The sequence below is a fragment of the Pinus tabuliformis genome, chromosome 6, assembly GCF_031772625.1.
Source record: "Pinus tabuliformis cultivar Carrire ecotype Pingquan chromosome 6, CPIR1, whole genome shotgun sequence".
Lineage (NCBI taxonomy): Eukaryota > Viridiplantae > Streptophyta > Pinopsida > Pinales > Pinaceae > Pinus > Pinus tabuliformis.
This window is the reverse complement of record NC_142292.1, coordinates 1,210,841,349-1,210,913,437: the sequence shown is the minus strand read 5'-3', so window position 1 is coordinate 1,210,913,437 and position 72,089 is coordinate 1,210,841,349.

Genomic DNA, 72,089 nt, shown 5'->3' with positions numbered 1-72,089 from the left:
AACCCTTTCAGTACTTTGAAGGTTGCATGCCTCAATGGAAAGTTTCTCACTTCTAGCGACAGGTTTACATCAATGGCCTTCGATCGAAAGACTTTGCATGGTGTTCGACGCCAAGTCCCTTTTTCACACCATGCAAATTGTACTGTAGTACCTTGAGGGTCATCATCATTATCAGTGATTCCTCTCGTGCCCGTTAACAGCCTACATCATTGGCTGGTAATCAGGCGATGTCTTTCCATGTTCGACTCCAAAACATCTTTCACATGGATCGGCTTGTACTCCGAGTGAATATTGGACGAGTTTGAAGACCTCGGATCTAGTTTCATCCATTTGGGCTGCGATATATTCAGGAAAATAAATACATCAAATGTACATGATTTCTGCACAGATGATCATCTGAATCAGAGGATGATGGCTCTATTAGAATCATTAGTCTGCCACACAGATGGTTGTCTATCTTATGTACATGAAAATGAATTTATAAAGCTAAGCATGGGAATGCCCGCCTCAGCTAGATCATGAAAAATATTATGAAGATAATGTATTGTATTGTATCTTATTATAGGTCACCTTCCAGCTCGAAAAAACTTCAGATCCTCATGATAAAGCATTTCACTCGACATCAAAATATTATCGACCTCATGCTTTAGGGGGCAACTGTTATAGACATTTTTGGACAAGCAACCCCAATCATACATGTCCATAAACCAAGAGCTCCTAAGTCCCTAAAAGTGTTGCTTCACACCCTAAAGGAACAAGGTCAGCTGATTACATCATCTCCCAGAATTTCTCCACAAAAAACTGCTCAGAACTGGTCAAAACTAGGCCATACAGACTGGCCAGTGCAGATGGTGCGATGCATCTCATCTGCTCAGTGTAAAAGGTGTGATGCATACTAGAAATCCCTTCTGTAGGGTGCGATGGGCGAGAGTAGAGAAATGGCAGAGACAGTTTGCAAGGTGGATCATCATGAAATCTTCTAGAAACTTCTCCTGTGACACTTGCCTCTCTGAATTCGCCTAGGGATGAGTAAGAGATCATCGATCTCCAAGTGGAATCAAGAACTATTAGAGAGAGGACACTAATCAACATCCCAGAAGTTGACTCACCCCCCTCCAATCATCTATATATGGATCCCTCATCACAGAGATCCAGAGGTTGGAATTTTGTATCTTGTAAGGAAGTGTTGTTGGTTTATTGGTGGAATATCATAGTCTTGGGTGATCTAACCTTTTCATGAGGTGAAGAAGGGCTTTCATGCTGAGAGGATGATGTTGGATTAGAACAATTGGTTGTAATCCCCTTTGCTATTCTTGATATTAATAAAGATATTCAAGTTTTCCTACACATTCTTGTATGTTTGATGATATATGCATTTGTGTGGTCAATATATATCTGGTCCTATATTGTTTATTATTGTAGATCTCTGTTCTTCGATAGTATTGTGCTGCTTTGATCCCACAGGTGCTCTTTGAAGCTGGGTAGACAAAGGAAAAGCGGCAAGGATCTGTCATAAGGGAGAGGAACCAAGCAAGGAACCAAGCGCAAGACTGAGGTTGGTGTCCTTTGTTCCCCTCTTATCTACTTCTCATAAAGGAAAGCGAAAGTAGTTTTAGTTTGTTTGTTTCTAAGATAGCTACCAGTCTTAGTGGGACTAGAAACTCCGAGTGGACACTATATTTCCCGATAACAAGTAACTTGGATGATATTGGAGATAAGGTAAGGGATATGATAGCGGAACTGCTACAGTAGTTCGAGTAGTAGCAGAAGCGGGCACTAAGTGCCATACAGATGAGTTTGCGTGAGTTGTAGATCAAAACAACCAGACTACAGGCAGGTGCAGGGCAAAGCATCGCGGCCTTGACCAGTTTGGCGCCAGGGACCACTCAAGCTGTAGAGTTGGTTCAATACTTGGATCTCTGGGCAGTCACACTATCGGATGGAGCTTTGAGAGCGGAGGCTAAAGCTGACAAGGCTACTATCAGTGTGTTGAGGAATGTTGGCCTCAACTTGGCCACGCTCCCTAGTGAATTCCTTCACACACTAGAAGCAAGTGTGAATGAAGAGCTTGATGCCTGAGAACAACATGCGCTGAGCATGATCAGCAAGCAGAAAGTCAACAATGAACAAATATTCATTGAGAAGACAACTACACTAGAAGCCTGGAAGAAGGTTCAGAAGAAGAATGAGCACACCGCAGCAGTGGTAGAGGAAGCTCATAGAACAGTTCTAAAGCTACATATCCCAGAAAAAGCACTATTGGAGGCCAAGATTAGGAAATTGGCTGCAGGTGTACACGATACAAGGACAGAGATGGCCAAGGTTCAGTTTGAACTAAACCTTAAAATAATAGAGCTGGAGTTGAATTCATAGCCTTCAACTCCCCCAAAGGTCAGAGCATAGCGCGAAGCCACTGTGAATGATGCAGTTGCAATCGTTGATGCTGCGATAGCAGATTGCACCGTGCTCTTTGAGCAGTCTATGGAGGTTGTTATGACTCTACAAGAGGATCCTATCCTGAAGAGGTTGAACATAGAGGCTCGGTAATTGCATTAACAATATGACAAAGCAAGAGCAATGACACACACCGTCACTATATCACAGTGATTGGCTAAGCTACATGAGGCAAAGCAGTTGCTTGAACAGGTGGAGGTAGTGTAACGCAAAAAAATAGTCCTTAAGGCCACATTGGGGCCTTGGTTGGATGAGTCATAGGTTATCTCTGCCACCATTGAGGAGAATATGGCAAACCTATAGTGGACACAACAGAAGGTAAAGGAGGATAGCGCAGGACCAGCAACTAAGCAGCTGTTGGAGAAGATCAAGTAGGCAGCCACGTAGAGCATGACTGAAGTAGTAGTGACAAAGGTCGAGCTGGGAGGTCTCCACATTAAGATCTCTGTGCAAGAAAAGTGACTCAGGGGAAAGTCACGATATTTATGTTGGGGGCCTATTAGGACAGGGTCCCCTGCGGTCAGTTTTGGGGCAGAAGCCCAAGTTTTGGGGTAGAAAGCCCAATTTTTTATGATGTAAAGTGTAAAATATCTAAAAGTTATGGTTGTGGAGTGTGTATATTGTAAGTTTCATAAAGGAATTTTCCCTTCTTTTATGTAAGTGTGTCAGCTTGTATAGACCTACCCATGGTCCGTGAACCATGGGATTGTATAAAAAGGAGAGTCTTAGAGAACCTAAGGAAGTTTAGATAAGATAATTAAGTTCATTGTTAATGTAATGGGTCATTAGAAGTGAAGAAAAAAGAGTCTTATAGTAGAAGAGAGGCTTTGCAATTGTGTGCACAAAGGCCTAGAGTAGAGTCCGCACTGAGTGCGCAAGCCCCTGCAACTGAGTGCGTAGGGTATTCTTGAGTATGTAAGAAAATTCTGGAGCATCAATAAAGAGATTATTCTAGAAATATTTGTGTTTTTCCCATTTACTTATGTTATGAATGAATGTGTTTACGTTATGATGAATATTGGGTTTATGATTTAATGCTATATTGATGAGCGATTCTGCATGGTTTACATTGTTATATGAACACAAGTAATAATATTTGCTTACGCGAAGAATATCTTAATGCATGCTAAAGATATCAAATGCTTAAGCTGATACGAGTAGTAATAGACTTAGGAGTGATTACAGAGGTGCATAAGTGGTTGATTTGCCCATTTAGGGTCTGTGAAAGATAGTCGTAGACCTTCACAAAGGCCTAGAGGCTGGTAAGAGGGAGTTATATCAATAAGACTCGAGGGCTTATCGATCTGCATAAAGGTAGGTTTAGGGCATAAAATGACATCACAATCATCTCTGGGTGTAGAAACTTGGTTCTAGCATCCCCCCATATTGCTTCGGGTGAGACTTCAGTCTGCGCTCCGTGAATTGATGCCAAAAGGGCCAGTAGTGTAGGGATTTGTTTGGAAACCTTAACTCTGAACCTCGGTTAGGACCCACTAAGCCAACACAACCTCTACAAACATTAGGCACACCATAGAAACACATGATCAAGCCTCTATTTATCCTGAAAAATCCTCTAAAATTGTTGATATCAATGCAACATAATTGACTCCACTGTTGACTCCTTGGGTAGACATCCTAGGTTTACATCAATGAGAACACCATGAGGCCATCCTGCTCCCCCTCTGATGCTAATGTAAACCTACAACCAAAACATTAATATGATCTACATAAACAACTAAAACTAGCTGATCTCATTCTCTTCTTGTGGCTGTCACTCTCGCCCTTTGACAACAATGCCAAAGGGAAGACAAATATAGATGAACCACATGTTGAACACTACTGATATCAATTGAAATGCAGATTAAAATTGATCAGATCCTCATGACAGCAAGCCAACACCATGTCAACAAACCAATAGTTCAAAACCATGCCTCTATGCCAACACCATGTGCTTCCTTCTACTGTGAGGCTGAACATGATTCCCATGAACATGAAATGGGGATGAAAAAATCTCCCCATGCTAATGTAGAGACACTTCTACTACACTAAAATAATCCTCCTTGGCACTTACAAGACAATTTTCTCATGGAACAACTTTGACCAAAAACTTACAACAAAACCTGGCCATATGATATATAGTGAGATACATGGCTTCTTGAGCATATTACATGGCCATAATAATTGTATTCAATGTTTCTACAATGGCACCAATTATTATCTAACACATGGTTGAACAATCTCTCAAGAAAATACTCAATGCAAGCTAGACACCAAGATGACTCCACGACGAAAGCATGAATCTCACTCATGGACCAACTATAGACTACTCAACCACAATACAAAATGAACATATATAGTTGAAGCAAACCCTCATGAAGACACTCTTCAATGCTTGCTTAAGAATTATGACTCTTTCCCCAATGCATGTCTAGACCAATAATGAAAACAACATTGACTACAAGACTGATCTTACACACATGAGTGTATAAATGGTTGAAATAAGGTGACCACCATAAAGAATTCCAAACCAAATGACTCTCTTATGCATACTATGAACAAGACTACTCAGTTGTCATGCTAATAAAGACAAGTAGATACATACACATGGATGAAGTAGCACTCTCTTCTACTCATGGCTAAACCAAGGATTCTCTTCTATGAATGGATGATAAAAATCGTTTTCAAGCAATTGTCAATAAGAACCAAGAACATATATATGGCTAAAAAAATGTACTCTTTCACTCATGGAAACATATATGAAGCATCTACAAATGAATGGGTGAAATAAATAAAGAACCAAGTAATCCATGTAAACCTCATACCATGGATATCTCCACCTTAGCTCATGTATCTCCAATAAGTAGGATGATCTTTTAGCCTCAAAAACTCATCATATGTTAATGTTACAAATCATGCAAATGTCTTCTCTAAACTACCATATTATTTCCATGCGCTCCCCCTAAGGCCATGCTTGTCTCTCACATGTTTCTGCAACCATTTCCAAATATGCATGATGTACCAAAATGTTTTAGTGGGGATAACTCCTCTACTTGGAATATAAAGAATATCTACTCCCCTTGAGTATATTTTCTACTTGTAAACCACAAGGTGAGACATTAGGAACATGTCCTCCCTTGTAATCCTTTGGAGATCCACTAGAGTTATATCTTTGCAACTCATCTTTTATTTTCCAAACTTTAGTAGGTTGAGATCAAACATGAGTCTCTTTTCTTCTCCACACCTTCTTTGTCTTTCAAGGTTGGGCTACACTTTCTGTAGGCTTTGTTCTACTATATCTACAAGCTAATGAATTGTGGCCAAGGTTATCACACTTGAAACATTTAACATTATCATAAATGCTACTGTCTCTTGCATTCCACTTCGACAATATTTGTTTTCTTGTGAAGTAATTGGACTCCATTGCTCTATTTCCAAGAACATTGCAAGAAAAAAATAACCATTAAATAAAATTTGATACCTTGTATTGAAAATCCTTCGACCATGAGGGGGATATGATCTTCACCATTTATTTTCTCCTCTTGAGAACTACTGCATTCTACCAATGTTCTTTCCTTTTCGTTGATTTTGTTTATAGGTGCTTCCCTTCCTTGACTTTCCTTATTACTGCTACTATTTATGACTTCCTTGGGATACTCTTCTAGTAGGTACAATATTATCCATTCTTTCTTATTTTTCTTTCATTCAAAATGATTCTTCTTGAAATCCCAAACCAACCATGATGATATATGATCTTCGACTATTGAGAATCTCATCCAATATTCTGATACTCATCTCCAAATTTTGATATCAAGATGGCAAATTATTTTCTTTTTCAAGATCATATCTTAAGGAGGCTATCATTGCTTCCAAGTTCACACAATATATTGCTTGTTCTTTCAACCTTTCCAATGATTCATTCTTTTTTGTTGACCTCTTCTTATCATCCCTCTAAATCAATGCTTGATCCACTATCACTATCATCAATTTAGTCATGTTGTGTTGAGACTTGATTTTATACTGCTATAAGTATAGAATCTTTTGCATTCTTCTCCTCACCGACATGTGAGTGGTAGGGTACTTCAACCTTATATGAGATTTTCAAGTCTTCTCCACCATACATACTTTGCAGCCTTCCAACATTTTTTTTACAGTCTCATAATTTCTTACATAAATATTATCATATTTTGAAATCTTACGCAAAAGGATCCCTTTATCTATATCACTTAATTCATATTTAATCCCATATTCTACTAATAACAAGATATTTTCATGAAGAGATAGAAAATACATATTTAATTTCACCTTCCACATTTCGTAATTACCTCCATGAAGAATTGGAACTTGTTGATCCTTTCCAGAATTTTTTTTATTTTTTTTTTATAGATCCACCCAGATCTACTCCTCAGCGATTAAGTTGCAACCAATATCCCAGCTATAATATCACTTGTTGGAAGCATGAACAATACTGGGGGGTGAATCAATATTGTGCCCTATGATTCATTTTTACCAATGTTTTCCTTTTCTTACATAATAATTGGATCATTTATGTTTAACAACACATAAAAATATATAAGTAGCACATAAGATAAAAAATATCGTATAAGAAACATATCTAAGAACATAACCATGAGAACATCAAAGCATATAAACATAGGAGAAACCATCAATTACATCACACATAAGAGGACACGATATGTAAGGTGGAAACCCAAATGGAGAATAACACCATTGATTATTTGTCTTTGTTGTCTTCCTCTTGTAAATATTAAATAATAATCTTTACATTTGAATCACTAGCCACCACTAGTGTGCAAGCTACAACATGCCAACCACAAGAGAAACTCTTGCCTTAGGATATAACCTATTGTAAGTCATGAATTCCTAGAATTTGCAGGCCACCATCTACTAGAAGCCACCACTACCATGACATTGGGAGACCACCACATATTGGATGCGCCAACACCCAAGTCTTTCTAGCCACCACTCCTAAGTTCTTAGCCCTCCACCTGAAGGATGTCACTACATCCCATCACAACAAGCCACTACTTGCCTCACTAAAGGCGCCAACATTCAAGCTCTCATGTGGACGAGGTTTCACAATGTTTCATACTAGATTCACTACTCTCTGAAATCAATCATTTGTGAGCCACATTTCATCCATTTTCATGCCCGACTCGCAACATCATCTATTCTCATTTAATTGAATACAAACACACTGCAACATATGTCTCTCTCCAACATAATCAATCTCTTCAATACGAATTAAATCCCCACATCAACAATACATCTACAATAATAAACTGAAAGCTATGAAATATGTGATAAAATCTATCAACGACACATGATTTATGAGTATTTGAAACAATACTCAGTTCGAAAACTCATTTCTTTTCACTTCTCAACTTCTCTTTCACCTGCAATAGAAACATATCAGAAATATGAACTTTGATCCATAGTCTCTATAGTATTAGATACAACAATACTATGATCTCCATGATAGAAGAAACATAATACTGAAATCTACATTAAAAATATGATCATCTATTCTTCATAGACACTCTCAACATGTCTGTAATATTGCTCCAAATATGATCTCTGATTTTCACTCTACTTTCAATACTTTAGCTCACATTATCTCTATGTCTACCCCCTTCTATTGCACACTCTGACATTTTATCAATGAAGAAATATTCAATTAACACAAAGCATTAATCCTCATTATCTTTGACTTGATCACCTTCTAGAATGCGGATCAACTCAAGTCGTATCTAAACCATCAAAAACCTTGGGAAAATACGTTGGGAAATGATCATGGTAAAATATGTATGTGCATAAATTAAAATTTCATCTCTATGAACATTATCGTTGTGACAAAATTTGATCCCAGAGAAGATTTTCACTTGGATAGTATAGGCATCCCAATGATAATGTTTCTGTCTTCACTCCATGCATGATTTCCTCCAATAGAAGATGCCTTATCACATGGAAAATCACCTCCTCCACCCAAGACTTTTCTAGCTGTCTTCAATGGTTTTCCAACAACTCTAAAGCCTCTACAAAGATTAGACACAACATTGTAGCACATAATCAAGCCTCTAGTAATCATGACAATTCCTCCAAATTTGTTGACATCAATGCCAACATAGTTGACTCCATGGTTGACTTAGGTAGGCATCCTAATTTCACATCAACGCCAACACCATGAGGCAAACAACCTCCCCCTTTGGTATTGATGTCAACCTATAGCAATTACAACAATATGATACTGGCTGATATTATTCTCTCCTTGTGGCTTTCACTCTCCCTTTTTGACATGAATGGCAAAGGGTAGACAAGTATGATTAAACCACATGTTGAGCATAAATGATATCAAATAATATGTGGATAAAAAATCATATGCTCCTCATGCCAAGTCAACACAATTCCAACAAACCAATAGGTAAACACCATGCCTCTATTCCAACACCATGTGATTCCTTATATTTTTATGCTAAACGTGCTTCCTTGAACATGGAAGGAGGTTGCAAACATCACTCCATGCAACTATAGAAACACTTCTGCTAGGCTGCAATAAGCCTTCTTTCCACTTGCAAGAGACTCTTCTTCGTGGACTAACTTTGACCAAAAACTTACAACACATCATGGCCATATGATATATAGTGAGATACATGGATTCATGAGAATATTACATGGCTATAAAAATGGTATTCAATGCTGCTACAATGACACCAATTAGCCAACACATGGTTGAACCATATCTTAAGACTCTCCTCAATGCAAGCTAGATACCAATATGACTCCATAACCAAAGAATTACTCTCACTCATGGCCCAAGTATAGGCTACTCAACCAAAATACAAAATGAGAATATATAGTTGAAGCAAACTCCCATGAAGGCACTCTTCAATGCATGCTTAAGACTCATGACATTCTCTCCAATGCATGTCTAGACCAATGCACCAATAATGAAAAAAAAAAGTTATTACAAGATTGATATTGCATACATGAGTGCATACATGGCTGAAATGAGATGACCACTACAAAGCATGCCAAACAAAATGACTCTCCTATCCATACCATGAACAAGACTACTCAACCATCATGCCAATAATGACAAGTATATAGATACATATGGCTGAAGTGCTACCCTCCTCTACACATGGTTGAGCCAAGGATGTTGTTCTATGCATGGTCGATACATAAGCATTTTCAAACAATTGTTAATTATAACCAATAACATATATATGGATGAAAAATGTACACTTTCACTGATGGAAACATATATGAATCTTCTACAAATGAATGAGTGAAATAAATAAAGAAAATGCAAGTAATCCATGCAAACTTCATACCATGCATAGTTATCACTGAGCTCATGTATCTCCACTATGTAGGCTAATCTTGTAGGATCACAAGCTCATCATATGTTGATGCTACAACTCGTGTAAATGTCCTCTTTACACAACCATTTTGTTGGCAAATGCTCCCCCTGAGGATATTCTTTCCTCTCATCTGCTTCTGCAATTTTTTTCCCAATATGCATGATGTACCAAAATATTACAGTGGGGATAGCTCCTCTACTTGGAATTTGAAGAATATATACTCCCCTTGAGTAGATTATCTACTTGTGAACCACCAACTGAAACATTAGGAACAATTTTTCCTCCATTCTAATTATTTGGAGATCCACTAGAGTTAGATATTTTCAACTCATCTTTTCATTTCCAAAATTTAGTAGGTTGACATATAACAAGAGTCTCTTTTCTTCTCCACACCTTCTTTATCTTCAATGGTTGGGCCACAATTTCAGTAGAATTTTTTCTACTAGATCTGCAAACTAATGTCATGTGGCCAATGTTACCACACTTGAAATAATTAACATTATCATAAAATCTACCTTGCCTTGCATTCCACTTTGCTAATCACTATTTTCTTGTAATGTAATTGCATTCCATTACTCTATGTCGAAAAATATTACACTCACAAAAAATAACCATAAAATAAAATTTAATACCTTTTATTGTAGATCCTTGGACCATGAGGGGGATATGATCTTGACTGCTTGTTTTCTCCTCTTGAGTGTCGTTGCATTCTACAATTTTGATTTCCTTGTCTTTGATTTTGCTGATAGGTGCTTCTCTTCCTTGACTTTCCCTGTTATTGCTGCATTTTATGAATTCCTTTGGATTCTCTTCTAGTAGGTACATGGTCACCCACTCTTTCTTCTTTTCCTTTCATTACAGATGGTTATTCTTGAAAGCTAAAACTGGTCTTGATTAGAGGGGATCTTTGACTATTGAGAATATCATACAAGATTTTGGTACTCATATCCAACTTAAGATGTTGAGATAGTTGATTATTTGTTTTTTTAAGCTAACATATAAAAGAGGATATCTCTGCTTCCAACTTTTCATAATATACTTCTTGCTCTTTCAACCTTTCCAACACTTCATTTTTTTTTTTTGACCTCTTCTTATTGTCCCTCTATACCAATGCTTAATCCACTATCACTATCATCAATTATTTCATCATCTTGTGAGGAGAATTGATTTTGATACTTCTATAAGTATATAATCTTTTGCATTTTTCTACTCATCAACATGTGAGTGGTAGGGTACTTCAACCTTCTTTAAGATCTGCAAGTCTTATCCACCATGCATACTTTACATCATGTCGAACATATTTTTTTTAGTATCACAATGTATTACATAAATATTATCATATTTTGAAAGCCTGCACAAAATGATCCCTTTATCTATATCAGTAAATTCATATTTAATTCCATATTCTATTGACAACAAAATATTTACTTTAAGAGACAACAAATACATATCTAATTTCACCATCCACATTGCATAATTAGCTCCATGAAGAATTAGAACTCATTTTTAATCCATTTGGAAAAATGAAAATTTCAATTTTTGTTTGGCCAGATCCACCTAGATCTACTCTTCAATGATTAAGTTGCTAACAAGATCCCCACTGTGATACCATTTTTTGGAAGTGTGAGAAATACTAAGGGTTGGGGGTGAATCAATATTATGAACTATGATTCATTTTACTAATTTCTTCCTTTTCTTACACAATAACTGGATCATCAATATTTTGCAACACATCATAATATATAAACAACACATAACATAACCACGATCATATAATCAACATATCTAAGAACATAAACATAAGAAAATCAAAGCTTATAAAAATAGGAGAAAAAATCAATAACATCACACATAGTATGACACAAGAGGTAAGGTGGAAACCTAAAGGGAGAAAACCACCATCAACTATTTTCCTTTGTCACCTTCTTCCTATTAATATTCAATAATATTCTTTACATTTGAATCATTGGCCACCACCAGTGTGCAAGCCACAACTTTCAAACCACATGAGCAATTATCACCTTAGGATACAACTTGTCGGAAGCCACCACTTCCTCAACTTTGAAAGCCACTACATGTTGGAAGCCACCACTCTCATGAATTTATAGGCCATCATATTTTATATGTTCTAACACCCAAGTATTTCAATCCTCCACTAGAAAGAGGCCACCACTCACAAGTTCTTAGGCCTCTACTTGAAGGATGTCACTACACCCTATCACAACAAGCCACTACTTGCCTCATTAAAGGCCCCAACCTTCAAGTTCTCCTATGGACCATATTTAAAAATGTTTCATAGTGGATCCACTACTCTCTGCAATCAATTATTTGTGAACCAAATTTCATCCATTTTCATACTAGACTCAAAAAATATTTTATGCTCATACATCTAATTACAAAATCACAACAACATATGCCTCTCTCCAATACAATCAATCTATGTAATATAAGCTCAATCAACACATCAAAAATACATATATAATAATAAACTAGTAGCTATGGCATATGTAATAAAAGCTATCATCAAAACATGATATATGAGTATTTGAAGCAGTACTTAGTTCAACAACTCATTGCTTTTCACTTCGCAGCTTCTTTATCACATACAACACAAACATATAAAATATTTGAACTCTGACCCAAAGTCTCTACAAAAACAACTGCAATGATATTATGATCTCCCTAAAAATAATAAAATAATACTGGAATCTACATACAAAATTTTATCATCTATTCTTAATAAACACTCTCAACATATGTGCAATATTGCTCCAAATCTGGTCTCTCATTTGCACTATATCTCCAATACTGTAGCTCACATTCTCTCTCTTTCTAACCACTTCTATTGCACACTTTGAAATTTTATCAATGATGAAAGATGTAGTCAATAAAATCAGTAATCCTCATTTACTTTTACTTGATTACCTTCTAGAATGTGTAACATCTCAAGTTGTCTCTAAACCATTAGAAACCTTGGGAAAATACCTTGGGAAATTCTCATGGTAAATTATGTGTGCACAGAAATTATAATTTCCTCTCTACAAACATTGTCCCTAGGACAAAGTTGGCTCCCAAAAAATATTATCACTTGGATAATATAGGGATCCCAGAGAAAATGTTTCTATCTTCACTCTATGCACAACTGCCTCCATGAGAAGATGCCTTAAGACATGGAAAATCACCTCCTCTCTACCTAGAACTTTTCCATTTGACTTCAATGGTTCTGCAACACATATAGATCCTCTATAAACATTAGACAAACACATCATCAAGCCTCTGATCATCATTAAAAATCCTCCAAACTTGTTGACATCAATGCCAATGCAATTGACTCCATGGTTGACTTAGTAGGTAGACATCCTAGGTTGACATTAATTCCAACACCGGGAGGCCAACAAAAAGCAGTGAACTGTAGAAAATTGTCAATAACCTACTCCTTTTTCCTGAAGGAGAAATGGTTCCAATTTCAAATAAAAATGCTTCCTTAGAGAATATCTCTCCCTCTACAAGATGTTGAGGAATTCATTGGATTTTTCCTTCAATACAACATAGAAGATAAGGCCAACGTTGCTAAAATTTACATTCATAACCTTGTGCTTCCAAATATGACCAAATGGGATCCAAATCCATATTTAAGTGATGCACAACTAATGTCCCTATTATCTTAGCTAAGGCATGAAGAGGTTAGGGATGAAGAAGTGAATAGAAAAATGGATTTAGAACTGAAGGAACCACTTTGGATTAGACTTGAACATCCCAATCAAGTTTAAGATGTTGACAAGTCTAAAAAATTAATACTAGGACTATATCTTGCCCAAAACATGGCTAATACATGAGAGAAGCTTTATCAAGCATATGATAAAAATAGAATCTACAAGTCATGACTGTGTTGAAGCTGCAATCAACACCCTCCAAAAATTTTCCTACACATGAATTTTGGAGCCTGCTAAGGATCTTACAATCAGTCATTCCATAACCCCTTCATGGTTGATTGATATTTTGTGATATGTTTAAGTCTTCTTCTCAGGTTCTACTTGTCAAAATCACTTGCTCACACATCCACGATACTGGTTGAACTTATGAACACACTTTCTTTATGAAATATTAAACAAGCATAACACCATCCATCAAGATAGTTCCTGTGTGATTTTCAACTCATCTCGACAGTCAGTACACACTTTTGTTGATTGTGTCCCTCAACTTGGTTGCATTTGTACTTCTATTTTGGTGAGTTTTCTCAACTTTCATATTTTACACACTTTCACTTCCACACATGTCTTAAAACATGATGCCTTCATCCTTTCCTCTTCCCTTAGGGTGCATGGCACAGCCTTGAAGCATGCAGCCTTCATCCTTCCCTCTACCCTTAGGGCACATAGTGCATTCTTCAAGCATGAAGTCTTCATCCTTCCCTCTTCCCTTAGCGTGTATGGCATAGTGTTGAAGCACAAACCCTTGATCCTTCCATCTTCTCCTATGTACTTTGTGATCAAGCCATTCTTAGACCCTTACTCTTCAATGCATGATGAAGTAGGAAAGGCTGGAGGAAGCCTCCTCTCATATGTTTACTAGTCAAATTATGCTTTCCAAGTATTCCTTCTCTCTTCTTTTAGGGTGCATGGTGTAGCCTTAAGAAACAAGTATTTGCACCTTTTCCAGTCATCTTCCCCACTGCATTGGACCAAGGAGATATCCTCTTCATAGTTTATGGTCTAGTAAAAAATAATAACATGTTATCACTCCTTCTTTTTCCCAAGGCTGAGAAAGGAATCCAAGGAGGTAACCTCATAGAAACTTTTGACTTGGTAGCTAGCCTTACCAAATCAAGAGGGATCTCTCACAAAACAACCTCATAGTCAATGGAAGTGACTGGAGAATATGTGGATTTTGGGCTAGGTATTTGGCCAAGTAGGGTTTGATTTAGGGTTTTTTGGATAAAGAGCACTAGGTCTTAGAACTATGTCAAGTGATCATAAAGGTCAATTGTAGTCATAAGATGGGGAAAGGTAGGTGAAATCAATTGCACAAAGTGAATTTTTCATTTTAGTATGGTGATGAGGAAATACGAAGAAAAATGAGCATATAGGTATGAATTCATTTTCTTAGAAGAAAGAAAAACACTGATATGAAAATCTCAAACAAAACATAGCATATGATCATGAAATCTTCTTTAAAACTTAAGAGATAATCACAGTGGAAAAAGGGTGAAAAATGGAAGGTTTTTGACATTATTTTGCAAATTCATGAGCTAAAAAGAGACGAAAAGTGGATTTATAAAATTTACTAGTCAAGAGACACCCGCATATGCTTATAATTCTTGATTTTGAGCCTCTGAGAAAAATTGCCGTGTGATCACGTTGCGTTTCTGTGCACTAGTATTGCCTGTATAACCAAAAAACCTCAAAAATTGTCAAAATTTTCCCAAACCTCTCTCCTTTTTCATTTTTTTTTGTCATGGCTCAAACAACTAAGGATGCTTGAGCTAGTAGATGTAGATTTTCCCTCGTCTTGAGCTTGCTTAGGGTCTTATTGAATTTATTCTTCATATTTTTTACCTTAACCCTAGAAATCATGTTTCTAGAATAATAGTGCCTTGCCATATTCCTCTACATGGTGGTGTCTTTGTTTTCCTTTTTCAACAACTTCTCCAAGTGCACATTTACCTTATCAAGCCAATATTCCTTATTCTCTTGAATTTCAACAACTATGGTGTTATTTATGTTTTTTAGGGTTTGAGGAGGAGACAAATTTTCTGCTTGTTGTCCTTGTTTGACCATGGCTCTAGTTGTAGGCCTCCTAGGCTATACCTCTGTGTCGTTATCCTCCTTTTTCTCCACATCAATGATGGCCTTGCCCTTATCTTTATCTACCACAAAATCTTCCTTTCTTGATGATGGATGATACCCTTGTGGTTTTCTTTGCAACAATAGGTTTCGTTTGAGCTTCCTATTCTCTTGTTGTAATAAGGATACCATGAAATTTGCCTTCGCAAGATCATCTTTGAGCTCCCTCATCTGTGCCTATTTCTCTTTGATTATGTCTTCAATTTCTTTGTCTTCATTGTGTTCTGCTAGGTCAACCATGTCTAAATCAAGAGATGCTTGTTCTTCACTGTGCAATGGTGTATCATCTTTGCCTCTTGATGATTCTTGTCTCATAGTGCCAAGCTGAGTTCCTTCTTCACTGATAGTTTTTCTAGGAAACATCTTTGCTTGAGCCCTAGTTCTAGGTCTAGGCATCTCTATTATTTCATGGGCACTAGTTTCATACCTCTACTATAAGTCTTTGAAATTTCTGTTCTAGGTGTCTTTGTCACTGATGGATTGTTTGATGATCCAACCTCCTGTGGCTTAGATAATGCTAAGGGGGTGCTATGACTATTTGGATGACTAGAGGCAGGCAAAAAAGAAGCTGCCTCAAAGAAGGTCTCCCATGTCATGTTGATCCATGTGAGATGGTGGAGAACTATGAATTTGATCAAAGCATGATGAAACAAGCTTGCCTGATGGTCTCTCCATTTAGTTTGCACTTTCTTAATCATTTTAACTAGGCTTTTGAACAAGTAATTGGGTAGGTTTAGTTGTTTGATGGATGTGAAATGCATCAATAGCCTAAAGTGATACTGATATAACTTGTTGAACCTCCCTTCACAAGTGAAATAATTCATAATCATCTTCATCAAAGGAGTATATTTATCCAATAATTTCCTTCTAGGAAAGATATGAGATGGGGTTTCCTTATACTGTGGTTTCAGGAACATTTCGTAGTTTTCAATCTCCAAATCCATCCCCTTAAACCAAATTTCTCCTTTATTGGGGATACTAGTAGCTGAAGTTATAACCTCTACTAAGACGAGGATGTCCATCTCTGCTATGGTGGTATTGTTCTTCTTGAAATTGTTGGCAAATAGACTAGTCAGCTCATAATGGTAGCCCACCTCTTGTACTTTCTCACAAAACCCTAGGCATCCTACTTGTTTAAATGACCTCTTTTTTATAGACATTTTTGGGCACTACAACCCCAATCATATATGTCCATAAACCAAGGGCTCCTGAATCCCTAAAAGTGTTGTTTCATACCCTAAAGGAACAAGGTCAGCTGATTACATCATCTCCCAGAAGTTCTCCACAGGAAACTGCTCAGCACTGGTCAAAACTAGACCATACAGGTTGCTCAGTGCTAAGGGTGCGATGCATCTCACCTGCCCATTGTAAAGGGTGGGATGCATACTGAAAATCCCTTCTGTAGGGTGCGATGGGTGAGAGTGGACAAATGGCAGAGACAGTTTGCAAGGTGGATGATCATAGAATCTTCCAAAAAGTTCTCCTATGACACTTGCCTCTTTGAATTCGCCCAGGGATGAGTAAGAGATCATCAATCTCCAAGTGGAACTAAGAACTATCAGAGAGAAGACACTAATCAAAATCCCAGAAGCTGACTCACCTCCCTGCAATCATCTATATATGGATCCTTCATCCCAGAGATCCAGAGGCTAGAATTTTGTATCTTGTAAGGAAGTGTTGTTGGTTTTCTGGTGGAATATCATAGTGTTGGGTGATCTAAGCTTTTCATGAGGTGAAGAAGGGCTTTCATGCTGGGAGGATGACACTAGGTCAGAAAATGGGTTGTAATCCTCTCTTCTAATCTTCATATTAATAAAGCTATTCAAGTTTTCCTCCACATTCTTGTATGTCTGATAGTATATGCATTTGTGTGGTCAATATATATTTGGTCCTATATTGTTTATGATTATAGATCTCTGCACTTTGAAGGTATTATGTTGCTTTGACTTTACAGGTACTCTTTGAAGCAGAGTGGTCAAGGGAGAAGCGGCAAAGACCGGTCAGTGAGGAGAAGGAAGAAGCAAAGAACCGAGTGAAGGATTGAGGTTGGTATTCTTTGATCCTCTCCTATCTACTTCTCATAAAGGAAAACAAAAGTAACTTTAATCTTTTTGTTTCTAAGATAGCTACCCATCTTAGTGGGACTAGTAGCTCTGCATAGACACTAGATTTCCCGATAACAAAATGGCGACTCCGTTAGGGATCTAAAAGATTGTTTTCTTGTCTATATTTGTTTGTTTTATAAACTTACAAACGGAGCCTGAAGTTAAGCCAGCTAGCCTTCGAACTGCATTTGCTATGCAAGTGAAAAGTAGATCAATACTGCTTCAGTCTATCTCCGGGTTTTGTTTATAAACTGAACAATCGATTTGCAAACATCCTAATTGCCCTAGTGGTGGCTCTAGTAACCTCATTAGATCAACCCCTATGATTTCTATTTACTGACTATCATTAGCTTGGCCTAAATCCCTGAACTAAGCTGCAAACTGTGACCAAGAACCAAGTTGAAGTCTCGTCTGTGGACCATCGCACTTTCTCCTCTTGGGAATCTGGATGCATCGCACCTCCCGTGTGTAGTAGGTGTGCTACATCGCACTTTCCCTGTGTTGCAGGTGTGCTGATCAGACAAGACCTCTTCTGCTCTGAGATTTTGGTTTTTTGTTCACTCTCTTCAACTTTATTTAGGAGTTTTGCTGTCTGTGATCAGTATACCACTGTGGAAACTGCCTTCCTTTGCATGATTCCACCTCCATAGTACAAAGAATTGTGAATGTTTTTATGTATTGTGTGCCATTTATAGTTCTCTTTTACAAAAAGTAACGTAATCAAAATGTCGTCTTTTGATTTGGAAGTGTCGCAAGTGTCATTTTCAGTAAAAGAAAAGAATTCTATTGTTCTTTATGGTCGATTATATAGTTACTGTTGTATTTGATTTGAATTAGTAGTTTTTCAAGTGTCGAATGTAGTTTTCAATTCAAAATAGCAAAGTGTCGTCATTATCTTCCTTTCGTTTTTGAAGAGAAATTTGTTAGTACTGTCGCTTTGAAAAGATAATTCAGGTTTGTACTTAGCATTCTTCTTGTCATTCACACATTAAGAAAGCTTAAAACAAATACATGCATGTGCATTTTCATTTAGACTGCTTGTCAGTTTGATTTAGGACAATGCATCTAGTGTGTGCTCTCTGCTCTATGTTGAAAGAATATCATCTCTCTTTCTTTAGTAGCTAGGATTTTCATTGCAAAAAGAAGATTGAACGATTGTTTATCATCTTAGATTGCATTTTAGGAATTGTATATCTACATCACGCGGTGAACTTGAAAGGAAAATTTCTTAAGAAAGATCAACTATAAAATAAATTCAATGAACATAAAAATGCTTTGGAACCTAACACACAACATCTAGAAGTCTATGCTAGAGACGTATTCTGGCGTCGTAATGCCTGGTAACTATCACTTTCATTGTTGGTTGGGTGATTCCTCCTCTTTGAGACGACAAGTGCCAGTACAGACTTGTGCTCTGACGTACCGTCGAGTATATATTGGGAGACCACAATAGGCTATATCCTTTATCCATAGGAAGCCGTGTCTGCCACCCTATTGATCACAATGCACTGAACATAGCATTCGAGAAGATTGATTGCCGTACCGTAAAAAGTATTTTGCAGTTTTTCGATTGGTTTGGTAATCCCTCTGTCTAGATTTCTAGAGTAGTCTCTCTCGTTCCTTTTTATACTTCTTAAAGGAAAAGGTCCATCTGAGCACTTGTCACTTCAGGCTCATTAAAAATCGAAGGCGACTAGAGTCATCTTTTGTTTTTTCTTGGCTCTTAAAAATTGAAAAAACAAGTTGTGTCAAAGCGTTTAAAATTTATTTTAATCGAAATAATATCACGATTCCCGCATTGGTCTTAGGTTGAGGAAAATGGAGTCCACCAACCAAGGATTTCCCCTTGGAGGAAATCCTAGTCCTTTCTCCTCTTGGGGAGATGTTGGTGCACCTCATATGGCCACATTGTCACTTCCAGGATTGACGATTGGCTTGCCAATATGGCTCTTCTCGACCTCCGTCATTTAGAACACCATGATTCCTAAACAATTGAGTCAGCAACTAGATGATACTAAAGTTACCCCCCAACCTTCTACTTCGTTCGATTCTCCCTCTCCTCCTTCCTCTTCACTTGATGAAGTTGGTAAAGCCAAAAATCAAGTAACTAAGAAGGAGAAGAAGGGGAAGGAGAAGAAAGAGAAGAAGAAGAAGGAGCCAAAGGCAAAAAGAGGTAACCGGGCATCGTCTAGTGAAAATCCACACATTGCATTGTCCAAGCCTAAATCTCCATGTGTCATTTGCAAAGGAGACCACTATCATCGAGATTGTCCTTGCATCCCTCAGATCTTAAGGGACTGGTCTCCTCGTTTGCACAATCCGGTGTCATCAACCTCTGAAGATCATGTTGAAAGTACACCATCAACTAGTGAAAGCAAAGTATTTGGACAGAAAAGGAAATGTAAATTTCCTTGTAAACTGTGTGAAGGCAATCACGTTTTCCACTGTTGTCCCTTCCTAGATGAAGCTAAAAGAGTCTTGGATAACGGTCCCGCTTCACTGCTACGCCTTCCTCCTGGATACAAGAAACTCTTACCGAGTCCATCACCAGTTGAAAATCTGATTGAAATGCCATTGTGGTTGGTCAAAGCATCTATCACTAAAGATAAACCCACTAAATCCATACCAGAAAAAAGTCAAATGGTTGAGGTGGCAGTTGACTCGGTTTTGTCTTCAGAAGGTCCATCTTCAGATGATACAATCACTGAAGAGAATGAGAATGACACCATTCAAATTCTTTTCATAAACACAAACTCCGATGAACATGGGGGCAATCTACCCGTTCCTTTACCGCAAGAAGGAAGTTCTTTAGAGTCATATCCGGCCATCTATTCAGTCCCACCTCCAAGCAACCTAGTCGTTTCCTTCAATTGGAATCTACTAGGCAGACCCCATTTACCAGCTAGTGTACCATTCCGAATAATTGTACAAGCTCACAGAATGGTCATGGTCGGTACCATCATAGATGAAGGGGCTTCTGTGAGTATCCTTTCCTTGACTACTTGGAAAGCGCTTGGTTCGCCATCGCTTCTGCCTGAGATGAGAAATTTGACAGGCTTCAACAAAGGAACCAGTCGACTATTAGGGATCCTTCCCAATGTACCTATAACGTTGAGAAGGAAAACCGTTTATATGAATGTAATGGTAGTCCAAGGACCTCTAGATTATAATCTACTCCTTGGACGTGAATATATTTATTGCATGGGAGCCATTGTCTCCTCACTCTTTCGAGTAATGTGTTTTCCGCATGAAGGAAAAGTGGTCCAGCTCATAGACCAGCTTTCGTTCCCTGGCTCACACATAGCCAATAGTCAAATGCCATACCTAAATGGTCTTTTTATGCAAGGAATGTCTCATCAATCTCCAGTCCGACCACCTAAAGAACGTGAGTAATTCGGGAGTCATGACTGAAACCCAGGGGGCATGCACCTTGGCCTGCTTCGGCAGGGAAACTCTAGTTATAGAGTAGGTTTCCATGAAGGATATATGACTGGTCTGATTCTCATCCGTATAGGAAGAGGGGATTAGACCAGAATAAGATACCTCTGTTAGAAGGTAGGCCTTTCCTGATAAAACAAATGTTTTGTCCGCAAATTGAAGGGTAACCTGGAAACTCTACTTCACTATACCTTGGGGCATGTAAACCTCTTGTGCATGAGTGAGAAGCGACCAACATAATGCTAACTCTATGGTTCCACTGACTTCAACCACCTAAGTCGGGTGAGTGGTCAAATCAACCATTCGTCTTCGTAGGGGCTAAATGGCACCAGCAAAGTAAAGGAAAAGTTTTCCTACCTAACCTTGGTAGTGATCTCGGTAGTTAAGTAAAGGAGCGTAGTTGGTCATTCCTAGCTTGCATATGAGAGGCAATGGAGCACAGCTTCGAAAGGTGCAAGCTCTACAAAAATGGAATCTATCAATGAGATGTCCTTATTATATGACTGGCATGAACAATTTTTATGTGAAGTTCAAGCTCGTTAAAAATTAAGCCTAAGCAATGAGCAAATGTTTGCCCCAGAGTTTAAGCTCATTAAAAAATGAACCAATCTCTGGTAAATAACCATTGTGAATGCATTATCATCAGCTTTTGAGCCTTGGTCGTGTTCTCATCATCACCTCCACTCTGTTTTTTGGCCGATCATACACCTCCATTTGATTATTTACCCCTTTTTTAGGAACACCTGTGACGAGTGATCTTATTAGCCATCCTTGTGACACTGTCATGATTCGAAAATTCCAAACCTTACCTGGAATCAGCGCTACCCGAAATCATCACTCATTCCTCAAAAAATGAGTCTCCTTTAAGCTCTTTTCGTCTGACTTGTAAAATGTGAAAATATTGCCGAGCAGTTGGCCTCTCCAGCTTGTTAAAGCTACCAGGAGTGTTATCCCTCCTCTAGATTTTAATCTTTTTGGACCTAAGGGATTATTACACAAAAAGGTCAAGCGCTTGTTTTGTTCGGCTTGTTAAAATTATCGAAAATTCATCCCTTTCATATTATTTTATACTTTTTCAGACTTAAGGGATTATATGACGAAAAAGGATTATTGGAGTTTCCTTTATGTCCCTTTCAGACTCTCTAAAATTGAAAAGGACCAAGTTATCTTTGTCGTTAAACTCGTTAAAACCAATAGCGACAAAATTTTCGATATAGACAAGAATGAGTCTCACTGTTGCTAGGCTCGTTAAAACATAGCGACGGGTTTTCCTGAAGGGAAAATTACAGAACAAGCATATGTTATCCTCCTCAAGCTTGATAAAAATAAAGAGGTACTGGTCAGCAATGACTGGGGAAAAATTGGTAAGAAAACTTGAAGAAACTTTATTGGTAGCAAAAAGTCGCTCTTGAACATGACACTTTCACTCCATGTCTGAGTCGGGTTGGGTTATTCCATTCACGGTTCATATCACCATTGGTCCATCGTACCATCCATCTTTGGGGTTAACGCTACCAATCCATTCCAAGTGTGGGCGATATGTTCAAGAGAAGTCGATCAGATAATTCACCAACCCATCTTGTGTCTCATCCACTGCAATACCTTTACGCTTCATTCTTTCATGACCGCCACCCTGAACCCTGTATCATCAGATCGTTTTCACCTCCAAAAGTCATTTGCTCCATTCTGTGTCATAGATGTGGGATTCATTAAGGCCGTTCTACGACAGGTCACTTCTTGTCGACATCAGCTCATTATCCAAGAAGTCGAACTAGGAACAACCCTTCCAATACTTTGAAGCTTGCATGCCTCAATGGCAAGTTTCTCACTTTCGGCGACAGGTTTACATCAATAGCCGTCGACCGAGAGATTTTGCGTGGTGTTTGACGCCAAGTCCCATTCTCGCACCATGCAAATTGTACTGCCATACCTTGAGGGTCATCATCATTATCAGTGATTCCTCTCGTGCCTGTTAATAGCTTACATCATTGGCTGGTAATCAGGCAATGTCTTTCCATGTTCGACTCCAGAACATTTTTCACATGGATCGACTTGTACTTCGGGCGAAGATTGGACGAGTTTGATGACCCCGGATCTAGTTTCATCTATCCAGGATGCAATATATTCAGGAAAATAAAGACATCAAATGTACATCATTGCTCCACAGATAATCATCTGAATCAAAGGATGATGGCTCTATCAGAATCATTAGTCTACTACACAGACGGTTGTCTGTCCCATGTACATGAAAATGAATTTATAAAGTTGAGCATGGGAATGCCTGCCTCAGCTAGATCATAAAAATGTTATGAATATAATGTATTGTATTGTATCTTATTACAGGTCGCCTTCCAGTTCGAAAAACCTCGGATCCTCATGATAAAGCATTTCACCCGACATCAAAAGATTAACGACCTCATGCTTTAGGGGCAACTGTTATAGACATTTTTGGGCACTGCAACCTCAATCATATATGTCCATAAACCAAGGGCTCATGAGTCCCTAAAAGTGTTGTTTCATACCCTAAAGGAACAAGGTCAGATGATTACATCATCTCCCAGAAGTTCTCCACAGGATACTGCTTAGAACTGGACCATACACGTTGCTCAGTGCTAAGGGTGCGATGCATCTCACCTGCCCAGTGTAAAGGGTGCGATGCATACTGAAAAACCCTTCTGTACGGTGCGATGGGTGAGAGTGCACAAATGGCAGAGACAGTTTGCAAGGTGGATGATCATAGAATCTTCCAAAAACTTCTCCTGTGACACTTGCCTCTCTGACTTCACCCAGGGATGAGTAAGAGATCACCAATCTCCAAGTGGAACCAAGAACTATTAGAAAGAAGACACTAATCAAAATCCCAGAAGTTGACTCACCTCCCTGCAATCATCTATATATGGATCCTTCATCCTAGAGATCTAGAGTCTGGAATTTTGTATCTTGTAAGGAAGTGCTATTGGTTTTCTAGTGGAATATCAGAGTGTTGGGTGATCTAAGCTTTTCATGAGGTGAAGAAGTGCTTTCATGCTGGGAGGATGACACTGGGTCAGAACAATGGGTTGTAATCCTCTCTTCTAATCTTCATATTAATAAAGCTATTCAAGTTTTCCTCCACATTCTTGTATGTCTGATAGTATATGCATTTGTGTGGCGAATATATATTTGGTCCTATATTGTTTATGATTTTAGATCTCTGCACTTTGAAGGTATTATGCTGCTTTGACTTTACAGGTACTCTTTGAAGCAGAGTGGTCAAGGGAGAAGCGGCAAAGACTGGTCGGTGAGGAGAAGGAAGAAGCAAAGAACCAAGCGAAGAATTGAGGTTGGTATTCTTTGATCCTGTCCTATCTACTTCTCATAAAGGAAAACGAAAGTAACTTTAATCCGTTTGTTTCTAAGATAGCTACCCGTCATAGTGGGACTAGCAGCTCTGCATAGACACTAAATTTCCCGATAACAGTCTTGATGAACTCTTAAGAATTGATATCTTGCATATGAGTTGGCTCATATATTGAGACCTATCCCCCCTTGTTGTATTTATTATTTTCACAGGCCATTTTATTATCTTTTCTTGACTGAAAATCCTAGTTTGAGAGGAGAAAGGATAGGGGTATAGGGATGCAAAACAGGGGAAACAGAGAAACTAGTTTAGAGAGGGAAATGGAGGGGATAGGAGTTGGGGAAAATTTGGGAAAAATTTAAAGGGTAAGGGTACATGTTAGGGACACAGGGGTAGTGAAATTTATTAGACTGGGTGAGGGAAGGAGGGGAAAAAGTGGAAAACACAGGAAAACCCAGAAACGTAGTAGAAACGCAGCATGGTCTTGGGTTTTTGGGGAAAAGTGGTGACATGGGGAAAACAAGTATGGGAAATGGTTGGGGAGGGTCTATCAAGTGTATACAAGGGTGTTTAGGTAGAAAACATAGGAATTTTCTCCTTGGAAGAAAGAAAAAACCATGAAATCTTAAAAACACAACAACAAACCCTAGGGAAGGAGTTTATCAATTTTGTGAAGAAATTGACTGAAGCAAGGATTTGTAATGGTCCCACTTACTTGTTTGAAGTTGTTTGAAACACTGAGATGGAGTTTTCACCTGTTCTTTCCCTCCTTATGTCTCGAAAACAAAAGCACAACAACCCTGCCAGAAACACAACAAAAGTGCAGCAGGATGATGAATTTAGTAATTTGGTGATGTAATCTGAACTTCTGATGGTTGTGGCAAGTTTTGCAATGAAAGAGGAGCTCTTGAAGACTTGGAAGGATAGAATGAACTCTTGGAAAGCTTTATTTCTCTTTATAGCTCAAAAAACTCAATTTTGGCTCATGACATCATGTGTACTTTTATAAAATGACTAGTGATGTGATTTGACTGCAGCATCATTTCTTCAAATGGAAATGTTACTTTTTTTTTGTACTTTATTCCTTAATTTTCCAACTCCCATGATGGTGACCCAAATGATTAACATGACTCTCTTTTTCTATCGATGACTGACATTATGATGACAATCAAATGTAAATCCTATACCATGACCTATATGATGGAACCCTAGCTCTTTTGTTGACCTAGGACACCTAAATGATGACATGACCATGATTAGTGATGATGACCTTGACAAAGTGGAGGGAGTAGAAATGATCTAGACAGTAACCAATGACCATTTTATAACCAAGAGGTATCAAATTTTATTTGAAAATATAACAATTTGACCTAACGACCCTTTCAATCACATGGAAAGAGTACATTTGATCACTAGAACAAATGGACACTATCATAGAGGATACTGTCATATTTGAGACTTTTGTGATCCATATTGTAGATAAATGTCTTTCAGATACTTCCTAAGATACTGCTAAATTTTTCTGCTTCGTCCTAATCAATCCCCCTTATTTTATCCCTCTCATTGGTGCATCATGAGCTAAGCATTCCATGAGATAGGTAGTGATAACATATATGTTTTCAAGACTGATTTCACTTTGTGATGAATGATTTTCATTGGCAAGAGTAACTTCCTAGCCCAAAAAGGTAATGCTCAAAGTAGAGATCAAGGAGAAAGCATAAAGAAACATCTTCGTAGAAGAAGAAACAAAGAGAGCTATCATGGGGACATGAAGCATATCGTGGACCAAGACCAAAAGAACACATTACATGATGACTCAAATGATTTCGATATTGATCAAACACCCTTTGGAGGGTGAAGGAGAAGAACAAAGTGGATCCTTCATGAAGCTGAAGCATAGATTAGATCTACCATCAAGAATGCAAGATGAAGCAACAAGAAGACAACTTGACATTTCCACTTCATCATGAATTCCATGTCATCATTGTCAAGTTGTAACTTGTACAAGTGTAATCATAATAGTCAATATGTGTCCATGTGTCATGCCACATCATCATGTGGAATGTAATGATGTATTCTCAAGAAAGGAACAAATGTAATGTGTGGAAGTCTAAGGGTCATATGTGGAACATGAAGAGTCACATAGTCATATATGTCCAGAAGTCACATAGAGAAGTCCAAATGTCATTTAGAAGTTCAAGAGTCGTTTAGAAGTCCAAAGGACATATTATGGAGTCCAAGAGTCAAGGGGAGATGAAAGGTCATTCCTCTTGTTATAAAAGCAACCTCATTCCTCTTGAGGCTTAAAGCTTTGGAGAACTAGTCTTCCCTTCTCTACTTGGAATAGGAGAGAAAACTATTCTTTTAGAGAAGAAAGAAGTGTCTTGATGTTCTACTGTTGGAACTTGTGTCTCATCATTGTAACTATGTACTTGGATCTTTCACTTAATTGAAATTCAATGAGCCAACACATTTTCATGCATGTATCGTAAATGTTTTAGGACTATTCTTGGGATTTTCATGGTATATGTTGTGTTCATATTTACTGAAGAAATTAAACTATTTTAGTGGCTTTGATACTCATCTTATTGAATGTGTGTTGTATTCACTTTAATAATCATTATGTGAACTATTAAGCTAACGAATCTTTTCATGCTCTCATGTGTCTCTCATAGGTTAGTACTATTACTTCCTTCAAGAGACTCACTCTTGTCTTCCACTCATGAAGATCTTCTTTTGCACATTGCAATGAGTGTTTGAAAATGTCAAATTATTTTATTATTCAAAGGTTACATGGATAATATCTTATGTTATTCATTGAAACCAATGAAAACATTACAGTTATGGTGGGGGATGATACTATGGATGGGGCTGCTAATCTAAATAGTGTGAGGTCTAATTGGGACTTCACATTGGGAGACCCCTTTTATATTAGCGGTATAACAGTGTCAACATTCTGGTGCTAGGAGGGATGGATGACAAACTATGCTCGTTGAGTCTATTTTTAATCTCTTTTCATGAATGGATCTTTCCCAAATAATAATACTATAGTATTTTTCTAACCTATCTCCTGGTAAACTTTCCATCTCCATGGAAATTGTCCATGTCTTGTCTCAATTCAAGTTTGATGGTGAGGGTGGTACATTTCTATCCAAACACATAAATGATTTTCGTGGGTTTTCTAAATCTTGTGAAATCAATGATGAAGATGTTCTGTGTATTCTATTCACCTCATTCTTGAAGGTTTTGTTGATTGATGGTGTCATAGCTTACCATCTGCTTCTATCCATTATTCTCATCAATTTCTTAAGGAGCTCCATCAAGCTTTTGAAAGGTACGATTACTGGGATGTTTATAAAAGAATCAATCATATTATAATGAATCTAGTGAGTCAGTTGATGGTATTGCTACTAATAGATTCCTTTACTTATGTTGTAAGTTTCCTAAAGAAGATATGGATTGGGATTTCTTTAAGAAAAAGTTTAAACATTTAGTTCGAATATCTTTGAATCGGTTTAAATCTAAACCCCAAAATGAATCTCTCTCCCTAATTTTCATAAACCATGAGAAACCTAAATCTTCTGAGGAGGAGCCTACTATTCCTTTTGTTCCATGTCCTCCTCATTTTATAGTACCAATTGGGGTGCCTATATGTATTAATGATCAAGTTGATAAATCTACAAATCAACTTCCTACTCCATCTTCTCAACCTTCTTCCGCTTTCAATGATTTAGAGCCTATGGAAGAAATCTTGGAATGGTTCATGAAACCTATGGTGAAGACTAATATTTCCATTCCCCAAGATGGTATTAATACTCTTAACTCTAGTCTTGAATCTGATTTGGATTCTTGTCATCTTCTATCATTTCATGATCCCTTGCCCCTTGATTTTCTTGATCAATACTTCCAAATCAAAACAATGATTTGGTGAAAGGAAACCATTCTTCAAAGATAGAGGAGAAGGAAGTGATGATTCTTTTGATATTTAGTCTCTTTTTCAAAATCATCCATGTCAAGATTACATTCTTCCATCCATGTTTTATTTTGAATCTAGCAATCTCGGAGATGAATTAAATGAAATTGATTTGTTTAATCAGCTTGAAGCCTTGGACAACCATCATTCTAATAATATTGATTCTATTGATGCATGTGATGATAATTTCCCATGTCCACTAATATGTCTTTCGGTTTCTCGAGAAGTGTTACACAGTAATTTGTCACTGTCTTCATTCTAGTCCTTCTACTGTGTCATGTGTCCAAATCAAACATGCTCATATTGAACAAATGCTCTCTTGTGCTGCCAGAAAACCCATTTTTCCTAAGTTATCTACCTCATCGCATCTATGGACAAAATATACGTGCTGAAAGGCGCTCATAAACAGTCGAGCTGCGCTGCCAGCGCGGAAGTACATCTGATTCCTGCGATGGTCCGATTTCATGCTCCAACGCGAGGTTACTAATAATCTTTAGCGATGATCTAACTAGCTACATTACTCACTAGCGATGTCAGTGTTATAGATCAGTTATGCCCCCGCGATGATCCAAATTGGGTGAATTTGTTCCGACAGTCAGCCTTCCAGATGACTCCAGACCTGGTTGTTGGCATAGTTTGTATCACCCTCCTTTCTCTGGCATGGCATTTCCATCAATTGTGCTACCTTCCTTTGAGATAAGCTCACTTTTCCACCTTTCATGGAGACTCCTTCTCCTATTTAAACTCTCACCATTGCTATGCATTACTAGTTTTTGATAGTTGGCTAGTTGGGCAGTCTTGTTAGTGTTTGGAAGTTTGCTAGATAGCTGGTGTGAGTGTGAGAAGTGTGGGATTGTTGATAGCTTGTGGAAGGTTGTGAAGCACCCTTAATCTTGTGTAAAACTTATGAGTGAGAGAGACTTGTATGTTGGGAGATCCATCTTCAAAGAGTGAATGCTTGAGGAACATGCTGGCTGGATCCCTCTGAGAAGGCTTGTGACATCAAGACTTTGGTTGTAAGCTTACTCTTATTTCATTATTAATACAATCAATGATGTTTTCCTATGTCTTGCATGTAATTTACTTGATAGCTCATGACTTCTTGAATTTGTGAGTAAGTAGATCATTTTTGTTTCCTGGTTACGTGCTTTGTTGTATTTCCTTTGCATTGTTTTAGGTTGATCACTCATTAGGAGAAGGAAGCAGAAGCTAGAGCAGCGCAAGGGAACTCCATCAACCACCAGTTGAGGTAGGCCTCCAACTATGACTGTTTAAGGAAAAATATTGTTGATCTGTCCTTGTTTGTGACTAGACCCACTCTAGGGCTAAAGGGGTTGCCTCTATCCGTAGAGGGAACACTTTCCTGCATCACAAGAAGATTTAAAAGATTTTTACCTTGAATATGATTCATTCCAAGAAGATGTTCTTATTGAAACTCCATTTTCACCTCACCATCCCTTGTGCTATAATGTGTTATCTTCAAGTTTATCATATAATGAGTTGGATTTTGAATTGAAACAAGGTAGTGAGGTTATCCATGGTGAAGAGGAAGGTAAATAAATAATTGAGTATTCCATCCCTTGTCATTTCCAGTTCCGCATGAAGAAAATCCTTCTATTTAAGTTACTCATGAGATTCATTAAATATATCTGTCCTCGGATTTGAACTTAGAAGAACATTATAACTTGGTGTAACAATCCTGGTGAAAATTTCATGTAATAAAGTTTAATAAAGGAAAAATAAGGCCACGGTTAAGGGAAACTTATTCCAAGCTGAGCGTTGGGAAAAGATATCCTAGTGGGCATCACTCAATTTGTGTTTTGGCTAAGGAAAATTGGAAAAGGTTAATACAAAGGAATTAAAAGGGAAAAAGACATTTTGGCACATTTATTTATGAAAGTAAAGGAAATTAGGAGAAAAGTAAGGTGAAAGGTCACAGGTTGCATGTGAGGAGGAAATTGAAGGAAAATAATGGAAAATGAAGAAATTAGAGGCCTCATGCATAAAAAAATATTCTTAGGATCAATTCATGGCTTTTTACAAGTTCAAGTTTGGGGATCTCTCATTATTCTCTTTCTGTCTCTCACTCTTGATCATTTAGATTTATCTTGCAGCACTCTAGTTGGAGCAAGGAAAGAAAAATCAAGAAAAGTAAAGGAAAATCATGCAAGGATCAAGGAAGGAAAGTAGGATCAAGCAGCTTCAGTAGAAATACTTGGAGGTAACCTTTTTCATGTGTAATTTCCTTGCTGGTTTGGACATGCATGACTTTTCATGTTGGTGTATGGTTCTCTTGCTATTGGTGGCATGGTTTTGCTGGGTTTTGATAGTGGATTTCAACCCAGCCTTGCCTTTCTCCAGATGCCATGATGTTGGGATGTTTATTTCAGTCTTTGAGATTTGGTTTTCCGAATGGGTTTTGGAATCTGGGGCAGACATGGGCTCAAGTTCCATTCCCAAAGGCCTAGGAAACCCTTGATTGATTTTGGCAAGATACATGGTAAATCCTAAGGGAAAGGTCTCAATTTAGGGCCTATTGATTTGGGTTTAGATTGGGATAAAACCTGAGACAAGGAGATAGAAAATTCCTCAAGGATAGTGATCAATTCCAGATGGAATTCCAAGTTATATTCAGTTGTGATCGAAGCACCGATTTTGATGTGACCACGGTTTGATGAGGGTGGAGGTGGTTTAACCTCTAGATTCCCTTGGTTGTTCTTGGATTGGTTGTTCTATGATATCCCACATTCATGCTTGGAATATGGCATGGGGGTGACTAGATGAAAGAGAGATTTGGTTAAGCCATGTCTATGGTTAGGTGGTACGTGGAAGTCCCAAGCCTGGTCCGATTTTCCTATGATTAATAAAAGATAAGTTCTCTTACTTTTGTACTGATTTATATGTGGATTTAATGGTTGTCTTATCTCTAATATTTACATGGTTTTATGCTAGTTATAATCATGGTTAAGTGATTGGTTAATGTCAATATTATTTCACGTATTTACTTGTAACTATTAAATAGATGGATGCAAGACCTAATTGAAGATGTAGTAGTTGAATGGAGAAGGAGGTGATCCTTCTGGTTATGTTTCATAAGTTGTGTCAATTATTTATGCTTTGTCTTGTATCCTAGACTTGTAGGTTGCATTGATGCCAAGTGTTTGACATAATGTCAGTTCTGGTTGGGGATGCTCAGGCCTAGTCCTGAGGTTGATTTTCATTGATCAGAATTGTTATCATGTATTTATTGAATTATAAAGGTTGTAGAAAGTTCTAAGTAGAGGTCAGAATTCTAGGCTAGAAAAGTGGCTTAAATCTCAAGGTCCCTGGCATAGAACTGCCAATTTTGGTCTACAGTTGCTGGCAGGAAGGCATGCAAGAGTGAATTTAAGTTTCTAGTTTCTCCCTTTCCCATAGCATGAGAGTGACTATCGCCTACGAGATCTAGAAAAATAGTGGGACATAGGGATAGGGTGTCCGAGTGGATGACTTGTCTCCTGCGAGTTTTGTTGACAATGTTGGATAACTGTGTGTGACATTACATCGATTCCACTTCCTTAAGGTCAAATAGGAGGTCGAATATGACCATAGTAGCCCCTTGTATCATGTTTACCCTAGTTATCATGGTTACTTTGGGTAAACCTGGGAGGGGGTGTTATAGATTGGTATTACAGAATGGTTCCCCACTCAGACTGGATGGGCAATGTGTGTTGGTCATGCATGCATGTCAATTGAATTTGTGTCTCTTACACTTGTGTTCCATGTGCTTGTTTCATTGCATCATGTTAATCATGGTTGTAGTAAGGTTATCATGAGGAACTTGATGTTATTTTTTGGAATGTAAGGTCAGAAGTATATGACTAGTTACTTAATTATATGTAGCTTGATTACATCCTTGTATGATGGGTTGCACTCTTGATTGTTGATTACATATATCATTCTTGTGGGTTGGTTACAAGAATTGATTTCTTATGCTCAACTACATGCAGTTATGCACATGTGTAGTTGATTAGGAATTGCTTATGCATGTTGATGGTTGCATGTGGAAATGTGTATGATGGAATAATGGTTGTTGTCATGCATAAGTGTTTTTGGGAAAACTAGTGTTTTATTGAGTGACTAGCCCTCTAGGTTTGGTAGCTACCCTAGAAACAATAGTTTTAAAGCAATTCATGATTTCTTCTATGTATAATAGATAAGAGAGAGACAATGGAACCAACCATGAACTTCCGCTTAATCCCTTGCTTAATCTCTCTCCCCTTTGATAGAGCTTGCAACTCCTCCCTGTACTTATCTCGCTTGAAGAGTACATGTAGAAACACAGTAACGACAAACTATCAAAGCATATTGATCTATTATATCATAAACATTACAGAATTAGATATATAATGAACATACAATAGCATTCACAAATGATAACATTCACAATTGCACAATTATATGGAAGAAAACTTGAAGAATTTTATTAAATAGAAGGGAGAATTACAACCCATTTGTCTGATCCAGCATCAAGCCCTCTTCACCTCATGAAATAGCAAGATCACACCAACAATACAATGCTCTTTCCTCAAACAAAAACTATCAGTACTTCCTTGCAATTCAAAATATTCCAGCCCCTTGATCTCTTAGATGAGGGATCCATTTATAGATGTGTGTAAGGGTGTGAGTCATCTCTGGGTTTTGATTAGTTTCATTACATTTGGATCCACAAGAGAAGAGATAACTAAAGTTTATATCTGTTACTCATCTTTTGGGTGAATTTAGAGAGGCAAGTGTTATAGGAGAAGTTTCTAGAAGATTCCATGAGCCTCCACTTAGCAAACTGTCTCAGACATATGTCCATCCTCACCCATCACACCCTATAGAAGGCCTAATCAGTATGCATTGCACCTGAGCAGTGTACCACTCATTATGCATCACACTTGGCTAGTGTACCACTTAGTATGGTTCAGTTTAGGCCATTTCTGGATGTTTTTTCCAGTGGAACTTTTGGGTAATGATGTAATCAGATGACCATGTTCTTTTAGGGTATGAAACAAATCTTTTAGGGGTTTATGAGCCCTAGTTTATAGACATATAGGATTGGGGTTGAAGTGCCCAAATATATCTATAACAGTTTCCCCCTAAAGCATGAAGTCGTAAATCTTGATGTCGGGTGAAATGCTTTATCATGAGGATCTGAGGTTTCGAAACAGGAAGGTGGCCTGTATAAGATACAATACAATACATCATCATAATATAATTTTCATGATCTAGCTGAGGCAAGAATTCCCATGCTTAGCTTTATAAATTCATTTCATGTACATAGATTAGATAGTCGTCCGGAGGTGCAGACTGGTGATTCTTCAGATGTATAGTCATCATCCTTGGTTTGGATGACCATCTTTGTAGTGCCTTTGTACATTTTATGTTTTTATATCCCTGAATATATCACAACCCAGATGAATGAAACTAGATCTGGGGTCTTCAAACTCATTCAATCTTCGCTCGATGTACAAGTCAATCCATGTGAAGAGATGTTCTGAAGTCGAACATGGAAAGGCATTGTCTGATTACTAGCCAATAATGTGAGCTATTAACAGACACGAGAGGAATCACCAATAACGATGATGACCCTTAAGGTACTATAGTACAATTCATGTGGTGTGAATATATGATCCGATGTCGAACACCAAGAAAAATCTTTTGGTTGAATGCCATTGATGTCAACCTGTCACCGGAAGTGAGAAACTTGCCATTGAGGCATGCAAGCTTCAAAGCACTGAAAGGGTTGTTTCTAGGTCAACTTCTTGGATAATGGGCTGATGTCGACAAGAATTGACCCATCATAGGAGGGCCTTGATGTATCCCACATCTATGACACAAAACGAAGCAAATGATTTTCTGGAGGTGAAAATGATCTGATGACACAAGGTTCAGGAATGGTAGTCATGAAAGATGAAGGTATTGCAGTGGATGAGACATTAACTGGATGGTGGATTCTCGACTAAATGACTTCTCTTGAACATATCGGCGACACTGAGGTGAATTGGTAGCGTTAACCCCAAAAGTGGATGGTGTGGAAGACCAATGGTGAGATGACTGGTGAATGGAATAACCCAACCCAACTCAATCACGGAGATGAAGTGAAAGTGTCATGTTCAAGAGCGACCTACTACCATAAAGTTCTCAAGTTTTCTTCCCTTTTTCCCCAGTTATTGCTGACCAATACCTCTTTATTTCTGTCAAGCTTGAGGAGGATAACATATGCTTGTTCTATAATTTTCCCTTCGGGAAAACCTGTCGCTATGTTTTAACGAGTCTAGCGACAGTGAAACTCATTCTTGTCTGGGTGGACAAGTTTTTCACTATTGTTTTAATGAGTTTAATGACAAGGATAACTCGGTCCTTTTCATGTTTAGAGAGTTTGAAAAGGGAAAAAAAGGAAACTCTAGAGGTTCTTTTTCGTAGAATAATCCCTTAGGTCCAAAAAATATTAAAATAATACAAAAGGGATGACTTTTCGATCACTTTAACGTGATGAAAAAGACAAGCACCCAAACTTTTTCATGAGATAATCCCTTAGGTTCGAAAAATATTAAAATATACAGGAGGGATGGCACTTCCAATCACTTTAACAAGCTGGAAAGGACAATTGCTAGAAAATCTTTTCATATTTAACGAGTCTGAAAAGGGTCTAAATAAGGCTCATTTTTTAGGAATGAGTGGTGTCTAGGGTGGCAACTGGTTCCGAGTAATCTTGGAACTTTTCAAAACATTTTTGTTTTTGGGAAGAGGTTGGCTAACAAGACCACTCATTGTGACTATTCCTCAAAATTGTAAACAACCAGGTGGAAGCGTATGATCGGCCAAAATAATGGAGGTGATGGGATGTACACAACCAAGGCTCAAAAGGCTGATAGAATAGCAATCACAGAGGGTATTTACTCGAAGGTTCATTTTTTAATGAGCTTGAATCCTAGGGGGACTATGCTCAGTTTCAGTTTCATTTTTTTACACTCATAAATGCAATAAAAGCATATGTACAATGAGTTTACTATGCTTAATTAAGCGTAGTAACATTTAAGATACAACCCGTTTTGGGGCTGCGATAGTGGAATCCCATCATAATCAACCAGCTTGTAGGCTCCTTTTGTCAATATTGTTTTATCAATGTATAGGCCCATCCATAATGGTTTTAATTTACCTACTCCTAATTTGTCAGAGTCCTGATCATAAAGTAAGACCAGGTCACCTTCTGAGAAGACACGAGGTTTTACATTTTTGTCATATTGCGCCTTGACACGTTTCTTATGTGCTTCAGTAGCCAGTGCGGCATCACGACAGGTTTCATCTAGGTGGATTAGTTCCAAGAAACGAACCTCTTCCTTAGAAGTTTCGGGAAGCAGATCAATTGCAAGCTTGAGGGATGAGATTTCGCATTGAATTGGTAAGACTGCTTCTAGACCATACACCAACTAAAAGGGCATAAATCTGTCATATGCCCATAGATCTGAGTATAGGATTAAGTGCCAATTCTGTTTGTGGACTCCAGTCATTCTCTATAGCATGCGCTTAAGGACTTTTTTGATTGCATCAACTTGTCTGTTAGCCTATGGATAATATGGAGTAGAACTATCATGGGACCATCCTAATTTGGTAGTCAATTCGACCATCTTGTGATTGCGAAAATGCGACCCATGATCTATGACTATAGCCTGTGGTACACCAAATCTAGAAACTACATGATTGAAAATGAAAAGAGCAGTCGTTTCACCACTGTTGCTTAATGTAGGCATCACCTCGGGCCATTTTGTAAAATAGTCGACAGCGACTATAATATACCCATGCCCCCCAGTGGAAGTGGGGTTACATGTCATGAAATCTATGCCCCATTTAGCGAATGGCCCAACAAGAACTACTGGATGCAGTGGTGCAGGTGGTAATCTGGTTTTGCGATCAAGAATTTGACAAGCACGACAACTTTTGACTACAATTATGTAATATTTGAATATGGTGGGCCAAAAGTAACCAGCTCGTAAGATATTATGTATAGTAGTGTAACCAGATAGATGCCCCCCACAAGCACCTAAATGAAAATCATTCAAAACTTTTTCAGCCTCCTCATGCATGAGGCACCTTCATAGAACTGTATCACCAATGATCAAATAATCTTTGGCTTGGTATCGAGTACACCGTTGTTCAGAGCAAGAGGTGTTAGGCTTAAAAGTTTGGGTTTGGAGATAGACCAGTGTATCCCCATACCACAGATTTCTTGATGATATCAGAAACAGAGTCTCATCCATGATTGATTCTTTGGATGTTAAATCATTGGATGACGAGGGAAGGTCACAAAGTAACTCTACAAAGATGAGAGATTTCTTTGATTTGGATTTGGTGAATTACAGATCAAACTCTAGCAAAATGGCTATCCATTTGGAATATTTTCCCCCTAGCAATTGATGCGACAGAATGTAGGCCATAGTGTTGCAATCTAACACAATGGTAGTTTTGTGAAAGAGAACGTAGTGTCGAAATCTCTGTACTGCTTGAACGGCTGCTAAAGCCAATTTTTCAACATAAGAGTACTTGCTTTCTATATCATTAAGATTGCGACTTAAATAATATATAGGATGTTCAATTCCATTATCCTCTTGCACTAAAACCATAGCGATGGTCGTATCTACAGTGGCGAGATACAGGTTAAAGTCTTTTCGATAATCAGGAGTGTACATTAATGATGCTTTTATCAGGGAATATTTTAAAGCATCAAAGGAAGCTTGCGCAACCTGATCCCAGTGGAAGGGTACTCCTTTTTTCAAAAGACGTGTATAACCTTTAGCAAGTTTAGCATAATGTGGAATGAACCTCTTCAGAAAGTTAGCTTTGCCTTAGAGTCTCTGAATCTGAAGTAAATTTGAAGGTGGGGGCATGTCAAGGATTTCCTGAACCTTAAATGGGTCGAGCTGAATTCCATCCTTAGAAACTATGAAACCAAGTAGTCAACCAGAACCAACACAAATCACACACTTGTGTGGACTGAGTCGTATCTTGTAGTGTTGGCAACATAGAAATATGGCTCTCAAATTTTGCGGATGATTAGTCCACTTTCGCAAATGAGCTAGTAGATCGTTGAGGTATGGTTGAAGGATGTGCTTGATGTCATGGAAGGCATAACTCATTGCCCTTTGAAAATTTTCCCCTCCGTTCTTCAAACTGAAAGGTAATTTACGATACGTGAATGTGCCCCACAGACATATAAACGCAGTCTTCGACTGGTCCTATGGGTGGATGTTGATTTGATTGTATCCAAAAAATCTATCCATGAATGAAAAGATTTCTCATCCAGCACATTCATCAATTATCTAGTTAATGAAGGGTGTAGGATAGTTGTCCTTTGGACACGCTTGATTTACATCCCTATAATCGATGCACACTCTAATTGTTCCTTGTTTCTTCATTATAGGAACAATATTTGATACCCAATCAGTGAGAGGAACAGGGTAAATGAAACCATCATGCAAAAGTTTTTCAACTTTCGCTTTAATGGCAGCAACTTTCTTCGGATGAACAGGTCGAAGCCGTTGTCGTACTGGTTTGACATCTGGATACATCTTGATTTCATGTTCAACAATTCTCGAGTCAATGCCTGGCATTTCTTCATATGACCATGCAAAGACATCTCTGAATTCACGAAAGAGAGCGCAGTAAATTTCCAGTTCTGATGGAGAACAAGATTTGCCAATGTGAATATTCTCTACAACATTAGGTTTGGTTGAGATATTAATGGCGATAGTTTCTTCAATATTGGACAGATTTTGCTTGGAATCTACTCTGTTTATAGTATTTGATAAAAAAAAAAAAAATTGAAGGATGATTGAGGTCATTTGAATAATCTTCATTGTTATCTTGAAGGTGAGAACAATGGTGGCAATCTTCCCATGGTGTCTCTCTTATCATCATTGACTGGATGATTCCTTCATCTGTAGAATGTATATGAGATCAAGGATCAGAAGAGGTACCATATTCTAAAGACCTATCTAGCCATACACTCATCGAGTGCTGATTTGGGTTTGCTACCGAAGCCTAGAAGATCAATATGCTACAATGATTCTATGGGGCTTGGGGACAACACCTCTCATCGATCCATACTATCAAAATGGTTGGAGTTCTTCTTAATCTTAGATTATGTAGAAGAGATCGTATGACATGTTTCCACTGTGGCCACTTCCGCAAGACTAGATGGAGGCAAGAGGACGGGTCTTTTAGGAGACCTACTTCGACATTTTGAAGTGATTGATAACTTTCATGGATCAATGCAATGCTTCCAGTAGCTTGTGAACTGTTAGGAAAAAAGGCTAGTTGGGCAACGATTGTAATTCCTCCTTGGAAGGGAAATGCAATCTTTCTAAAGTATGTAGACACAACGACAGCCATAGCATAAATCCAGGGTCTTCCTAGTAAAATATTGTAATCAAGGTTTCCATCAATGACTTCGACTTAAATTTCTACCATCTTGCCTCCCAGTTCAACTTGCAAGCCACTTAAAATCCCATATGGAGTGTATGTCCTTCCATTGAATGCTTTTAATGTTGTCAATGATCACGCCAAGGGTGGTGAACCAAGAGTTTTCTAGCAACTCATTGACATAATATAGGTAGACGCCCCCTCATCAATGATAGTTCGATGAACAGTTTTATTGAGGGCTTTTACCTGTATAAGGAAAGCGAGTTGGGTTGGTAATTGAGGTGTGTATCCTTTATGATTAAAGGCCACAAGATTGGAATCTACTGGATCAATCCCACCTATTGCTGATAATAAAGCCTGCTTTTGGGACGGGCAATTTTTCAGTACCTCAAGTGTCGACATAGTGGATGGTGATTGAGCCAGATCCTCCACTAGATTATAATTCTCTGTAGCTCGAGCACAAGGATTAAATGTTGATTTATGTATGACTCCCTTTGGTGGCTTTATAGTTAATTCAAGAATAATGGGTGGAACAAATTTTGGCGAAGTTGTTTTCAAACCACCAAGTTGATATGTAGCTTGGTTGTTTGATGATGTTGGATTCCCATAATCTTTATTCCTTGTTGATATAAAAGCATCATTTTGTTGTTTTGAGATGGATAGCATGAGCACTTGGGATGTGGAAGCATTATCAATAGCAACCAGATTAGTTTCTGGGTTTGGAAAGGGATAAGTCAACACTGCTGAGGTATTTGAAGTCTTTAAAAATTTCATAACCTCAGCTTGATGTGGACAATCTCTCGTATGATGCTCCTCATTACATATGTAACATGGAAAATGAGGAGGTTTCTTTGGCCCAGCAGGATTTTCAGAATATCTTTCAGGAGTTGAATTCTCCTGTTTCTTCTTATTATTTTTCCCTTTCTTCTTATCCCCTGGTTGCTTTGGATTCTTACACTTGTCAGATGACACGACATTAATCTCTGAGGTAAGAGATTTGTCATTTGCATTCTGGCTAGAAACTGCAAGATCTTTACCAGATGGAGCCCTTGCGGTTTGCGCGCTTGAGGCACCGATCATGCCGTCACCGACATGAGAGCCCCTATTTGATTTAGAAGGGGGTGGAACAGAAAATTCTGGTCTTGGAGCATCAAGAATTTTGTCGTAGAGTGTGCCAGACTGAGTGTAGATCAAGTATAAATATTGGGCACGAGCAATGACTTTCTCTTTAGTGACAACTCCTCCTTTCACCACATCCTCAGTGATAGATGGCAATAAGGACTGAATAAACCACTCAGCTAAAAGTTGATCAGGAACATACGTCTTTACCATTTAATGATGATGTCGCCACTCAAGAATATGATCAGATATGTGAGTGGCCATGGTCTGTTTAAAGTTGGTAAGGAGATCTATTCCCATTTCATACCAGATGGGTAACTAAAAGTGGGTTAGAAAAGTAGTGGAAAGGGTGATGAAGTTATCAAATGAAGCTCTAGGAAATTTAGTATACCATTTCGCTGTTGGACCAGTGAGCATTCTCTAAAAAAGGTGAAGCCTAATCAAATCATCATTCAGGGTGTTAGATGAGCACCTCAAATGAAAAGTCATTACGTGAATGATGGATCTTCACCTTGATTTCCATTGAATTTAGGAATATCAGAGGGAAGTTTATGAGGAATCATTGGCCGGCAAGGGGCATATACAATTGGATCATTTGTTAGCCGGTTCAAATCTGGTAATTCTAGAGTTGCTACAAAAGGAAACTTCTGATTCAGGTTAGGTGAAGCATACCCAGGATAAGATGGAATCACCTAAGCAGTAGGTCTTTGCATACCAGCATAATGTATCTAATGCTGGTAACTTTGATAAGGTTGTTGGACATAACCAGTATAGTGTGGTTGCTGATAACCATTTTGAAATGCAGTTATCCATTACTTACAAAGTCTTGTTTCTCAGGTACTTAGTAGGTTTGATATTGACTAAGCCCATACCGAGTTCGGTTTGCTAGAATTGCGGTTGTTGGTATTGTACGAGCCATGGTTGTTGGACCCTTTGCTGTAGCCCAATACTGGAAGATTGACCAAGATGCGGAGTGATAATACTCGTTTGAGCCTGAGTCGTTCCAGGTAAGGGAGCACTAACCTAAGGTTGCAATTAAGCCATAGATATAAGAGGCTATTGTATTGTAACCTGAGAGACTTGAGGTTGAGACACAACAGGAAATTCTTGCACTTGCAACACAGTCACAATAGCAGGTATAGTGGGAATATTTGACATAGGTTGTGTTAACACCCAGGTTGTTCCCTTTGACTCCTGAGGGAATACGGCCGGGGTAACCACTAACCAAGCTTTGGATTATAGGTCCTAGCCTACCTATAATCAGAGAGGGCTCTCTCTTTGACTGTTTAACTTTGTTCTTAAGAATCTTAGGCTAGACATGAGGTGAGGGTTTGGTTTGAAAGTTTTGGTTGAATGATATCTTTCAGTACCTAAGGTGATATCTTCAGACAGTTTTAGACCATTGGGCAATGGAGTCTGTGGTTGCAGGTTGTTTGAAGTGTTTGAGTGTGATTATTGAAGCAACAGGGCCATTTAGATATTTCATGAAACAAACTTGAAATTGTAATGATGAAGTATGCTTAACCAGTGGAAGGCAATTAAGAAATTTCCACTAAATTAGTGATGTGAGAAAGAGATGTATTGACCAGGAGCAGGTTTGAATTCCTGAACGATAATCACTGTGAAAGGTATAGTTTGGAAGTGCAGCAATTAAGAATTACACTCTTATAACTATAACTGAGGAAAACATACATAATAGCTTAGATTGAGTTCAGGGTATTCTATGAATAAATCCTGAAACTATTCTTTTTCTTTGCCATTAAATTGTGAAACACAGAGCATGAATGGATTATGAAGGAAATAACAAACAAAATGAACAGGTTAAAGAAACTTATTGTTCCATGAAATACGCAGGAATCCTGTAGCATTCAGCAAGCACACCAAAACACATCAGATAACACAGAACTTTGGAAATTCCATCAGCTTTGTTGTATTAAAACTCTGAACATTTACAACATAGTATCTCCTGAAGAGAAAATCAACAACCTCTGCAAGCTTATGCAAGGGGGAATATATACAATCGGTTTATCCAAAAATATCTGAACCGCTGAGGCACTTGATAAATAAATGCGCTCACCAACTTTACAAAATAGCAGATAAGGAAGTTATTACTGCTCTAAATACAAAATGAATACTCTTTAATTCTGTCAGAAATCTTTTTGACCTTTGGAGGCCACTGAGTTGGTTGAGCGTTCTGCATTAATGCTGAATGATGTGTCTTTATGGCTTTGTCATGCTGTAGCTTTCTCGGCCCTGTCATCTGTAGCTGTCAGTATTGCTTTAGTGGCCAAATTGGTTTGCTGAGCTGGCTCAGTCCACTCTTCTCCAGATATACTGAATGCATCAAATCTTTCTGATCATGATGACTTAAATTTTTTGATGAAAAAACTTGATGAAAGCCTTTTGTTTACAGTAACAACTGTATCATTTTGGTCCACCATTCCTGTGTAGGCAGCTGATGTCTCAAAATTGCATCTAAGGTTTCATCTTCCTCTGTATATTTGTAGAAGTTTGGAGGCACTTCAAACAAATGTTTGATCTCATTCATAATAAAAAATAAGTTCTCTACTCTGTCATAGAGACTTTGCCCAGATGCTGGCCCTGTTTCCTCTGAGGTACTTGACCCTGCAGTGATCTGATTGGTAGCAAAAGTATTCACCCTCTTGGCATAATTTTCATGTGAAAGTAGCCTCCCTGCGCTGTTCAGCAAGCCAGGAAGGCCTCTGCTCTGTAATGCTGCAAACTTCTCCATGAATCTGTTGACTTCTGTTTGCATGTCCTGGCTTCTTCTATCGAGTGTTTGTACCAGGCTTCTCAATGTGAGGACCCTCTTTATCAGCAGGATGGTTTCAGTTCTATTGGGGATCCCCATTGCTGGCAGCTGAGGACCTATGCGGTTATTGAGCACGTTGATCATTCTATTGGCTATCTCAGGCATATTGCCTAGAGATGCTCTTGCTCTTTGGACTTCCCTGTGTGCCTTACCTATGAGCTCCATTTGCTCATGAATAGTCTCTATATACTGCCACTGATCTGTTATTGATTGGCTAATGTTGGCCCATAAAACTGTCTTGACCTTAGCTACAACTTTGTCAAGGGTGAGCTCTTTCTCCAGCTCCTTTATCTTCTCCTTGAGAGCCTTTATTTCTCTGCCCTTTTCAGCTACATTTGGCTTAGACTTGTCATATTTTTCATTCAGCTTAGCTAAATTTTCCTTGGCCTCATTTAACTCTGCCATTTGGGCTTCCAGGGCTTGAATTTCATTCATCAGCTTCTGCATGTCAAGGCTTGGAGCCTGCTCTGATGTTGTTGCTGGTGCTGATGTAGATGGAGCTGTGTCGACTGTTTGCACTGTAGGAGGAGTGACACTTTGAGGGGGTTCCTCAAGGTTGATTACTTGTGGAGGGGGCTGAACTGTTTGGCCTCCTTCTTTCTGCTGTAGGGCTGCCTGCAATGCAGCCTCTGTTTCTATTAATTTTTCTTCAGTCTGCACCAACTGTTTGTGCAGTGTTACCAGCAATGTTGCTGCATCCTGGTCCTTCCTTTGCTGGGCAACCTCCTCTGTTTGAGGGTGAAGAGTTGCTGGGACCTTTATCATCTTCCTTAGAGCTGCAATGTCTGCATCTCTTATCTTTAGCAGCTCCTTTATAGCTTTAGGGTCCTTTGGGTCATGCCCCAACTCTATGATTATATCCTCCAAAGACCTTATTCTGTTGTCTTTAGCCTAGGAGGATGCCTTTTCTAACTCCAATTGTGCAGTGTTATTATTCAAAGAATTCTGCAATCTATAATTTGTCAATGCATTATCTGCTAGGGTAGCATACACCATCTCACCTGTCTGTTTATGCAACTCAATTTGATCTATTGGGTGGATTTCCTTGGACAAAATTTCCAAGTTTGTTCTTATATAATCAGCTGCAGACTGTGGCTGCAGTGCTGTGGGCTTGAAATGGCTCATTATCATTTTTCCCTCTTGCACATCATATGCAGACATCAACCTCTGCTGGTTTGTAGGAGCCATTTTCAACAAGTGGTTATATAGCTGTAACCTCAATGGCTCATTTCTAGTCTTGATGTCTATGAATTGTTTCTTTATGCTAGACTCACCCTTTCTTTGTTGCCCTGAGGAGCTGACCTCTCCTCCAAGTGTTCTTTGCTGCTCTTGCTGTAATGAGCTAGCTGATACCTCTGTGCTGGGGGGACCCATCTGTGTTTGACCAAAAGGCATCTCCTCCTCTGAGAAAGGATCGAGCCTTTGTCTCTTTTCCCCTTGTTGTGATGTTACGGTGCTAAGGGGAGTCTATTCCTCTCTATCCCTCTTCTTACCCCTCTCTTCATTTATAGGGGTTTGGAGCCCCGAAGTCTCCACTGTAACATTCTGCACTGAGGCCTCCTTTTCTTGTGTTTGCTCATCATTAGGACCAGGAGCCTCTGCCATTTCTTCCTGCTGTTCAGGATGATTTTCAGGCTGTTGATCTTGGGCTGATTGCTGCTCTTTAGGGGCCTCTTGTTGTTTTATTTCCTTGCCTTTATCCTTGGTTGAAGTTTCTGTTGTAATTGGGGCTTGGGCTGTCTTTTGTGGAGCTGTAGATGATGAGGAAGTTGCTCCCACTTGAGTGCCTGGAAGAGAAAATACCTTTGAACAAAGCTCCAAGTCAGCCAACTTTTGGAGATTTGTTATTCCTCTTTGAGCTAGTTCTTCTTGTGTAGTAGCTTCTTCTAAGGTGCCTTCCCTCCATTCTAGTTGATTTGCATATTTTTCTATGTGAGGCAACATTACGTGACCATAACTGGCCAGTCTATATCTGATCCTTCTTAAGCTTATGAAATGAGTGGGGTCATATGGTTTCCAAAGGAAACTGGTTTGTAAGCCAAGGCTTTCCAGCATTCTATCTGCCTCTTGCCAACCTTCCTCCCTTTTATTGTAAATGAAGTGGCCTAATTGATTTCTAACTTTAAGCTGTGCTTTCTTTCCCCTGCTTGAAAAATGGAGTACATCAGCATTCCAAAATTGCCTGAAGTACTCGAGGGCAAACAATCTGATAGGCACATATCTTGGCAATCTGTATGGGGGCAACTCACACCCATATTCTAATAACTGTGTGGTTTTGGTAAAAATACCAATCCCCAATGCTGTATACTTTTGACAACTGAAGAATCCTCTGCATCTCATCAGTCAGTCTTGGAGGAGGTGAGCTCATAAGCAGAGACATGGCTGGGTGGATGAAGAGGTCTATAAACTCACAATAAGTGTATGGGGAATAAGATCTACAGTGGAAAGCAGAGGACCAATAGACCACTGACCTTGGATTGCCTTGTGCATCCACTCTTTTCACAGGAAAAGGAAATTTCTCATGCTGATAGTATAGGATTAAATGGTAGATATAGGAGGTGTATCTGAACACCCTTTCTCTTGCCAAGTTTATCAATTGTTCATGTATTTTATTGGAGATGTAAGTGGCATAGTCATAACAGATTGGGGGCTTACCAGGGGAAAACATGGCCATCATCACCAGCACAGTTTCATCAACAAATTCTATTGAATTATAGCCCAGTATGGGACTAATCATATCTGCAAGGTCTCTGCCCAATTGATTCAGGTATACATGAGAAATGGGAGGGTACTTCATGGTATCAGAGGTTGAATCAATGAACAATTGATTTATCTTAGTGATTTGAGCATCTGTCAATTTAGCTCCTTGATTTATCAGATCCAATAGTGACAAAGGAACTAATTTCTTATCAGTCTTGAAGTTCAGCATCTCTCTGATGGCTGCAGGGGTGACATAAAAAACAACTGAGCCTGAAGGGTCAAGCACAGCCCTCTGAGTGGGGTCATAGCAGTCAGCACATTGGTGGATTAGGTCAGGGAATTGGTTGACCTGAGGGAGCTTGAAGATGGGGAGGAAAGAGTCCCAAATGCCCAATATATCCATTCCACTATCATGCTTGAGTTTCAATTCATTTAGCAAGTGAATGTGATACCTGTTGTGCATTAGCATTTCCTTTGATATTTGGTAATCTTGATCTGCTAACGGTTTCCACTCCAACTCTCTCTGAGGGGCATTCAATGGAGCAACATTCAGGGCAACTGGTGCTACTGGTGTATCCATGTTTTACCAGTGAATTTGGTTTGAATTTCGACTATTTCTGGGAGAAATACCGTCCTGCGCGGTAGGTTAGGTAATTTGCTGAATTACAGTCTGTTTCAGAGCAACAGGGGTGTAATTGGGCACAATTGGCCGGTTTAAAAAGGAATTAACTTAGTTTCAAGGTGTAGCAGGCCTATTTCTCAGGTGAAAATGGTCAATTTCTTGGTTTTTAATCAATGCAGGACGTAACAGAGTGCGCAGTCGGAGAATTGGTAAATACCTGGTGTTATAACGGTGGAGGAGCTTGGTTGCAGTCAAACGCTGAGTGGCAGCAGCTCTGGAATAGTCTTGGTAGGTTGGCGGCAGCAATGGACGTGAAAATGCATGCATGAGGCAGAGCAGAAAAACATATGAAAATGCGCAAAAACGGCAAAATTCGGCCAAATATGGACTCTTGGGCGTTGGCGCGAAAATTTGGATGATGTCAGCATGACGTCATCAGGTGGGGTCAGGGTCGGGTGACGTCAGCATGACGTCATCGGGTGATGTGGCGGCCTGTGAGTGGTCCACGGGGACTACATAGGTGGAGGACAGCTCGGAGCGATGGCGGGCGGGGGTGCTGACGCGGCGGTGAAGTGGCGTGACGTAGGCATGACAGGACAGCTCAAAACCGGGAGTGGTAAGCGGTATGATATCGCACCGCTCTTCATACGGAAGCGGGATTGTCAGAAGGCGGCCCGATAAGATTTGGGGGCGACGCGTGGCAGAGGCCTGACGTCACCCTCTGACAAATTTCGGGAGGTAACGACAGTACATCGGGGCCGCTCCGAAATTGATAAGGGCCGTCGGATGGGAAAGCCCAGATCCGACGGCTGGCGGGAGGGCAAGTTGTCAGGGCGATACGGCAGCGGGCGAGAATATTTTAATATATTCTTTGAAATGCACGCCCAGGCAGAACTTTGGGTTTTGGCAGATTTGCGGGTTTTTCCAATGTTTTTTGTGGAAAGGCGCATGGCAACAAAACTTTGGATAAGGCGGAAAAATGGGTTTTTTGGTGTGTTTTGCAAATAGCGCAGGTTAGGGGTAATAGTGGATTTTTAAAAGGTCTTTTGCAAATGAAGTGGGTAAATGATTTCAAAGGTTTGTGAAGGGGAACGGGGTGTAGCTTAGGTTATTAGACTGACCAGGGGTCAATATAATCCCTGCTTTTAGGCATATGGCTATAATTTCCAGGGGGAGGGAATATTTATACATTGCTTGGGGTTTATACACCATAGTGTTTATAATAGTAGGGGAAAAGGGGGGCATAGGGGATTTAGATAAGAAGAAGTTAGGAGTTAATATGAGTGGAGAAGGTGGATAAGGGGGAAAAACCACTAAGTTTATATGAAATCAACTTAGTTTAGGAAGTAGATCAAAATGAAAAGAATTTTACACAAGAAATGTGGCTTTTAAAGAACCAAGAACCAACATAAGACCTTGACTTCTTCCATGAACATAGGTAGCATTGGGATGTTAGCAATGAATGTGATGGGGGATAATCTGGAAGTTAGACATGCTTCATTGAGTTGCTGCAAAAACTGCTGAATAAGAGACTTGCACTGGCACCAAGTTTTCCCTTTGGTTGGGCCAGTGACATAAAGGAGATCATGCTTCTGCAACCCCATCTACCTACCCACTCTATTGCCTAGCATTTTTTGTTACTCCAAGGAGGGTGCACTTAGACTTGTAAACCCTTATGTGCCTTTTCTTTTCCTTTGGCTTTTTCTTTTGATTTTCTATCTACAACTAACCTTATTACTTCCAAGGCCCCAGATTAAGCAGTTGGGAACCTTAATTCTCTACCGAACTACTAGCCTGCCAAGATTAAACAGTTTGGACAGGCTTGTTTCTCTATTCTAACGATAAGAAATTAAAACATGGCATGATCCAGATTAGGCTGCTGGACCATCCATCCAAATTCAGTTAACATCAAGCTATGTACACATATTGCATTCTCGTGGAAATATGGGATCTTTGCATCACCAAAGCAGAGCATATTTGAACTTTCTTTACCAATCATGAAATATGAAACCTATTGGTATAGGTATCTAACAGGTTGGATCGGTTGCATTGAATATGCAACCCTTTGTTGTTGTGGCAACATTGATATCCAACCACTGGATGTAATTCCAATTTGACCTTAATTTTGTTGTAAACTCTCATATGGTTGTTCCCCAGGAGGGAACAATGAAAAAACATACTACCGTCCATATGGTGGCAGTCCAATGTTCAAAGGATATATCGGTCTTTCAAGACTAGTCTATCCAAATTGATACTGGTATGTAGGATCAATTTGCTAGGTTTCAACATAAGAAATACCAGATGGGACTCCGGATGAATAAATAGGAGCAGACCATGTTGCTAAAGCAACCTCTAAGTGGACTCTTTCTAGTGATTGACAACTAGCTGGAACAAATGGTATACTAGCAAACATTGTATGGATGGCAACAGGATGTTCTGTCATAGATGTATCAGATGACACAGTCCTAGATGTTCATGGTTGCTCAGACATGTTTACTCTATGCAAAATATTTGCTAGCGATTCGGCAGGAACTTGCAATGAACAATGATTAAAAGAACTAAACTCAGGAGTAGAAGGATACAAATGAATCCCAGTTCCAAAATGTAATGGAGTATTGAATGGAGGATCCTCTGTTATCTCCTCTATAGCAATTAGACCAGGTGGAAGAGGTAGACCATCAGGTCCACAAAAGATTGCTAGAGTCGAAGAAGGTATAGCTTCTACAGTGACAGATACTGGAGGGGTGACACCTTCTGAATTTTGGAACTCGACTTCTAGATGTTCAGGTAAGTGAACTTCAGTCTCTGGATTAACTCTAGATGGAGTTGTTTCAGGTATAGAAGTGTCTAATGTTATACTAGGATCAGTTCTAATGTCCTCTTGTAACTACATAACTTCTTCTCTAAAGGCAGCTGTTCCAGAAATGATCAGAGTAACTGTAGTCTCTGACGATGTTGAAACAAAAGTTTCAAATAAACTAGATGAATTGGACTCAGTTAAACGAGACCATTTTTCTCAGAATGGTTTCCTTTCTGGGGTCAAAGATGGTTGACTCGCTAGTCTCCGCGAACGACGGGGTTTTGATTGACTTTCTTCCATGATTGCGGATTACTTGATCAACTCAAAATTAATGCGAAGATGATGTTATTCCAAATTCAATTAATTTTAATGATGCTTTGACACAACTTTTCTTTTTTAGTTTTTAAGAGTCGAGAAAAAGCTAAAGACGACTCTAATCCCCTTCAATTTTTAATGAGCCTGAAGTGACAAGTGCTCAGATGGACCTTTTCTTTTAAAGAGTCGAAAAGGAACGAAAGTGACTACTTTGGAAACTCTAGACAAAGGGATTACCAAAGCAATCGCAAAACTGCAATATACACCTTGGTGATAAATTAAAGAGAAATTACCAAGGACTTATGTATGGCAATCAATATTCCCGAATGTTGTGTTTAGTGCATTGCGATCAATAAGGTGGTAGTCTTAGCTTCCTATGGATAAAGGGTATAAGCCTATTATGTTCTCCCAATATATACGTTACGGTATGGGGAGCACAAGTCCATGCTATCACTTGTCGTATCAAGGAGGAGGAATCACCAAACCTTCAATGAAAATGATAGTTACTAGATTTTATGACGCGAGAACACATCTCTAGCTTAGACCTCTAGATGTGTTGCATTAAGTTCCAAAGCATTGTTAAGTTCATTGAAATTTATTTGAAAGTTGATCTTGTTTAAAGTTTTCCTTTCAATGGTTCACCGTGTGATGATGATTTGAAATTCTTAAAATGCAATCTATAATGATAAACAATCTTTGTTTATTTTTATCAATGAAAATCTTAGCTACTAGGGAAATAAGAATACAATTCTTTCAAACAAAGAGCAAAGAGCTCACACTAGTGCATTTTCCAAAATCATTTTTCGCATGCAAACTAAATGCAAATGCAAATTCATGTATTTGTTTCCGTTCTCTTTAATGTGAAAAATGCCAAAAAAGAAAACTAAGTGTAGCAAAGATCTGAAATATTTTACTCAAAGCGACATTTTCGACAATTTCTTTTTCAAAATAGAAAGGAAGACTAAACGACACTTTTCAATTTTGAACAAAAAAAATGCTTTCGATACTTCGAATATCAACAAATCAAACCAAATACATGACAAAAATTTCAATCGACTATCCAGAGAAGGAAGAATCCATGACACTTCTCTTTTCGACACAAAATGATAGTTACGACACTTTTTGCATCAGAGTGACTAATAGATTTAAACAACTTTTCGACAAAGGATTGTAAATGATGAACAAATACAAAAACATTCACTAATCCTAATCAATGGAGGCTAATCTATGTGATGCAAGTAGGCTTCAGTAATAAGACATTGTTCATAAGCAGCAAAAAACAACTAAACGGAAATGAAAACAAGGACAAAAACCCCCAATTTCTAGAATGGAAATAGGTTCAGTTAGTCATTTCACCTGGGCTTCACAGAAACAGGGATGCATTGAAATTAACACACTCGGGAGGTGCAATGCATACTGGGTTATAGTGACAGACAGTGTGATGGGCCAAGGAGAGCAACTGAAGTGGGTTTTGGCTCATATGTGCAGTTGTTTTCAGTGAGTTAAGCTGAGCTATGATGGAAAGTAAAGAGAAAAGTACAGAGGAATGTCTTGAGAGGTTATTGAGTTACCAAAAGGGCATCTAGAATGCTTGTAAGTCGAATGTTTAATTCATAAACTAAACCAGAGATTGACTGAAACAACATTCATCTACTATGCAATTGCAGAGCAAGAGCAGTTCGAAGGCTACTTGGCTGACTTCAAGCTCTGCCTATAGTTTATAAAACAAACAGTAACAACAAACAAATATCTATTCGATCCCCAGTAGAGTCACCAATTTGTTTATGGGAAAACTAGTGTATTTTTGAGTGACTAGCCCTCTAGGTTTGGCAGCTACCCTAGAAACAACAATTTCAAAGCAATTCATGATTTCTCCTAGGTATAATAGATAAGAGAGAGACAATGGAACCAACCCGGAGCTTTCTCTTAATCCCTTGCTTAATCTCTCCCCCCCTTGACAGAGCTTACAACTCCTCCCCGTACTTATCTCGCTTGAATAGTACTTGTAGAAACACAGTAACAATGAACTGTCAAAGCATCTTGATCTATTATATCATAAACATTACAGAATTAGATATCTAATGAACATAAAATATCATTCACAATTGTAAAATTATATGGAAGAAAACTTGAAGAAATTTATTAAATAGAAGAGAGAATTACAACCCAGTTGTCTAATCTAGCATCATCCTCCCAGCATCAAGCCCTCTTCACCTCATGAAATAGCAAGATCACACCAACAATACAATGCTCATTCCTCAAATACAAACTATCAGCACTTCCTTGCAATTCAGAATATTCTAGCCCCTGGATCTCTTAGATGAGGGATCCATTTATAGATGTTTGCAAGGGTGTGAGTCATCTCTCGGTTTTTATTAGTGTCATTACATTTGGTTCCACAAGAGAAGATATAACTGAAGTTTAGATCTCTTACTCATATTTTGGGCGAATTCAGAGAGGCAAGTGTCATTGGAGAAGTTTCTAGAAGATTCCATGAGCCTCCACTTAGCAAACTATCTCAGACATTTGTCCATCCTCGCCCATCGCACCCTATAGAAGGCCTAATCAATATGCATCGCACCTGAGCAGTGTACCACTTAGTATGGTTTAGTTTAGGGCATTTCTGGATGGTTTTTTAGGTGGAACTTTTGGGGAATGATGTAATCAGATGACCATGTTCTTTTAGGGTATGAAACAACTCTTTTAGGGGTTTATGAGACCTAGTTTATTGACATATAAGATTTAGTTTGAAGTGCCCAAATGTGTCTAATAATAATAATAAGGTCATAGCATGCATTGTTGATATGGCCTTGCATTGATGGCTCGACCCTACCTAGAAGGATGTTTATGTGTTGATGCATTTATTTGATAGATGTCTATATGATATTATGATTATGTTATATATGTATCACATTGATTTGATGATATTGTATACAAGGTATCCTCCTTGGATTATGCTAAGGTATGTTAGTTTATTGTAATTGGTCTAGCTGACATAGTATGCCTTGCAGGAAAGAGATCAAATGGCTAGCAAGGTGGTAGACTACATAGAATCTCCCTATACATCAAATGAGAAGTGTGGTGTGGGCATTCTTATGATTTGGAAAACACATTCAAAAGCTTGTGGGAAGAAATAAGGAGTTGTAAAGTGGAAAATGATAAAGTCATGCAAGCACAAAGAAACAAGAAGAGGTGAATGCAATACTACTTCAAAGTTTGTCAGAATTTCAGCGACCAGGGCCACTTCGAATCAGCCATGGGCAAGAGGAAAAACTAATAGGGCATATGGCAGTAGATCTCCTAGTATACATAGGTCTTATGTTGGGCATAGGTCAGATAGATCTGACACGATTAGAGATGGAAGGTTGGTAGACACTCCAAATAGGAGAGGTACTGGACACATGTATTATTCTAGTTCTGGTTCTGATAAGAATAATGATCATCATTGTTATCACCCTTATAGGAGGAGTGATAGGGAATACTTGTCAAATGAGTTCAAGAAAGAGAAGTAACCTACCTTTGATTGAGAGATGAAGAAATCATAGGATGAAGATGCATGGTTGCTTGGTATCAGGAAATTCTTTAGATTGCATGATTATGTAGAAATCATGAAAGAAAGGAAAACACTTTTTAGTATCAAAGGTAAAGCTGATTTTTGGTGGGAAGATGTGAAGAACGTTAAATGTGTTTATGAAGTTGATTTGACTTAGCATTCATTTGAAAGGATATTGAAGAAGAAGTACTTATTAGAGATGTACTATGATGAAAAATTTAAGGAGTTTTATGAGTTTCAGATGGGTTTTATGACAGATGATGAGTTTACTAGCCGATTTTTGGAGTTGTTGAAATATGTGCCTTACCTCAGGGAGGAGAAGGCCAAGGTTTAGAGATTCATCAGTGGATTTCTAGTTTCATATAAATACCATATTGAGTTCGATGAGCCTAGATCATTGGAGGATGACATCCAAAAGTTGAAGAATTGTTATGAGAATTCGAAGCACAAAGTTGAGACAAAGCATGACTTGAAAGGAAATGAGAAAGCTAAAGGAAATTGGTCACCAAAGTGAGGAATACCTCAATATGTAGGTGAGAATGAAAATGCAGTTCATTACAAGAGATTCAATACAGTTGAGAAAGGACATGGAGAGAAGCAGGCTAGAGGTGGTGGTAGAGAACCATTTCAGTGTTAGATATATGGTAAGGATAATCATACGAAGGATTGTTTGCAGTTTTAGAGTGGTGGTAGACCCTAGATATACAGTACCCAAGAGGTGCATACAGTGGGCAGTGTTAATCATATCATTCCTCGGATCTATGCAAATGTGGACAACAGGTAGGAAGATGACCAGGCATTGATCATTGAGATGGATGGTAGGATTTGTGATCATGTTGTTGATATTTTGATTGATCCTGGATCTAACTATAGTTATATTAATCCTAACCTGGTGGATAAGTGTGGTTTGAGAAAAGAAGTACACGTAGAATCTCGGTTGGTACAGTTGGCTATAGGTACAAAGAAGTGAGTTCACCATTGGGTAAGAGCTTGTGCATTTTATTTAACTGGCATGCCTACAACAACACACTTGAATGTGTTTGCATTAGGATTGTATAGCATGCTTTTGGGTATGGATTGGCTATACCGTCATAGAAACAAAGTGAATTTCTTTTACAAGGCCATTAAGTGTGTGGATGATAGTGGGGAAAAGAGGACATTTCAGGGAAAGAAGAATCCTACATCAGTGAGAATCATTGCCACTATGCAAGCAAAGCATATTCACAAAAATGGTTGTGTGATGTTTGCAGTGCACATTTATAGTGACAAGGGTAAGGAGGTTGAGGATGCATATGTGTTGAGCAGATACCCAGTTTTGTAGCAGTTTCAGGATGTATTTCCCGAGGACATTACAGAGTTGTAACCTCACAGGGAGGTAGATTTCTCTATTAAGTTAGTGCCAGGGGAAGCTCCAACATCAAAAGAAACTTACAGGATGAGCACACCTGAGTTGGTAGAGTTGAAGTTGTAGTTAAAGGAGATTCTTGACAATGGATACATAAGGTCGGGTGTATCACCTTGGGATGCACCAGTGTTGTTTGTGAAGAAGAAAGAAGGTACTCTTAGATTGTGCATTGACTACATGCAACTGAACAAAGTAATGATCAAGAACAGGTACCCTTTGCCAAGGATTGATGATTTGTTTGCTCATCTAAAGGGAGTAGCAATGTTCTCTAAGATCGACCTAAGATCGGGATACCCTCAGGTACGCATCAAGGAAGAGGATATATTCAAAATTGTGTTCAAGACCAGGTATGGGAATTATGAGTTTGTTGTTGTTCCATTCAATTTGACTAATTCTCCAACTACATTTATGTTCTTGATGAATAGTGTTTTTTGTCCTTATTTGGACAACTTTCTTATTTCATTTATTATTGACATAATAGTATATTCCAAAAATGAGGAAGAGCATGCCAAACATTTAGCAACAGTGTTGAGGTTGCTAAGAGAACATAAGTTTTATGCTAAGCTTAGCAAGTGCAACTTCTTTTAGACTAAGGTACATTACTTGGGACATGTTGTATCCAAGGAAAGAATTGCAGTAGATCCAGAAAAGATAAGGGCCATCATGGAGTGGGCAAATCCTAAGAATGTAGATGAGTTGAGATCATTTATGGGATTGGCAGGTTACTATAGGAGGTTCATCAGGAACTTCTCATGCATTGCATATCCTATCACATCATTGTAGAGGAATGTGAGGCTATTTTTCATCAGCTTAAGCAGTTGATGACACATGCACTAGTGCTGCAGATTGCAGATCTGGAAAATGAGCTTGAAGTGCGTACATATGCTTGCAAGAGAGGACTTGGTGGAGTTCTCATGCAAGAAAGATAGGTAGTGTGCTTTGAGTCACGAAAAATGAATGAGCCTGAGTAGAACTGCCCAACACATGATCTTTAGTTGGTGACGATCATATATGCATTGAAGATGTGGAGACACTATCTTCTAGGCATACAGTTTGTGCTGATGAGTGATCACAATGGGTTGAGGTATTTGTTTGACCAGCCAAATATAAATTCCAGGCAAGCTAGATGGTTGGCTACCCTTAGCGATTTTGACTTCGAGATAAAATATATCAAAGGGGAGGAGAACTGGGTTGCAGATGCTCTTAGCATGAAGGTACAGGTAAATCATATAGAAGTTATGAGCTCTGATGGGATAGAGTTACAAGATAGGATCTTGCAAGTAGGATAGCGAGATGACAACTACATGGAGATCATGAATAGGTTATAGTAGAGTAAAGGTATAGGTGATCAGGGTACATACTATTGTCTCATGACAGATGGTTTGGTGAGATTTAGGGATAAGATCTATGTGCCAAATTGAAGTGAGCTCAGGAAGCTTATCTTGAGGGATTTTTACGTCAAGACATACTTGGGTCATCCAAGATATCAGAAGAAATTGACGACGATAAATAAATTTTACTATTGGCGAAATTTGAAGAAGGAAGTGGCAAAGTTCGTGGCTAGATGTTTATATTGTCAGCAGGGAAAGACAAAATGCAAGCATCAAGGTGGTTTACTACAACTTATCTCGATTTCGGGATGGAAATGGGAGGTCATTTCCATGGATTTCATTACAAGTCTTCCAAGGAAGTAAAGCAGCATGATTCTATTATGGTCTTGGTTGACAAGTTGAGCAAGGTAGCTCACTTCATTCTAGTAAATACTACATATTCAGCGAGTGAGGTAGCACAAGTGTTCATCAGAGAGATAGTGAGATTGCATGGTGTTCTGTGTCGAACAAGGATGCAAAGTTCACTTCCAAATTTTGGAAGGAGATATTTGCATGTTTTGGTACAGAGTTGGCCTTATGTACAACATTTCCTCTGTAGACAGATGGACATACAAAGATGGTCAAAAGGATTTTGTAGGATATGCTGAAGATGTGCATGATGCACCAATAGAGGAAATGGGAGGAGTATCTTCCTTTGGTTGAGTTCGCATACAAAAATGGCTCTCAGGAGTCATTAAGGATGTGTCCTTTCGAGGCATTGTATGGGAAGAGTTGTAATACTCCTATCATCTGGAGTGATCTAGTGAATAGGGTACTTATTGGACTAGATATGCTCATAGACATGTAGCAGGAAATGCAGGTTATAAAGAGTAATCTAAAGTTAGCACAGGATAGGAAGAAGAGCTATGTAGATACCAATAGGTTGTTCAAGGAGTTTCAGGTTGGGGAGCATGTGTATTTGCACGTCAAGCCCAAGAAAATCTCTTTCAGGATTGGTTCATGTGCCAAGTTGGCACCATGATATTGTGGGCCCTTTGAGATCCTTGAGAGGATTGGACTAGTGGAATATCGACTTGTACTACCTCCAATAGTGAAAGTACATGATGTTTTCCATATTTCATTACTTAAGAAGTATATAAAGGGTGTTGATCATATTATTGATTGGGCTATATTGCAGGTGGAGTAAGAAGGAAAGTTCCAGCCAGAGCCTTAGTGCATATTGCACCGAAAGCATCTCATGCTGAGGAACAGATCCATAAAGCAAGTTAAAGTGCAGTGGAAGCACTTTGGCCCTAAAGAAGCTACACGGGAGATGCAAGATTAGATGTGGACCCTATATCCTTCATTGTTTGCTAGTTGAGGCAAAGAGTTTTGGTTTGATGTTGGTATATGTTTGGCATATGTTTTGCTGATGTTTTGGTATATGTATGTATATGTATATAGATGTAAATACACCATGAGCTAAGTTATAAATCTCCAATAAGAGGTATGGTAGTTATCTTGTAATATTATCATGATTTTTTTCTTTGGAGCAGATCTTTCATTATAAATACTGCAACGAGCTAAGTATAAGGCTCCATAGGCAATATGTTTGTTTTTCAGTAGTTTTTCTGAGGTCATGGTGTGGTTTAGCACTGAGAATGGTGTTCCCCCAAGGGAGATAGTTATGTAACGACCCTGGTGAAAAGTTCATGTAATAAAGGTTAATAAAGGAAAAATAAGACCATGGTTAAGGGACATTTATTCCAAGATGAGTGTTGGGAAAATATATCCTAGTGGGCATCATTGGATGTGTGTTTTGGCTAAGGAAAATTGGCAAAGGCAAGGCAAAAGCATTAAAAGGAAAAAGGCATTTTGGAACATTTATTTATGAAAATAAAGGAAATTAGGAGAAAAGTAAGGTGAAAGGTCACAGGCTACATGTGAGGAGGAAATTGAAGGAAAATAATGGGAAATGAAGAAATAACAGCCTCATGCATAAAAAGGTTTCTAAGGATTAGTTCATGGATTTTGTCAAGTTCAAGTTTGGATCTCTCTCTTATTACTCTCTCTCTCTCTCTTTCTCACTCTTGATCATAGAGTTTTATTGTACACTCTAGTCGGATCAAGGAAAGGATAAGAAAGAAAAGGAAAAGTAAGAAAGGATCAAGGAAGGAAAGTAGGATCAAGCATCTGCAGTAGGAATACTTGAAGGTAACATTTTTCATGTTTGATTTCCTAGATGGTTTTGACATGCATGACTTTGCATGTTGGTGTATGGTTCTCTTGTTGTTGGTGGCATGGTTTTGCCAGGTTATGATAGTGGATTTCAGCCTATCCTTTCCTTTTTACGGATGCCATGGTGTTGGGATGTTTACTTCGTTGTTTGCACTTTGGTTTACCAGATGGATTTTCGAATCCAGGGTGGAGGTGGTATCAAGTTCCATTGCCAAAAGGCCTAAGAATACCTTGACCAGTTTTGGTGGGATACATGGTAAAGCCTAAGGGAGAGGTCTCAGTTTAGTGACCAATGATATGGGTTTGGATTGTGGTAATGGTTTCCTGATGGCATTCCAAGTTCTATTCAGTTGTTATTAAAGCAGTGGTATTGGTGTGATCATGGTTTGATGAGGGTGGAGGTGGTTTAACCTCTGGATTCTGTTGGTTGTTCTTGGATTGATTATTATATGAGATCCCATGTTCATGCTTGGAATATGGCACGGGGGTGCCTAGATGAAAGAGAGATTTGGCTCAGACATGTCTATGGTCGGGTGGTACGTGGAAGTCCTGAATCTGGTCAGATTTGCCTATGATTAATAAAATCTAAATTCTCTTACTTTTGCACTAATTTATATGTGGATTTAATGGTTCTATTGTCTCTGATATTTACATGGTTTTATGCTAGTTATAAGCATGGTTAAATGATTGGTTCATGTCATGTTATTTCATGTATTTACCTGTAACTATTAAATAGATGGATGCAAGACCTAATTGAATATATATTAGTTCAATGGAGAAGGAGTTGATTCTTCTGGTTATGTTTCATAAGTTGTTTATGTCATTTATGCTATGTCATGTATCATAGACTATTACACAACATTTTGTCACTGTCCCTATACTCCTCGTCTACGATCCTGAAGGACCTATACAGTGTAGTTGACATGCTTTCCCATCATGAAGAAACTCCCAGTATGTCCCTCTTCATGAGCAGACTAATTCCCCTTTGCATCATTTCCCAAGAATCTTCCTTCTGTCCCAGTTTACAAGAACAACTACTAACCAGTTTTATCCTTGCGCTGATTTACAGAGGTTAAAACTAACCCTCGCGCCGATCGGATCGACTGAGCCCATTTCTAGTCACACTGATCCTCTTTTGTAAGGTTTTTTAAATAAGGAGCCAAAGCTTCCATGTCTAGAAGCTTTGTAACAGAATTCTGGTAGATGGTTGGGCTGGATAGAGCCGAGGAAATCAGTTTGGGCTCCCTTCCCCTATTAGGATGGAACAACCTCAAGAGATAAGACCTTCTCCCATGATGAGAGGAACCATATCCCAACCATCCAAGCTATATAAGCCTCTCTTTTTCCCAAGAAAAATCTAGTTGGAGTTTTGGAGCAAGTGTAAATAACCAACTAGTCATTTATAGCTTATAGCTTTCTAATGTTTGTTTGGGGGAGAATAGTATGATTTTGGTTTGGTTTAAGACTAGAGGGAAAAAGGCCTTAAGCTTCCATTTGTTGGGGATATCCATGAAGTGCTAGCAGAAGTGTGGGAACTCATATATGTTGGAGGAGACCAGCAACGTCAAGGCACCAGTTGTATTCTCTTTCTAATTTATATTAATGAAACTATCACTTGATTTCCTACATGAAGTGTCATTTTACATCTTTATGGCTTAATGTTCCTTGACCTATTAAGTAGGTTGAATACAATATTGCATGTTGTCACGTTTGTTTTTGTTGTTGTTTGCTTGTTTTAGGTATTCAAAGGAAGGAAACGGAAGATATCTGGAGTGAGGAAGCATGATCATAACCAAGCGAAATAACATTCTAAGAGGTAGGCCCTCTTAATTGATTCTAGCTTAAGCATTCCATAAGAACTTGAGTCTACTGCCTTGTAAATGTGATACACCGAACACAGCATTCAGGGAGATTGCATGCTTGTACTTCTTGGTTCACCAGGAGGTATTCTACAGTTCACGGTTACATGGTAATCCTTTTTACCTAGATCATCCTGGGTAGTCGCTTTGATCTTTTTGACTCCCTAAATATAAAAGATCACCCGAGCACTTATCCTTTCAAGCTCGTTTCAAACCAAAAGTGATAGAGTCACCTTTGCTTCTTTCTCGACTCTTAAAACATGAAAGAGCACTAGTTTGTTTTTGCATCTTAAAAAATTGTTTCCCATGATCTTATAACATCCCTGTTAGTCTTTTCTAGACCACATCATGAGTATAAATTTAAATACATTTTAATGCCCTTGAAATGGATCTCTCTTTTGGTTATTTCAGACAAGATCATTGTGGTTGAACCAACTGATTCACCTAGTTCCTCTTTTTCTCCTCTCTCTGAAAGATTTCCTCAGGAGCCTTTTCCTTAATTTCCACAGTCACTTGAGGACCAATATGTTGAGCTTGGAATTTTTCTGAGCATTCAACCTTTTTCATATCATCCTCCCCCTTTAGACATTGGCCCGAAATCTCCATATAACCCTATCCAGACTCCGGAGAGTTCGCCGACTTCTGACAGTCATCTTGGAATGGTTGTTTATCCTTTGAATCCTTTGTTTGATCCTGCTGTGATATCACCGTAGTGTTCGTACAATTCGTACAACCATTCAAGTATTCCTTTGGAATTATCCCCTCGAACATCTTCATTAGTCCATCATCGTCTATTTTCACCCATGGAATCAGAAGGCGAAATCCTAGTCTCCTCTCCAGGTCACTCGAAGGTTTCCACTCTGTGCATAGTTGAGGATTAGGAATATCCTTTCCCTCCTAAAGGTTTCCCTTACACGGGAAGCATTCCGACTAGTGTTCATCCTAAGTTACCACATAATTATGCGACTTTAACTTAGTTGGTTTCAGGAATGCCCACTGCCTCATCATTGTATCATAAGCCTATTTGGGCATCTAGCACTATGCCTACCATAGGTCCGTTCATTCAAAACCCAACCACCCAACAAATGGTGATGTCTGCAGTCACTTTAGTCCCGGTGCAACCCACCATTCCAAATCCTCTTGTTTCATCGGTCCAGGTGACCCGTCCAGTTCAACCGATGATCTCGAGTCATGTCGTTGTTAGTTCTTCAATCCCTCTAGTAAGTGGATAGGCCATTCCACTACTTAGGGGGTAGATTCCGAATGTTTCTATGATGTATGCCACAAGCAATATTAGTGGTTCACAATGTCACATGGTTGGGATGAACCAACCCTCTTCGGGTGCCATTTCATAGCCTAATGTTGGTCTGTTTGGGTCAATCCATGTCCAGTACCAACAACCCAATGTTGGTCCGTCTGGGTCAAGTCATGTCCAATACCAACAACCCAATGTTGGTCTGTCTGGGTCAAGTCATGTCCAATACCAGCAACCTAATATGGCTCAAGGTCAGTACCAACCTCCTTATGTTCCATATGGTTCACAAGAAATGGCTAATCTATCATACATCCCTTATCCTGGACCCTATGTCCAACCTAGTCCATCTGCCACGCCTGGTGGGTATGGCCAGGTACAGTTCGGGAACTTTCAAGATGTCATTCCAGGAACTGTTCAAGAACCTTTGCAGTAGTAAGGACAACTCCTGCAGTAGCAAGGGCAACCTTCATTGCAGCAGGCACCATCAATGCAGCAACAAGGCCAGATCATGCCGCAGCAAGGACAATTGCAACAACGATAGGGGAAACCCTCGCACCAGTTGCAACAAACCATGTAATCTCAGATGCAGTATGTACCGCAATCCTCCTAGCCTATGTCTTTGCAAGGTCAACCTCTACAGCCGCAGGGACAACCTTTACAGCCGCAAGGTCAACCCTTACAGCCACAAGGTCAACTCAAGCAGCAGTAACCCTTATACTCATATCAACAGGGTCAAACCTTGCAAGGGTAGGGCCAGGGACAAGTCCTGTAGTAGTAGGCACATAATCCTTATGTCCAAGGGCAACAGGTTCAATGTCCTTTTGTCCAAGGATAGCAAGTCCAAAATTCTTATGTCCAAGGACAACAAGCATAAAATTCTTACATCCAAAGGCAATAGGTCCAATACCCGTTTATCTATGGGTAGCAGGTCCAAAATCATTATGCTCTGGGACATTAGGTGAAAAGTCCATATGTCCAGGGCCAACAGGCTCAATAACCTTTTAATCAGTATGTTGCTTATCAATAGCCTTTGGCCAGACTATTTGAAGGCTTTCAAGGTCAAAATCCTCCCTACAGGAAAGGTAACCTACAGTGGAGGAAAAATCAAATGCCTTCTGGACAAAATCCTTACCTAGCAGGGATGGGTCCTGCCAGTTGGACCCCCTTATCAACCTCAAATGCCTTTCAATACCTAATTGCCATTCTTGGCTACGCTGGAATTGCTAGATGTGTCTAGACTCACAAATGATCTGATTCTTCATTCGCCATACTGGCCTCTGGTTCCATCCAAGATTCTGAGCGATTGTCCAAAGTTTGAAGGAAAAGCGAAAGAGGACCCTCAAGCCCATGTGATGACATATCACCTCTAGTGCTCCTCGAATTCCTACGTTGATGATTCCATTTGCCTTTGTCTTTTCCAACGATCTCTTACAGGAGCCGTGACCAAGTGGTATATCAAGCTCCCCCAAAATACCTATCATGACTTTAACACTCTTGCCATGGCCTTTCTCACACATTTCTAGTTTTTGGTTCACTATGAAGCTGGCACCCATTTGTTAGTGTCACTCAAGCAAGACACAACAACTCACATCTCTGATCGCATCCATGAATGGAGACGTAGGCACCATTTGATTAAGTTTGAAATTGTTCATCCATTGTTGACCTAGTGATTCACCAAATCATTTGTAAACAAAATTGTTGAGGACATTTCTATGGGTGGATGCATCACTAAGGAACAAGCCATTGCATGTTCCCAATATCTAGACCTTGTCTATTCATAGCCTAACACATTATATGATGTGTTACCTAATGTGCCGAGACCATCATCTGATCTGATGACATCTAAGTCCCCCGCTACTCCTCTTGTTGATGGAGCAATTGGTTCAGTGACTCAAACCCCTACAAAATCTTCTTCCAAATAGAAGTTGGTCTCCAACACTGCTCCCAATGACTCCTCTCACAATGCGTCTGGCCCTAGTAAAACCTTAGAGGTTCACGCTGTCCAGTCTACCGCAGTGGATAAATCCTCTAAAGGTAAGAAGAAAGGCAAAGGCAATGGTAAATCCAATGCCCCAAAATAGGGTCCTCCTAAACCATCTGCTAGTGATGCTTCCCAACGGAAACCTAAGTATCCATGCCTCATTTGTGAGGATGATCACTATACTAAGGATTGTCCCAGACGGTCTGAAGTTAGTCATTTGATCAAAGGGACCCCAGCTTTCCTGAAAGATGCCTTTTTGTCCTAGTAGACTCAAATGGTAGACCAGACTCAGTCATCTACTTCCTGATCAACGTGGCTACGAGGTCAAAAGATTATCAAACTCTTACCCTGTCAACAGGGAAAGAGAAAGAAGGTACTCCTTCTTCTTCCATGCCATCTGGTTCTAGTCCTATTCATGTAGAGTGACCTAATCGTGATTCCACGATTTGAACACCTTCTTGAGGTGTGCTTCGAAAGTCCTCGTACAATCCCAACACTCGAGCCGCTCAAAATTATAACATTATTGAGGATTTGGCTCAAGTGCCATTAGCTATGTCTGCTCTCAAGGTCCTTCAAATTTGTCCTTCCCAGCGGAAATCATTACTGTCGACTATTAGGGGTATTGATCCATCTAACTCTAATCTTGTCTACTTTGACCTAGAAAACCACGTTCCACATTTACCTAATCAAATTTCCTTTCTCACTCAATTAATCATAAATGAGAAAACCATTCATAGGACCATCGATGAAGGTGCTTCTACCTGCATCATGTTTGTCACTTTTTGGAAGGAAATTGGTTCTCCTACTCTGAACTAGTCCCCTAACACTTTGGAATCTTTTTACGTGCACGATTTGTGACCATTTGGTGTCCTTACCAACCTTTCCATTACATTGGAGGGAAATACAATACATGTCAAGGTAGAGATCGTTGATGTTAATCTTAACTACAATATTCTACTCGGACGGAGCTAGACCCATGACATGCATGTTGTAGTTTCCTCCCTCTTCTGTGTGATTCGTTTTCCCCATCAAGGGAAGATAGTCACAGTTGACCAACTGTCCTTCGTTGCCTCTTCCTCCTCAGATGGAAATTTTCTATATGTTAAGCACACCGGTGCTCCTTATGTGAGTGTGGGTGGAGGATTTTTTAAAGATCCCGCCTTGATGGGAAATTTTCCACTCCCACCTCCTCATGTTTCATGTTTCAACATTACTTCAGTCAAGTCTGATCCTTGGGTCATTCCTTCACTAAGTCTTGTTGATACATGGGGTGAGGTTATGCCATTAAGTCTTGCCAAAAATGATTACGTGGAAGTTGTTTCGGCCTCACCTTATCCTCTGATCATCCTATTTCAAGAACACCCCTCGATGCATATTCTCGATCCTCGTGGCTTGGTTCTTTGAAATCCCCCAATCCCTTAGCCTATACTTTTCTTTCTAACAAAAGTATCATGGCATTTATGTCTCTACAAGAATTACCTTGGAACGACACTAATCATTGTTCCTCATTCTTGCCTGGTTCGACGGTCATGTCTATGTTTCTTTGGTGGTTCTCTTCTCCACTACCTATTGACATGTCAATTTCTCCTAACATTATCAAGATCTTTCAACTGGGGGCACCTTTATCTCTTCATAGATATAGGTTTTTTCTCCCTCCCTGATTTTTTATTGATTGCCCATTATTGCAATGGGTTTTCAATCTTCTGACTCGTAATCCTCCCTCACCCAAGGGGCATGGGGGCATAGCCTTATATGAGTTCTACTCTATTTTTGGCCAATTCGATGCTTAATTTTCATGTCAACGTAAAACTCCCATTTTCATCCGTGTTGATTGATTACTCAAGTCTCAGCATGGACTCTCTCAGAAAGTACTATGATTAGGCCATCTTGCATGGTTACTTTTGTACAACAGTGTGTCATTCATTTTTGTATAGTGTGGTTTGGTGTGTTATTTTGCAAGTAGCTTCTCTTCTTATTATGTTTTTGCTTACTTTGCAGATGTCAGTGTATCCTCACATCAGTTTTGCTGATGGTGCTTATCACAGTACCCGGAATTTGTCATCCACGACATGGGCCATTTATGACTCTCATGGTGAGTTGATTGATCTTCAAGGTATATGTCTAGGTTGAACAACTAATAACATCACTAAGTATAACACGGTTATCGAAATATTGTCAAAAGCTATTGCTCTTGGCATTCAGGAATTGGTTGTCAACCTTGATTCATAGCTTGTTTTTTTTCAACTTAATGGGCAATATTCCATCAGAAACCCTCAGATATTGAGAATGTATCTATGTATTCGTCTGCTAGAGAGAAATTTTGATTACATTACTTATCATCATATTCATCAACACATGAATACATTAACAAATGCATTAGCTAATGATGTTCTGGATAGACATTTGTGAAACATGTAACAACTCAAAAACACAAACATTTGTACCATAGTAAGAAAGGAAGTACAACATATATATATGTGTGTGTGTGTGTGTGCTAGTAATTTTTGTCATACATCAAAACCTCAAAAAATAATATGTGCGTTTTAAATACATCCATGGCTCGCAGGCCTAAAAAATATGGAATGCTAGACCTATGCACTAAAAAACATGATGCTCATGATAGCATGTAGCTGCTCGGACTACGTAGGCTAGAAGTCGGCTAATTTGATTGGAAACCCCCACTGTATGCCTTTGGTACTGGCGTGGGACATTTGTTGATCTAAAGATTATCTGAGATTGTCATTGATGTCAACCTAAGCAGCACCAGGGGCTACCCTAATCTTGCAAGTGAATTTTGACTTCACAAATTATTATATTTTGAGTCAAGGATCCTCTAGATGGATTCTACTCATCGATATGTTTCTGTTGATATATGGCATGCCAAGTAATTCTTCACGGTTTGAGAGATATTCATCTTTGAAGTTAGTAACACCAGTTAGTGGGCTAAAACTCTATGGGGTTGTCACAACAGTCATAATTGGTTTTGTTCATTGAATAGTCAATAATTAATAATTTTTTAAGCTCCTAAAATCCCTCCAACATTCTCTATAGAAGCCCCTCTCAAATCTATAAAAAGAAATCTCATATATCTTCCAAATGAAGTAATCGTGTAATTTTCATTATAACTTCATTTCTACAAAGTCTTAGATTCTAAAATGAAAACCCATTTTATTCACAATCATGATGAATGACGTGACTAAATTTCCGATCTTGGTTCGCTATACTTTCAGAGATATGATCTGTGGAATTTAGGGTTTTTGCAAGCTCCTGAATTTCATCTCAAAGAAGTGACCTTGGGAAAATAGTCATAACGCTTTCTATGAGAAAAGGATTGGAATTATATAAAAAGTGGTGTATAGTGCACAAAAATTAGTGTTTTGTATATCAATTTCAGAGCTGAAGGAGGAAACAGTGACACGTGGCACACCGTACAAGTTTGCTCTACTGAACTAGACCATAATTAGGTCATTGTGAGAGATTTGGCATAACTTTGCCTTGAAGAGTCCAAATTGGGTTAGACCTGTGGCATTGGAAAGAAGACTCAGAGGGATACTGCAGGACCGAAGATAACATATGAGGGATTTGAAATCATAGAGATACATCAGATTAAATATCATGCTCCTAGAAGGCGAGAAAAACTGGATCAAGTGCTGTCAAGGGGTGCAAAGGACCAGACTTTCTAGGGAAACAAGGAGCAAGGTGCAACAAAATGATGTAGCAAAGGTAAGCTATAGGTAATTATCTTCTATATATACATGTTCATTTCTTAATTGCATTAGGTTCTTTTTATTCTAATTTTTTGTTTTTGTTTAGCACTGACATATGCTCTGCAGGATGAGGTAAGTTTTGTTGTTATCATGTCATGGGTATTTCCTTGAAGACTTTTTGCAGTATTATATATTCATCAAGAGAAGACTCAATGCATAATATAATTTTTTGAAGAGTGAGAAAGGGTAGCATGACAAGAGCAACAATCAAGGTGCATAATAGCAGTAAGAAGTTCAGCACATGAAGTCTTCAAGTGGGAAGCACTGCATACAAACATTGTAAAAGCATAATTGTAAAAGTTGTACGAGTGTCTACCTACTAAGAGTTGAAGAGGCAGTGTCGAGAGGTCTAGGTTCATCATTAGGTGGTTGTGTCATAGTTGGGGTTATGATCTAGTGGGCCTTCTTCTTCTACATCATTCTATATCATTGTAAAGTGGACCCTTGTCCCTGGTACGGGAATCTATTCTTATTTTATTCTTCTATAGGGTGGTAAGTTGGTGCTAGGCCGTTGCATGAAGTCACCAATAGGTTCAAGCCCGTGAAAGCTTTAGGGTCGTAGGGTGGTGCTAGGGTGAGTTGTATCTCATTGGGTGTTGTGGCATCCGTTCAGTTGACTACTGAAGAATCTCAGGCGTTGGAGCGTCCATCCAGTAGGAGCTAGAGAAGAATGCTTTCCTAGAATTCTTGGAAGCTTTTGCTTTCATTTCAGTTGGGGCTGACGATTAAAGAATTTATTAGAAAAGAATTCAGTGGTTTTTGACCCGGAGGGGGTTTTCCACCTAAAATATTTTTGCCTCTTGTGTTCTTTTATTTACTGTTATTATGGAATAAACGTTAATAATAATTGAAGATTAACTAATGCTCTGAAAATATTTAAAAGTGTTAATTGTAAGAAATAGTGATTCACCCCACTTCTCAGTATTTTCCAACAATTGGTATCAGAGCTTGATTCCTTCAATATCAGTTTAATAACTGGAAGGAGATCGTGGAGCATAACAAGTATGGTGTACCTCTGTTCAATGAAAATAATTATGCACTCTGGAAAGGAAGAATGGAGGTCTATCTCTTGGTGCAATGTTACGAAGTATGGGACACTGTTCAAAATGGATTTACACCAACCACGGATGAACAAGGTAAGAATAATTTGGTAAATGATGCAAAAGAAAAGAATATTATTCTCATTGGACTTATTGAATCTAATTATCATAAGGTGTTGGATTGTAAAACTGCCAAAAATGTATGGGACAAGCTTGAGAATATATAAGCAGGTGACTCAAATGTCAAAGAAGCAAAGCTTCAAATCTACAGAGCAAAATTTGAGCAAATCAGAATGAAAGAAGATGACAACATTGCTGCATAATTCCAACATGTTGATGATATAACCAATACTCTGGAAGGATTGGGAGAGCCTGTTGATGAGAATACTATTATACGAAAGATTCTTAGAATGTTGCAAGTTTGATTCAAACCAAAGGTATCAGTCTTAGAATACATTGCAAATATGGAAAAACTCAGCAAAGAGGAATTACATGGAGTTCTTGTAGCATATGAAATGAGACTTGATGAAGAAGAGGGTACTTCACATCTAGAAACTATGTTTGCTGCATCTAAGAAAACCAATAAGGATAAACAACCTTCAAAGGCAAAGAACTACACCTACACCTGCAAGTGTGAAGAAAAGGAAGATGATGAAGAAGGATTTTTAGATGGAGAATATGCTTACTTTACGAGAAAACTAAAAATTGGTAAGGGAGAATTCAAAGGTAAACTTCCATTGATATGTTTCAATTGTGGTTTGGTTGGGAATTTCGTAGCAAAATGTCCGAATAGAAGTGATGGAAAATCAAAAGGAAAGAAAGGCTTTAAGAAATTCAACAAGCAAGGCAAGAAGAAAGGATTCAAAAGGAACTTTCTCTCTAAAGAAGATAGCTCATCATCCAATGAAGACAGTGACGGTGAAGAAGAAGCCAATGAGAGAGTATTGTTTATGGCCAAGCACAATAAACAACATGTATCAAACAACGAAGAATAAGGGTTGACCATAGAAGAATTTTCTAAGGAGGCAATCAAGCTTATAAAAGAGCTCAAGGCTAAGAAGATCTGTTCCGATACTCTTGAAGAACAAGTTGAAGGTATCAAAATTTCAGTTGAAGAACACAAATGTATTGAAGAGTCACTTCAAAAGAAGTTGGAAGAAAGCAACCGAGAAAGGGAAGCATTAGAAGTTGAAGTGGTCTCACTACGTAAGGAAGTGAAGAGGGGAAAAATTGTCCAAAACCATGCCAACAACTCAAGGGAATTGGAAGAACTCATAAAAAATCAATGATCTTACAATGACAGAACTGGCCTCGATTACAAAGAAGAAGTATGACCTTCTACAACAAAATACAATGAACCTATGAGATCTAACATGAACGTATACTTCATTGGACAAGATTCACAAGAACAGCCTTGGAAGAAAATTCCTCGACGAAGATTTCCATCCAAGTACTAACATATTTTTCATGGCTATTGTTATTCATGTGGGAAATTTGGTCTTAAAGTTGTAGAATGTTGCACGTACCCGAGGAACCAATACAATTCCAGGAGATCTGTCAAATATGAACCTCCCATGGCTCAACAAAACATCAATAGAGCTGAACATTTAAGAAGTAATATTAAATATTACAAATGTAGAAACTTTGGACACATAGCCAGAGACTGCAGATTTGAAAATCCTCCAGAATAATCTTCTAAGCCACAAAACAAACGAACATGGAAGAAGAAGAACACTGATAATTGTGCTCTCGCTCTCAAGGCTTAAAACAACAAAGATGTGTGGTATGTTGATAGCGGTTGCTCAATGCATATGACTGGATATAGAAAGAAATTTGTATCTCTGAAAGAGAAGAAGGATGGAACCATGTCCTTTGGAAATGATGGATCTTCAAATGTTATAGGATCAGGTATTGTCAGTCTCGGAAGCAAAGATGCTCTAGACAAGAATGTTCTATTGTTTGAAAACATGAATCAAAATCTATATAGTGTTGGACAAATGTGTAATCAGGGACACACAATGCTATTCAACTCCACAAAATGTGAAATCAGGAAAGTCAGGTATGGTAAAATTGCAGCTACAGTAAGTTGAGCTCCAAATGACATATATGTTCTAGATGAAGCAACTAAAGCATGTCTACTAGCTAAAGAAGATGAAAGCTGGTTATGACACAAACAAATGGGTTGCATAAACTTTGACAATATTGTCAGGATAAGAAAAAGGAAGAAATACGAGAAATGCCAAAAATCTCAAAACCTTCCAACACACTATGTGAGGCCTGTCGGCACGGAAAGCAAACAAAATTTGGATTTAAAACAAAAGAACACTTTGCATCACATCCATTGGAATTGATACATACTAATCTATGTGGTTCTATGGAACAAAAGGCTTAGATGGAGAATTATATTTCATGTTAATGATAGATTACTATACCAGGATGATGGCAATCAGTTTCCTAATGAAAAAATCTAAAGCATTTGAGTTCTTTAAGATCTACAAGGAGTTGGTCGAAAATGAAACTAATTTAAAAATAAAGTGTCTAAGATTAGATAATGGTGGAGAATTCACTTCGAAATTATTTTAGCAATATTGTGATGAAAATGGAATAAAACGACAATTTTCAACAGCACAAACAACTCAACAAAATGGAGTTGCTGAAAGAGAACAGAACCATACAAGAAATGGGTAGAACAATGATGGACTCAAAATTGGATGAAAAATTCTGGGTTCAAGCAATTGATATGGCAGTCTTCATTATCAATAGAAGTCTTCTCAGAAATAATTTCAATAAGACCCCATATGAATTATGGAAAGGAAAACCGGCTAATGTCAAATATATCAGAATCTTCGGAAGCAAATGTTATATCAAAAGAGAAGATCAAAATTTGGGTAAGTTTGATTCGTGTGTTGATGAAGGTATCCTTGTTGGTTACTCACGCAAAAGAAAGGCCTATAAATGCTATAATCTAAGATGAAAATAGATAGTGGAGAGCATAAATGTTACATTTGACGAAGATAGTGTTCTAATGAATAATGATGAGGATCTAGGATCTTTGAAACTTGAGACAGAGACTGAAAAAGGTATAGAGAAAATTCTAAAAAAAGAAGCAACTGTCAACTAGGAAGAAGTAAATAATGATCAACAAGATATACAAGAAAAACAACAAGAAGCTCCTCTAAAGAGAAAAAGAGAATGGATTCAAAAGAACCATCCATCAAATAAAATCATTGGTGACATAAATGAAGGAATTGGAACAAGAGAAGGTCGACAACTTCATTCATCACAACAAGCTCACATTTCTTTTCTAGCAACCTTTGAGCCTAGTAGTTTTGAGGAAGCTAGCTAGAATGAACATTGGGTAGTAGCTATGAATGAAGAATTGGATCAAATCGAGAAGAATAACACCTCAAAATTAGTTCCATGACCAAAAGATAAAAATGTCATTGGGACTAAATGGGTGTTCAGGAACAAATTGAATGAAGATGGACATGTTACCAGAAACAAAGCGAGATTGGTTTGCAAAGGCTATGCACAAGTGGAAGGAATTGATTTCGATGAAAAATTTGCACCAATTTCCATAATGGAAGCCATCCAAATTTTTCTCTCCTATGCATGTTAAAGAAAAATAAAAGTCTACCAAATGGATGTTAAGTCAGCATTTCTGAATGGAGAATTAGAAGAAGAAACTTACATCAAACAACCTTAAGGTTTTCTACTATCAGAAAAATAAGACTATGTTTGTAGGTTAAAGAAGGCTCTGTATGGTCTCAAGCAGGGTCCTAGAGCATGGTATGCTCATCTTGACAGATATCTATGTCAACAAGGGTTCAAGAAAGGTACTTCTAATAACAATCTTTACGAACAAATAGATAAATATAGTTTAACAATTGTTGAGGTATATGTGGATGATATAATATTTGGTATAAATGATGATTGACTAAGTAATAACTTTACTACAAAGATGCAAAGTGAGTTTGAGATGTCTTTACTTGGTGAGTTGACATACTTATTAGGGCTTCAAATATCTCAACAAGAGAAAGGCATATTTATATGTCAAGCCAAGTACACCAAGGAAATGCTTAAGAAATTCAAAATGGAAGATTGCAAACCCTTCCTTACTCCGATGGTAACAGGTTTCAAATTGAGCATAGACGACTCATCTAAGGATGTGGATCAGATGTTGTAAAAATCTATGATTGGTAGTCTTCTATATGTAACAACCTCCCAACCAGATGTTATGCAAGTAGTTGGATAAATAGAAAGATTCCAAGAAGCACCAAAAGAATCACATATTATTGCCATCAAAATAAT